The 69,334-nt window shown below is 50.5% G+C and overlaps 3 protein-coding genes across 7 annotated transcripts; 2 read left to right on the top strand and 1 right to left on the bottom strand.

Annotated features, from left to right (window-relative positions):
- The first annotated feature begins 13,436 nt into the window (after positions 1-13,436).
- On the top strand, positions 13,437-23,558 carry ZYX (zyxin). 5 transcript variants are annotated; one of them, XM_032401414.1, is made up of 11 exons: positions 13,437-14,125; positions 14,762-14,851; positions 14,985-15,204; positions 15,694-15,893; positions 16,045-16,137; positions 16,235-16,771; positions 20,804-20,924; positions 21,055-21,224; positions 21,343-21,521; positions 22,427-22,547; positions 23,005-23,558. In XM_032401414.1, exons 3-11 carry the CDS (start codon positions 14,997-14,999, stop codon positions 23,107-23,109), a joined length of 1,734 nt encoding a protein of 577 aa, XP_032257305.1. In that variant the 5' UTR covers positions 13,437-14,125; positions 14,762-14,851; positions 14,985-14,996; the 3' UTR covers positions 23,110-23,558. The 5 variants fall into 5 exon arrangements, with proteins under 5 accessions (XP_032257305.1, XP_032257303.1, XP_032257308.1 ...); XM_032401412.1 differs by having other exon boundaries at positions 13,437-14,440; XM_032401417.1 differs by having other exon boundaries at positions 13,437-14,440; positions 14,982-15,204.
- A 77-nt stretch (positions 23,559-23,635) lies between these two features.
- EPHA1 (EPH receptor A1) lies at positions 23,636-39,273 on the bottom strand. The gene is made up of 18 exons (XM_032401144.1): positions 39,170-39,273; positions 38,053-38,120; positions 33,461-33,742; positions 31,646-32,048; positions 31,250-31,405; positions 30,622-30,966; positions 30,352-30,479; positions 29,949-30,099; positions 29,346-29,442; positions 29,075-29,133; positions 28,125-28,250; positions 27,096-27,281; positions 26,872-26,933; positions 26,545-26,751; positions 26,187-26,336; positions 25,694-25,887; positions 24,099-24,254; positions 23,636-23,994 (listed from the first exon to the last, which is right to left on the bottom strand). Exons 1-18 carry the CDS (start codon positions 39,249-39,251, stop codon positions 23,916-23,918), a joined length of 2,931 nt encoding a protein of 976 aa, XP_032257035.1. The 5' UTR covers positions 39,252-39,273; the 3' UTR covers positions 23,636-23,915.
- Positions 39,274-63,939: 24,666 nt separating this feature from the next.
- Positions 63,940-64,864, top strand: LOC116630571 (taste receptor type 2 member 143-like). The gene is given in 2 exon segments (XM_032401267.1): positions 63,940-64,302; positions 64,304-64,864. Coding segments are annotated over 2 exon segments (924 nt in total).
- Positions 64,865-69,334: the final 4,470 nt, after the last annotated feature.

The raw sequence follows: 69,334 nt of genomic DNA, 5'->3' as shown, positions 1-69,334 counted from the left end.
ATCAGAAGAACAGCAGTGATGGAGGCCAGGATTCTTTTAAATGAGAGTCGTTTACTTAATCCTCTGGGAACAGGAAGACAAAGTAGGGAGCTTGCGGTTGAAGTTGCTGACACATTGGAGCAGGCTCAGAGCTAAGTCATGGATGGGCAGGGAGTGTCAGTAGTGTGCAAATGGTATTCCCACAGGGAGAAAGTGGCCACCCAGTCTTCTGTGGTCTGTGTAGTTCTCTTCCCCACCCCACCCCCACCTTCAGCTGGATTCCCCAAGTAATCAGTCGATGAGGTTCCTGGCCGCTGTGCTGGGACGGGGCGTTTCCGGGGCAGAGCATGTTTGCTGAGGAAGACAGGACGACTCAGGGCGGCTGGTTATACGGGGACACATTCCATAACAGAAGTTCTCTGGTTTCAGTGTTGCTGGTGGGGACAGAAAGCCCTCACTTGACCAATCTCTGATCTGTTGGATGTTGAGGCAGATAAAACCTTTTAGACCAGCACAGGTCATTGCTGGTTTGACTTTTAGATAAAGTTTGAAACTTTACAGAACATTAGGGATCGAAGTAAGGTGAGCTCGTGGCAATGGTGCGGAGATAAGGGAGCTCGGCGGCGCGGGCGTGGTGGTGAGCTCTGTCTCTGGAGACACACCTCCACGTGCAAGGCAAAGTCTCCTGCCGGGGCAGCTCACCATCACCGAATCCACATTTTACAGGATCCTGTGGTTTCATTCAGCAGAAGAGAATACCCAAACCAACGTTTCCCTGGTGACTCTTATAGAGTCTATTCTTTAGCTTTTCAAGGGGACGCGTTTGCCCTTTCTTCTCTTTGAGAAGCAGCCCTGTGGGAAAGGCTGAAAGAGAATCACTTAAGATTTGGGGTTTCCCTCCAAATATTATGATGAGAAAGGCCAGCCGTTCTAAGCAAACGGGATCCTACCTCCCTCAAGGAAAGGGAGGCTTTGGTCCAGAGGACCCAGAACAATGTCAATGCTTTACAACTGCTTCCACGGCAGGCCCCAAGTCTATTCAGGGTTTCGGGAGTGTCATCTTCATCATGTCCAGGTCACAGCCAGCAGCAGACCAGGCAGGGTGCCAAGACCAAGGAAGCAGGCCTGAAGTTTGGGCAACCATGAGCCAGAGGCCAGGTAAGCAATAAAAAAATGGAGTTCATCCATAGCAAGAGAGCCGGACCAGATGGGATCTTCAGAGGTTGAGCAAATTCTCAGCACTCACACATCCCAGAGCCACTGACAGAGAAACGGAAGAATCAAGTAGGTAACGCCTGGCAGGTGCTTCTTGCAGCCTTCCTGCCAATGTCTTAATCCTCCCTCTGGGAGAATCAGGGAGAACCGGAAATTGGAAGGCTGGGTCCTGAGCATCACTGACAGCTTCCTGGCTAGTATTTATTACCTCAGGGGAGGGGAGCAGCCACGCCACATCACGCCTCGGAAGCCCTCTCACCACCCTGCTGGCGTGCGCCAGCCCCCACCTTTATGCCCAGCTACCCCAGGAGAGATGCTGCCTGTGTTTACAACACGCCCTCCCCTGGTCTTGCCCCTGAATCACAGCCTGCTGGCTGAGGCTCCATGAGGACCTACCTGCCAGACTTCTCTGTCACCAGCTGACAATTGACAGCCCCCCTTTCGGACTCCTGAATATACCCCCATTCTGGGTTCCCAACCCCTTGCCTTCCTTAATTTTTGGGATGTCCTGCAATCTTAGCATGGATCCCTCTTGCAAATACTTTCTTGGACGAGGATCTGTTTTTGCCGCAATGTCTAACTGCCTTGAACTTTTGCTTCTTTCCTGCGACTGGTCCTGATCCTCAGGGTTGGCTTTACTACACAATGGGTGGGTGTAACTCCAGGACGCTGCCCTTCTCCGTCTGCTGTCTTCTCTCATAAGTAAGCCGGCCAGGTCCAGAGAGGACAGCAGAGGCGTCTTCCTGAAAGTGGAAGAGCAGCAGATGTCCAGGGCATTCAGTACCGGTCCATGAGCGTTGGAACTGGCAAGACCTTAGACATCCAATCTGCTGCTAGCATTTCAAAGACACGGAAAATTTGTCTAAATGGCTCAGCTGTAACCAAAATTCACGTTCTCCTACTCTCTTCTAGCATTCTTCTCCCTATCCTATGATGCTACCTTAAATGTATGGTGGATTATTTTTCTGATTTTTATTATGTAAAATGTGTGTAACACTAAACCCCATTGAAATATGCTCAGAACCCCTACTCCTTTGGCTCATGCAGATTGATCAGCTCCTTCTGGGTAAAATGAGGTAAAAAGAACATTGTTCTAAGAGGGTAGATTTCATGTTAAGTGTTCTTACCACAATAAAATTAAAAAAAAAAAAAAAGAAAAGAACATTGTTCTAACTTAGAAGTTCCGGAGGTTTGTTCTTTGTGCTTAAGAATGGGTGTGTAAGAGGGGCACCTGGGTGGCTCAGTCGTTAAGCGTCTGCCTTCGGCTCAGGTCATGATCCCAGGGTCCTGGGATCGAGCCCTGCATCGGGCTCCCCGATCCGCAGGAGGCCTGCTTCTCCCTCTCCCACTCCCCCTGCTTGTGTTCCCTCTCTCGCTGTGTCTCTCTCTGTCAAATAAATAAATAAAATCTTTAAAAAAAAAAAAAAAGAATGGGTGTGTAAGAAAAAAAAAGAATGGGTGTGTAATCTTTGTGTATATGTTCAGGTCATTGTTTGGTTTAGGTGTTTTCACGGTGATAAGCTGAAGGGGACAAGGCTTTACTTTCCTGGGTGGTGGGGAGGGTGGGTGTTCACTTGAGGGCTGTTCACTCACCAAATCAATCATGATTGTCCTGCCAATGGGCAGTGGACACACCCAGATGGGAAAGTCCTAAAGAGACTGGAAATTTTGAATTCTGGGTGGCGCGTACATGTTTTTCTCAAGTAATATGTACTCGTTTTAGGAAAAAAAATTATTTACTTATTTATTTTTAAGTAGTCTCCCCACCCAACATGGGGCTTGAACTCGGGGCCTGAGATGAAGAGTCGCATGCCCTACTGACTGAGCCAGCCAGATGCCCCTAGGAAAAAATTTAAATACACACAAGCAGAAAGAAGGAAACCAAAGCCATCACCTATTTCTCACACTCTTCGCATTTTACAGCATTTCCTTTCAAACAGACTCATGCATCTATATGCAACGGGGTGGCTGGTGGTAGTGCGTGCTGGATTTCATTAGGGATGGTGGAAAAGTGTGTTGAGGGAGGAAACGAGCAATTTCTGCATTCTAAAGTGGGAGCTGCAATTTGCCACTTGATCTTTCTCTCGCTGTATCTCGAGTTCCCTTCACAGCCCAGGTTCTTGGAAGAGCCGCCAACATTCGTCCTCATTTCCTCACCTCCATTCACTCCTCATCCCACTCCAATCTGGCGTCTTCACTTCACTGAAACAGCTCGCACGGTGGTCTCCCGTATCCTCCATGTCAGCGGATGGGGTTCGTTTCTAAAATTAACCTGACACATCAGGAACATTCCACAGTTGACCCCTCCCTTGTCCCTGAACATTCTTTCCCGGTTTTCCTCCTGCCTTTGTGGCTACTCCTTCTTTGTCTTCTTTCTTTGCTAATTCATTTCATTCATTCATTCACTCATTCATTCTTCATTCATTCCATATTACAAGTATTTCTTGAGCACCTCTATGGCAATACTATTCCTGGTGCTAGGGTCCAAAACTCATGCCTTCACAGGGCTCACAGTCTAGTGAGAAGTAGTTGGGAGGAGATACCAATATAGAAATTAAATAAGTATTATAATTTTTTTTTTTTGGTAATGAAGCTCCAGACCTCACTATAGAATACATTTAAGGTGATAAATGCTATGAAGAAAAATGAAGGAAAGGAGGATAATAAAAGGCACTAGTATATGTAGTTTTACTTTTTCTTTTTTCTTTCTTTTCTTTTCTTTTTTTTTTTAGAGAGGGAGAGAGAGTACACATGCATGTGCGTTCTTGTGAGCACAGGGGGAGGGGCAGAGGGAGAGAGAGAATCTTCAGCAGACTCCAAGCAGGGCTTGATTTCACCACTCTGAGATCATGACCTGAGCCAAAATCAAGAGTTGGATGCTTAACTGACTGAGCCACCCAGGAGCCCCATGTAGTTTTGTAGTACGTAGTTTTAAATGTATGTAGTTTTTTTTTTTTTTAAGATTTTATTTATTGATTTGAGAAAGAGAGAGAGAGAGAGAGGGCACAAGCAGAGGGGCAGGGCAGAGGCAGAAGGAGAGGGTGAAGCAGACTCCCCACTGAGCAGGGAGCCCGATGTTGGACTCAATCCCAGGACCCTGGGATCATGACCTGAGCTGAAGGCAGATGCTCAAATGACTGAGCCACCCAGGTGTCCCAAATGTATGTAGTTTTAACCAGGGTGGTCAGGGATGGTCTCACTGAGAAGGTGGCATTTGAGGAAGAGTATGAAGGGGATAATAGAATGACCCACGCAGATGTCTGGGGAAAAGCCTTCCAAGCAGAGAGACAGCAGGTGCAAGGCTCTTGGGTGGGAATGTGACTTGCATGTTGGAGGGGAAACAAGGAGGCCAGCATGTTTAGAGCAGAATGAGTCATAGGAGATGAGCTCAGAGAGTATGTGGGACTTGTTTAGGTAGAGCCTTTTACTCTGGCTTTCATTCCGAGTGAAATGAGAAAGGAGAGTTTTGATCAGAGTAACATGATGTGAAATGAGATGAAAGGATAACATTGGCATCTATATTTTGAGTAGACTGTAGGGAGGCAAGATAGTGCAGTAAATCGGAGGAGATAATGGAGACTCTGACCAAGAGAGTAGTGGTAGAGATGGGGAGAAGTCGCCAGATTCTGGAAATGTTTTGAAGACAGAGTCAGCAGGATTCCATGGATTTGTAGCGCCAAAGAAAGAGAGATGTCAGAGATGTATCCAAAACTTCTGGTCTGAACCAAAGAATGGAGTTTCTATCCGCTGAATGAGGAAGATTATGGGTAGAACAAGTTTTGGGGAGAAAGAGTCGGAGTTAAGTTTTGGACATATTTACTTTGAAATGTCTATTAGATAATCAAGTGGGAAGGATGAGTAAGAGGTTGGATGTATGTGTTTTTGGGTCATAGGAAAGATCCAAGATAGAGGTACACAGTTGGGGATCATTAGTATAGAGATGGCACTTATAGGCTCGGGACTGGGTATGGTCAGCAAGAAGAGTGCACAGATGGAGGAGAAGAGATGCAAGGACTCAATCTCAGCACTTAGAGGCTGAGCAGATAAGCTGGAGCCAGACAAGGAGAACGAGAAATATGAACCAGCGGGGTTGGAAGAAAATAAGAGAACATGATACACAGAGAGTGAAGCAACAGATGTTTACAGATGCTTCATAAAGAAGAGAGTAAACAACTGAATAAAATATAGCTGATATGTCAAGAAAAGTAGGAACCAAGAGTTGTTCATTAACTGGCAATGTGGAGATCTTGAGAAAAGTAATGTTGGTATAGTGCTGGGGGTAAAAGATGACTAGAGCAAGTTAAGAGAAAATGGGAGAAGAAGAATTAGATATAACAAGTATACAGAACTCAGGAAATGAACAGAGAAATGGAGCGGTAGCTGGGGGGGCATTAATTTCTAAGTTGGGGCAAACACTAGCATATATCTCTATACTGATGAGAATGATCTAGTGGAGAAGGAAACACTGAAATTCAAGAGAGTGCATTAATTCCTGGAGCAATATCCTGGAGCAGATGAGGAGGTGTTGAATCTAGTGCAAGAGTGGTAGCGGCTTTATGGGTCATTTATTAGACTAAGAGGAAGGAGAGCAGAGGGCAGGAACGCAGACTCAGGGTGGGGGTGGACATCAGGGGAGCCTGGGCAAGGTCTTTTCCATTTCATCAATTTTCTCAGTGCAACAGGAAGCAAGGTCATCGGTGGTGGGGGTGGATGGGGTAGAAGTTGAAGAGAGGAAAGAACTAGAAGTCTTTTGAAAGAGTAGGAAGTGAATGGACAAGAGAAATTGGCATGGTTACGGGGAAGTGGAGTTGCTGAGTGGTACCAGAAGGCTTGTTGTCATGAATTTTAAAATGAGACTGGTCAGAAGGGCTGTGTGTTTGCCTCCTGCCCCATGCCTGGCTACAGGTGTGGGTTTGGTAGAGTTGGGTTGAACCCAGGTTTGGGTTTTGCCCAGTGAGTACCACAAAGTGGGATGCAGGAGGGATTTGAGGGCAGGTGCAAGGCTGTAGCTCTCATGATTGCCCGAGGCATTTCAACTGGGTAGGGAGGGCATGATGCAGGGGGAGATAAAGAGAAAAGCTGACATAAATTGTAGGTCCCAGTGGGTCCAAGGATTGTTAGGGTTAAGCTAAAAGAAGGGAGTGAACTGGAAAGATATGAGGAGCTGGTTGGAGAGAGGGTTGCTTGAAACTGTGATTGGGAAAGGGTGGTACAAGGCTTTTAGAGCTGGGGTTGTCCATCACAGTAGTCACCAGTGACGGATGACCGCTGAGCACTGAAATGGGCCTTGTCTGAATCGAGATGTGATGTAAGGGTAAAATGCATTCCAAATCCCCAAGACTTAGTACCAAAAAAATATAAAATGTTTTATTAATAATTTTAAAATATTGATTACATGTTGAAATGATAATATTTTGGATACACTACATTAAACCTATTATTGAGGTTACTGTGACCTGTTTCTTTTTTTTTTTTTTAAGATTTTATTTATTTATTCATGAGAGATAGAGAGAGAGAGAGAGAGGCAGAGGCAGAGGGAGAAGCAGGCTCCCCGCGGAGCAGGAAGCCCGATGCGGGGCTCGAACCCAGGACCCTGGGATCATGACCTGAGCCGAAGGCAGACGCTTAACCAACTGAGCCACCCAGGCGCCCCTCTTTTTTTTTTTTAAAGATGTTATCTTTTGACACACAGAGAGAGAGAGCACAAGCAGGGGGAGCAGCAGACAGAGGGAGAGGCAGAAGCAGGTTCCCCGCCGAGCAGAGAGCCTGACGGCTCCGCTCGATCCCAGGACCCTCATGACCTGAGCCAAAGGCAGACGCTTAACCCACTGAGCCACCCCTTTAGTTTCTTTTTAAATTAAATATATGGCTCACATTTCTTTTGGTCAATATTGGTATAGGGTATTACCACAAGGAACAGTGCTTGAGGCAGAGCAAAGACGTGGGACCAGAGAAGTGCAAGGAACAGAGATGCAGAGGGAAGGAAGGTATCATCTTTGTGATGTTGAAATCACCAAGACTTATTAGCAACGTTATTTTGGAGAAAGTGCCCGTGAGCTAGGACATAACAATGGGAAACAAGGAGTAATGGCCCAGGGCAATAGATGGCTGTGCCACAGACAGACAGTAGGTGGGATAGTCCGATGACAAGATATTCAAAGCTGGGAATTTTAGGGAGGAGGGAAGGAGAATAGTGTGGAAGCAGTAACGAGGATCAAAAGGGAGATCTGTTCTACATCCAGGGCTACTGGTAAGAAGTCTAGGGGAAAACTTTTATTGCCACCTGAGAGGGCTGCAGAGGGGGGTGTGTCCTCAGAGGTGATCCAGGTTAGAGCGAGAGGGGAGAGAATGCTGGAAGAACAGGTTGGCAGTGGCTATGAGATCCCGAGGGCCCCAGCACTGGTTTCAGGAGCTGGGCAGAGGAGCAAGATGTGGGGTGAGCTGGGCATCTGGGGCTTCCTACCGTGACTGATATATGGGGTTAAGGGGCTTAATGCAATCACAGCACATGGAGGCCAGGTGGGGAGGGAAGGAGGTGCAAGGGAGGAGGCCTCCATTCTTCACCCCTACTGGAGGGGAGGAGGGGGCCTAGGGAGGGGATTCTTTATTCGGAGAGTCGCGCCTCCCTCTCCACCTGTCCCACAAATGCTCTAATCCATCAAAGCCCATCGTAGGTCCTCTCAACTACTCACTAGGCGATTTTTTTCCAGCCAATAGCAGCTTCGCATTACTACGTGGAGGCAGATGACTCGTAAATGTGGATACTCCGCAGAGTTCTCTCTGCTCTGCTCTGGACCGGGATAGCCCACTGCCTACCGTACACCCTCTCATTCCTAGCAAGTCCAAAGCAAAACACAGTCTTCCTCCCAGACCTGCACCTCTCAGCCCTGAGCACCGCACTCTGGGCAGGTACCAGCCAGAAGCTGGGCTGGGTCCACGATGCCTCGTTCTCCTCAACTCCCCATCCTCTCCCCTCCCTGCCCAGGCATCAGATTCAAGACGTCACTAGGTTCTGCCGATGATTTCTTCCCTAAACAGCCCTCAATCTATCCACTTCTGTCCATCTCCACAAACATCCTCCTCCCCCATGAGTCTGTCCACATCTGTCCTGGACCCTCCTGCTATTCTCCACATTGCCCCCACAGTGAGATTTTCAAAACTCCCGTCTTTTCATGCCATTCTTTTCAACCTGGAACTCTGCAGTGGCTCCCCGCCGCTCGCGGGACCAAGTGCGCTCCGCATCTCTGCACCGCCCCCTCTCCAGCTCCCCGGAGCGCGCTTCCGCCACACCCGCGGAGGGTCCCGCCCAGCCCGCCTTCCCCCGCTCCCCCGGGCAGCGCGTGCCCACAGCCTGCAAGGGCTCTGCTCTTGCCCCTGCCTCTGCGTGGAATGCCCTTCCCCTCCCACTTTGCCTCCTTAACTCCTTATCTTTCAGATCTCAGCTTGGCCATCCCTTCCTGAAGCTCCCGCACCAGATCGCATCTCTCGTGAGACATCATATATCTTTCCCTCGAAGTCCTAGTAACAGCTGCAGTTTTGCATTTATGATTATTGGATTAATATTTATCTCCCCTAGTAGCCTCTCCAAGGGCGTGGCCCTTCATGAGGCCTTGAGCTCATGTCTGTTATTGCTCAATATTGTATCCCCAGCACCTAACGAAGTCCTGCACACGGTAGGTACTCAACAAATGTCAGTTAAATGGATAAATGAACGACTCAAGATGATTTAAAAGCCCTTAAACACAGGCCTTTCTGATCTAGTATGAGATTTCCATGGTTCAGGAGCTCACTTTCAGTCTGCAAATGCACACATGGCCCCCCGCTCTGTGGCAGGCGCCGCGCTAGGTCTCCTAGGCCCTGCTACTACAGAGATTACGACAGCTTGGCTGGAATTGGGTGGGTTGCTGGTAGCCGAAGCGTGTCCTCTGCTCGCATCTCACACTGGAGTACAAAGGCTTGTCTCTTGGCTTTGCTCGAGAAGCGAGAGGGGACAGTCTATGTAGGAAGACGTCTGTGTTCTGGGTGGATCCTCTCTCCTCTCTCTGAGACTGGGTGTCCGTTTGCCGCGTGGGTGGCATCTCTGGATGGCAGGTAAATAAACCCAGTGGCAGGAAGGCACCCCAGGAAGCTTGAACAAGCTCTGTGGCTTTGCTCGGGAGCGCCCACTTCCTTTGTCAGAATTAGCCTGGTGGGTTTCTTCATATTAGGCCCATCTTCTTAAAGGCAGTAACCACGAAAGAAACAGAAGTACTCCTCGTCTCAAGCACCTAGGTTATCTCTCTATAGTTAACCCCCCTACTTCCCGAGATGTGTACTCTCTAGAGCCACTTAATCTGCTATTTTTGGTGACAAACACTCGAGCTTCTAGGCCAGACCTCTCTGATTTTGGCTTGCTTGGGCTCAGGGAGAAGGAAGGCAGCAGATGCTTTCGCTAGTGGCTGGACCCTGTGCCAGCAAGCCCCCCGTGCTGCTGTGGGAGCCCTGGGTCTCTTTTCCTGTCTGCCCTTCCCAGCTCCCTGGCTGCTGACTCTTCGCCATCTGACCATCTGTCTTCCTGCCCCCCACGGCCACCATGCATTTCTGCCTTGCTGACACAGCGCCTTTGGGTGCCCATCTGGCTCCGACCTGGGGATGGATGGAGCCCTGCCTTCCACTGCTCCTCTGACCTCTGCTCTCTGGATGCCCTACGCAGGCTCTGCTCACTGCGGCTTGGGACCTGGTGGGACCATCATAATGAGGTTTAAGGGGCCAGAAGGCCACCCGGTTATTGTAAGGAGTGTGGCCGCACCAAGCAGCACTATTGGGTGGGCGAAAGCTTTTTTCCTAACCTGAACACTTACCCTATTATACTAAAATATCCGCTTAAGTGTTTTCTCCTCTAGATGGAGAGTTCCTTGAAGGCAAGAACTGGTTTTATCTTTATATCCAGAGTGCCTAGAATATAGAAGTTATTAGTAAATGTTGGTTGAACCGAAGTGAGGGAGGGAAGAGAAAAGTGCACCGAGGATGTTGTTTTGATATCAGCCTGTTGGGCCGGCCCTGGAAGAAAGGAGGACAGAGGGGGCATTTGTGGTTGTCAGTGCATCCTTTCCATGGCAGGGGGGTGGGGAGGAGGGGGTGGCCCCTGGGCTGGGCAGGACGCTGCTCTTACTTGGCTTTGCCACCAAGCTCCCTGGGTCTTGCTGGGTGCTGCACCAGCCCCGACCCAGCCCCTGCCTGGCGTCTGTCCTTCCAGCTGCGAGAGCTTATTTTGCACTGACAAGAAATGCAAGGGGGACTAGGAGAGGAGTAAATATTGGAGGAAGCGGGAGAGCTGCAGACCCTGTGCTCCCGGTACTCAGTGCAAGAGAGCCCTCCAACCGAAGGGAAGAGACAGTGGCCTTGTCATTGCTCTTCTTTCTTTCTTTTCCTTTTTAAAAATTATAAAAGTAATGCATGTTAATGGAGAAAAAGACAACAGTTATAAAAGTCTTCTGCTTGCTCCCAGTTCCATACCATAACACCAACCACTGTTAACAACTCTTTGAGAAGCCTCCTGGAAATGTTCTATTATACAAAACTATATATTATACAAAAGCATAATATACAAAAGGTTGCTTGTAGCCTAAGCATGTCTTCTGCTGGCATCTCACACTTGGGTACAAAGGCTTGTCTCTTGTATGTATACACAAAATCTCCAGCGTGCCTAGAATGTAGATATAAAATACATATATATACATATATATGTATATATAGATCTCATATATACAAAACGTGAGTGTGAATACATACATGCAGATGGACAGACAGACAGAAAGGCACCAGTACTTCAGTGAGGGATGGAGTCGGAGGCTTACCTGAAGAGGTTGTCGATGCACCAGGCTGGGGCTCTTGAAGGGAAGAAATGAGGGACTGCAAGGGTGTACGTGGGGGGCAGAAGTGTCTTCAAATAGTAAAATATTTGTATTGCAATTTTTCTCTTTTTTTGCATTGCAATTTTTTTTTTTGCAGTTTTGGAGTTGAAAAAAGAAATCCAACATCTGGTTGGCTTCAGTTTCCTTACCTGAAAAATGGGATAATAATGTACCTTCCTCACAGGTTTATTGTGAGGATAAAATAGGGGGGATATGTTTAAAGTGCTTAGTCTTGTGCCTGGCTGCACACATAAGCTGCAGCTCAGTGTGCTATTATTATTGGTGGTGGTGGCGTTACGTGGTGGTGACGTTATGGTGGTTGCGGTTCCTGCCCTTGTCTCAGCATCCCGCACCACGTCCGGAGCGTTGTTGACCCTCTGTCTGCAGCCAGCATACAGAAAGAACTCGGTGATGACATCCCTCTTTTCATTTCGGAATTCCTTGCCCTGGTTCCCTCCTTTTTTTTTTTTTTTTTTCCTCGACTGCCTCTAACTTCTTGTTTATGTTGTGTGCCCTTGAAGCAAACCTTCTGAGACCTGGTGAATATCGGTCCTCGGAGGTGTGCAGAGATGTTTTCGGTAGCAAAAGGTCACGTCCTCTCTCTCGCCTGGCCCCAGAGAACATCTACTCACTTTCTACACTTTACACCTACTGCCCGAAAAAGCCAATTAGAATTGCTTACTTAAGAAAATACCTAAGAATCCGTAGGGCTGCCCCTGTTCATTGTGTGCATTGTGTGACCCTGAAGCTACGCTTGAGATGTCTCAGCCTAGTGAATGTGTCCTTCTGGGATGCTCTGCAGCGTTTCTACTTGTATTTAGAAAAGCTGGCTTAAAACTCTTAGGTTTAATATTCTGTATCCCAAATGCTCTTAGTTGTCAGTAAAACGAAGCCTGCCTACGCACTCTTCTATTCTTGATTTATAAATAGGTTCAGCTGCCTAACAATTAAACGTACTATATTTCGCACACGCACATTCCTTAAGGAGACATTTGGAGGGTAGTCGGCTTTTACTCTTGCAATGCTATCTGGAAACCATCTTCCTAGCTTTTATCCCCAAGTGGGTGTATAATTCACTGTTGAACAACGTGGGGGTCAGGGGCCCTGACCCCTGTGCAGTCAAAAATCTGCCTATAACTTTTGACTCCCCCAGACTTTACTAATAGACTGTTGTCTGGAAGTAACATAAGCAGACCATGAACACATATTTTGTATGCTATATGTATTATATGATGTATTCTCACAATAAAGGAAGCTAGAGAAAAGAAAATGTTAATTAGATCTTAAGGAAGAGAAACTACATTTACAGTACTGTATTCCTCAAAAGACAAAACAAAACAAAACCCTGCGTATAGATAGACCCGCACAGTTCAAACCAATGTCGTTCAAGGGCCAACTGTCTTTTGAAGGGTTGGCAGTGAGACTTTGGGTCCGTAAAGCCCAAGACACCATCTCCGACATGCACGGAAAATCTAGTATCAAATTTCTAGCAGATCTTCATAGGGACAGGCCCAGAACCAGCTCCTACGTGTCAGAGGAGGTCTGCACTGCAGGCTCAGTATCATACTTGGCCACACGTGCTTGTGGCTGAGAGAAATCCCGGGGCAGACAGTAGGACGCTAGAGAAAAGAAAAGATGAGTGGGGTCATAGAAGGAGATGAACGTAGAATTAGTTACTCCATAAGGTGGAAGAAAGGAGCAGGGCTTTGCGTGTACCAAGGCCCATGAGAGGTCTGCCTGCCAACCCCAAGGGGAAACTGGCTCTAGGTTAACCCACCAGAATTTCCTTTCTGGGCAGAACTGGGACTTGAATAATAATACTGAGCATTACATGGCACTTTCAGATATGGAGTTTTATTTGTTTTTCCATACAATGCAATAAGGTCGGTGGATTGAAGATCACCCTTTTTTTACAGAGAAAATGAAGCAGAGAGAATGAAGACACTTGTCACTTATTTTGGGCACTCAGGCTGGGTCTCTGAAGCCTGACCTCACTCTGCTCTCTTGTATCCAGGGTTGCTTTACCTGACACCAGAGCATAGGGGAATGAGCTCTCACATTACAGCCCTCAAGATACCCAGTTCTAGTCTAGACCCTGAAGCTTACTGGGTAGGACCTGGCCGCATCACCTAAGCTTCCAGCCTGTTTTCTTTCTTTCTTTCTTTTTTTCTTTTTTTCAGATTTTATTTATTTATTTGACAGAGAGAGACACAGCAAGAGAGGGAACACAAGCAGGGGGAGGGGGAGAGGGAGAAGCAGGCTTCCAAGGAGCAGGGAGCCCAAAGAGGGGCTCCCAGGACCCTGAGATCATGACCTGAGCCCAAGGCAGACGCTTAACGACTGAGCCCCCCAGGAGCCCCCCAGCCTGTTTTCTTGTGGCAAATGTGAGGGCTGAGTCTGGAAGGTCTCTAGAGCATGGCCCAGAGGCCCGCTGACAGTAGGGTATGGCCCATTTGGAGGGCCAAGGACTGGAAGTGCCTATTGAGTATGGTGCCGACTGCCTTGGATAGCAGTGAAGGTTGGCAGCACAGAATGAGAGAAAAGGAAGCACCCGCGGGTGATACATTGGCCCCACAGGCCGAAATGCCATATGTCTGCCTACTCTGCAGGTAGTGATGTGCTGGAATTCAGGCAGCAATTTGGTAAATTTCCATGTTCAATTAAAAACAAAGAAAAAAAAAAAGCGCCTAGGTCTGTCCCTTTTGCGTAGCCAGGGGCTGAGTCCCAGGCTGAGGAATCCGGTCGGACCAGTGGGGGGGGCTCCACCGAACGCAGGCTCCGCTTGCCCCGGGGCAAAGGCTCTCGGAAGGGTGGGTCACGGTGGGCGCTGAAGTCCTGGCGAAGCCCTGTCGCCCGGGTCCACATCCGTCCTCCCGTCGGCCGCCCTCGCCTCCGCCCCGCCCCCCACCTCCATTCCCGGTCTCTCCCTCCCGCGAAGCTTAACTGATCTGCAGGCGGGGGCGCGGGTGATGCGAATTCCTAGAAGCCTTAGGCGGCTGCCCAAGATTTGAAGTTAGGATCCTCCAAGGACCCTCGAGGTTCGTGCTCACACCCCGCCTCGGGGTCACAGAAGGGCCCGGGGGGGCGTGGGCAGGGAGAACCCCCACTCACCATCCCCGTCCACCCTGGAGCCCGTTTCCGTCCCAGTCCTGCCGGTCTGGGCTGAGCCGGAGGGGACGGGGCCCGGGGCCCGCGGCTGGGTGGGAGGCGGAGGAGCGGCTGGAGGTGGCGGGGGCAGGTAGCGGCAGGCCGGGAGAGGAGGGGGCTGCGCCGCGGCGGACGCGCAGTCGGGCCGCTTCGCCACCTCTGGGGCAGCCGCTCGACCTCCGCGGGCTCCGCCGGGAGTGGAGACGGTGAGTCAGATCTCGGGCACCCGCGGGTCGGGCGGGGGGTGGGGGGGCAGGTGGTGGCGGTGGCGAGTCAGGAAATGACATCAGAGGCCTGTGCCTGGGGAGGGGAGGTCTGGGCCCGGCCCGGGCGGCGGGGCGGGAGGACCTTGGCTGAGCCTCGGGCCCCGGGTCCGGAGGAGGGCCCCTTCCTGGGGGAGTTTCCTGCCGGGTCCGCCCTCCCCGCCTCTTCCCGCCCCCTCTCCGGGCAGCTCCTTGTATGGTCTGAGCGCCGCTCTCTCCCCGCCCCCTCCTTCCCTCCCTCTTCCCTGCGTCCCTCCCCGCCAGGCTGGAGGCTGCTCGGGACCCGGACGCAGAGTCCTCGGACCCGGCTGCGAGGCGGCCACGAGAGACGCGGCGCGCACGCTCCGGCCCGCGGTGAGGTGCGGGGAGCCGCCCGGCGGCCGCGCACGGGGAGGGGCGGGGGCGCGGGCGCCGCGGGGAGCCGGGCCGGCTGGGGGTCGTCCGCCCGGGCCCGGCGCCGCGTAACCTGGCCGCCCACCCCCAGCAGCCCGGCCTGGCCATGGCGGCCCCCCGCCCGCCTCCCGCGATCTCCGTCTCGGTCTCGGCTCCGGCTTTTTACGCCCCGCAGAAGAAGTTCGGCCCGGTGGTGGCCCCAAAGCCCAAAGTGAATCCTTTCCGGCCCGGGGACAGCGAGGCTCCCCCGGCCGCCGGGGCCCAGCGCGCGCAGATGGGCCGGGTGGGCGAGATCCCCCCGCCGCCCCCGGAAGGTATGCGGCTGGGCTTGGGGGCTGGACCCCGGCGGCTCTGCGCCGGGCGGGGACAGTGGTTTCGGGAGTTTGGGGGTGCCTGGAAAGGTTGCACGAAGGGGGCTGGGCGCAGCTAGCCTGTCCCGAGCAGATGTTCTTACCTCATCGTGGAGCTCATGGCTGGGAGCCAGGGCTCCTGGGACCGTTCCAAGTCCCCCGCCTGGGGGTGGGGAGGCGGGAATGTGGGGCACGAATCTTCCCCTCCGGGTCCGTTTTCCCAAGTGTAACGGGAGCTGCATCACTCCACGGTCGAGTCCCCCGCCTTTACTGACCCAGTGCTCCCAGGGCGTCCTGCCTCTCCCTTTCCTTCCCACACGCTCCGCGGCCCCCGGGAGAATTCTTGGGTTAGGGGTGAGAGCTGGAGAGGGAGAGTAACTTGGGGAAGGGGTGGAGGGGTCTCCTGCTGACTGTCCTCTCTCCTGACTGTCCCCTCTCGCCTTCCTACCTCAGACTTTCCCCTACCACCCCCTCCTGTCCTTGGGGATGGCGACGACTCGGAGGGTGCTCTAGGAGGTGCCTTCCCACCTCCCCCTCCCCCTGTGGAGGAACCGTTTCCCTCTGAGTCTCTGGAGGAGGAGATCTTCCCTTCCCCTCCGCCTCCACTGGAGGAAGAGGGAGGGCCCGAGGCTGCCATACCTCCCCCACCACAGGTATGGGGGCTTGGGAGGGGTGGCTACGGTGGGATGCCCCCCAGGGAGGAGAGGAGAGTCCTTACCTCTGGCCTCCCCTGCACCTCTGGCCTGATGGGGGTGAGGTGGGAATGGAGACCTGGGATCGGGGCTCTGACCCCTGACCCTCTAGCCCAGGGAGAAGGTGAGCAGTATTGATTTGGAGATCGACTCTCTGTCCTCGCTGCTGGATGACATGACCAGGAATGATCCCTTCAAAGCCCGGGTAAGGGACAGGAGACTAGGAAAGGCAGGGCAGGGAGGAAAGGTGGGCCCACCCCTCTAACTGAGCTTCTCTTCCCTCCTGCTCCCCTTCCTTGCAGGTGTCATCTGGATATGTACCCCCACCAGTCGCCACTCCATTCATCCCCAAGTCCAATACTAAGCCTGCAGCTGGGGGCACGGCACCCCTGCCTCCTTGGAAGTCCCCTTCTAGCTCCCAGCCTCTGCCCCAGGCCCAGGCTCAGGCTCAGGCTAAGCCTCCCAGCCAGACCCAGTTCCATGTGCAGCCCCAGGCCAAGCCTCAGGTCCAGCTCCACGTGCAGCCCCAGCCCCAGGCTCATCCCCAGCCTGTGCCTTTGGTTAACACCCAGCCTCGAGGACCCCCAGCCCCATCTCCTGCCCCTAAGTTTTCTCCAGTCACTCCCAAGTTCACTCCCGTGGCCTCCAAGTTCAGCCCTGGAGCCCCGGGTGGACCTGGGTCACAGCCCAATCAGAAGCTGGGGTCCCCTGAAGCTCCCTCTTCCAGTAGCACAGGCTCCCCTCAGCCCCCCAGCTTCACCTATGCTCAGCAGAAGGAGAAGCCCCGAGTGCAGGAGAAACAGCATCCAGTGCCCCCACCGGCTCAGAACCAAAATCAGGTGAGGAAGGGTGGGAGGACCAGCCTGAGACCAGGGGCCTGGGGCTGGGGCTAAGTCAGGAGCCAGAGAATGAGGGTGAAGGTGGCCCCAGAGAGGGAGGTGGACGTGGGGGCTGTGGGGTAGGGGTTTTGAGCCTCTGAAGTTGGCCTGGTGGGTCAGTGGTCAGAGGAGGAGGAGGGCCTGGCTGGGTCTGGGTCTGGGTGGGGCCTTACCGGGAGTCGGGGAGCAGCACAAGCTCTGAATCAAGAGGGGGATTTGGTGGACCTTCCCTTGCACCCTGCCCCCTAGAATGTTAAAGGGAGGGATGAGATCATCAGCAGCCCAACCTTGCTTCTTTCCCCTTCTTGGATTCTTGAGTTAATGTCTCTGCTCCTCTGAGCCACTCTCACTGCCCCGGGGCCCATCTGATGATAAGAGTCACAGCGTCAGTAAACACTGGCTGAGCTCGCATCTGCTGGGTGCCAGGCACTGTGCTCTGTGCTCTGGAGGGAAGAGGTCTCTCAAAGAGGTGAAGTCTGAGCGAGTCAGATGGGCTGGGGATAGAATTCCCGGCTCGCAAGACCCTAGGCAAGTTAGGTGAACTTTGGCCCTCAGTTTCCCCACCGTTCCCCTACCCAGTGGTCGTGAAGAGTAAGTGAGCTAACTCATAGGAAGGGCTGGGGTCTGTATCTAGCTCTTGAATGCTCAGAGTAGGAAAGTTACCGTTCCTGTGTGACCATTTTTGCCTTCAGGTTCAGGGGACCCTGCCGGTCACGTAGTCCTACGAGCCGTCAGGTTAGCGGACAGCATGAACGAGTGTGTTAGTGTGTAGGCACAGTTGAAGGGGTGCCAAATGCCAGTCAGTTTTGCGGAATCTGGTGGGACAGGAACTCCAGACAGCCGTCAGCACGGGGCCTGCGGGTTAGGAAAGGCGTCGCGGCCCCAGTCCCGAGAGGAAAAGGAAGGGCATTTGAGTGGGAACAGCATGAGCAAGACTCAAGGGCACTAGGTTCGCAGGGGTGTTTGGAGAAGAGGAAGTAGACGGTTCCTCTGGGAGTATTGCAGAGCTGTACTTAGGGAGGTTAGGTAGGTGGGGGCTTGAGGGCGGAGGAAAATAAGACAACACACCGAGGGAGCCTGTGAGTCCTGGGTTTTGAGGAGTCGTGTGGTCAGGTTGGAGGGCTGGTGACAGTTGTGCTTTTGGAAGCTTTGGGGGAAGTTTTTCCAGCAGAGGCCTGGGCTGGAGGTAGGAGGTCAGTGATGTGTGGGAGTTCACTCCCGGGCAGCCGTGGTAGTGCTAGTTGCAATGAAAAATAAGGCCCAGATATGAGAGCTGTTAAAAAGGAAGAGCCTCCAGGCTTGGTAACTGATAAGCGGGTGGAAGAGGAGGGGCGTGTTGGGGAATGACGGTGTTGCCGACAAAATAGAGAAGTCCAGAAGGGGAAATGGTTTGGACGGGAAGAGGAGGGGGTCCCGTTGTGAGCATGTTGAGCAACAGGTTCCAGGAGGACTTGGGCTCAGCTGGAACTGTCATCTAGTTAAGCGTGGAGGACTGGGTGTCAGGAGAGGGCCTCGAACTCGAGGCGCGGGCGTGCGCAATGGAGCATGCGCGGTGACACCGGAGCAGCTGCTGGAGCTTCGGGGGCTGCCCAGGGGCCCAGGGGCTGCCAAGAGGAGGAGCCGAGGGTCTGGGAGTTAGAACCTTGGGTGATGCTCGGGCTGACCAGGTGGGAGGGGGGAAGACGGGCATCAGGAGGAAGAGGGTCACAAGTCAGGGTGGGGTCTCTAGAATGTGATGGCTGAGCAGTTGCTCAGCCGGGGTTTGAGGTGGACGAGGACTAAGGCCAGAGATCTGGCCGTTCGGAAGTTGTAGATGGCTCCGGGGTGGCCCGCTGGTGCCCTATGGTGGGGACAGAGTGAAAGGAGGTGAGTCTACTGCCTCAGGGGGGAGCGGCCTGCCCCCAGGTTGGCAGGGAGATGCAGCGGGAGGGGAGGGAGGGCGAGCGTGTGAGAAGCAGGAGGCCGACGCTGTTGGGAGAGGGGTTCACGATGCCTGAGAGCAGGGGTTGTGGCTGGCATGGCGTCCTGGAGGGGCGCATCCCCAGAGAGCAAGGGCGCTGTGGCCACAGTGTTTTCTGGGAGCGGAGGAACGAGCAGGGAGCTGGAGCTGGCTGGCTTCCATCTTCTCAGTCATGTAGGAGGTGAGGTCATCGGTGAGCGAGGGGGCCACGCAGTCGGGGGCTCGAGGAGATGGAAAGGTTTGGAACAGCTGCTGTGGGGAAGGCGACTGGGAATCTGCAGGAGCCAAATCCCAGCCAGCGGGGCTGAGGCCGAGCGCAGAGGGCGCTGCAGTGTTTTGTGAACTCACTGCGGTGTTCAGTGATCTCTCCACCTACTTTCTGCAGCTTGGAGGCAGAAGCAGGAAGCGGGCGGTGGCATGGGCCAGGCTGGGGATGTGGCCAGATAAGCCAGCGATGGTGCCTGGGGGTGGCATGAGCAGTTGCGAGGGCCTTGTGGAAATAGATGGTTCAGGGACCAGACTTAGGGGGAGGCGAGCCAGAAGGTTTCGATGCGCGAGACACCTGGGGAGGGTCGGGAGGCAGAGCAGCCTTTCTGAGTCGGTTCATTCAGTAGGTACGAATGGGGAGGGGGAGAGGAAGGTAATTGTTGGGAGCTCAAGACCAGGGTCTTGGAGGAAGATTTACTTACTTGAGACCAGTAAATCTCGGGTCCAGAGTGTTCCGCGGCGGAAGGTCATTTGGAGCAGTTGGAGTGGAAGAGCTGGAGGTCTGAGTGCCGTGGGTGTTGAGGCCGTGATGTTGGTGCCGGCAGGCGGAGAGGGAAAACAGTGGCTGGATGGAGCGTGTCTTGAAGGCATGTGGATACCCACGGGGAGCCCATGTGTACAAATAGTTCATACTTTCAAAGAATGGGACAGACACCTAAAGTGGCCCCAGAGAGCAAGGGCTGGCTGAATGCCCTTCCTCTGTCCCCAAGATGCCAGGAAGGGAAGATTGGGAGAAGAGAGGGTAAGGTTTGCATTGTGGAAGGGGCTTCCAGGGGCCACGGTCACAGAAGGGCAGGAGGTGGTAGGAGGCTTCGGGGGAGAGGGCTGGGAGCTGGAGCCTCCGTGGAGCTGTGCTTCCCCGGGCTGACGGCAGCTCTGGATGCGCACGGGTGTGAGTAGCGGGGAAGATGGGAGGCTTGGAGGTTCCAGGTGTTATAGGAGCGAAGGCATTGGCAGGTCGAACATTCAGTGACAGGCGCACAGGCCTGGGTGGGCTTGTCCAGTACGGAGAGAACCAACCCAGTGTTTCTGTTGGAGTGTCGTGGAGACGTCGGTGCAGGTCACAAGCCCTGCGGCCCTCCCCCCGGCACGGCTCAGGGTGCCCCCTAACCTCACCTGCACCCCCCCATCTCCAGCTCTCTCAGGATGCCCTTAATAGAAGGGGTAGGCAGGCCTAGCGAATGGTCCTTCTCGGAGGCCTACTGGGGAGGGAGTGGGGTCAGGTAGTCCTGGACCCCTGCCTGGGGAGCTGGGGGCTGGGCTCCAGAAGAGAGCGCTGGGGGTTTAACCTGTGATTCCCGCCTGTGTTGTGTCCTCACGCTGACAGGGGCTGCTCAGCAGCAGGCGGGACGGGTAGGTGTGTGTGCACATGGGTGCACATGCCGTCACGTGCCAACCACTCCTGGGGGGGCCATGTCTGAGCATGCTCTGTGCCATTGACGCGTGGCCTGCTGTGTTGGGGGCTTCGGTGACCTCAGCTGCTGTGTGTGTGGCCTCTGTCCGCTCAGTTGTTCTGGCCTGTCCGTGACTGCCCGGGGCGGGGGGTGGTTTGGGCAGAGTGGGCGGAAGGGTCATCCCCTTCCCCTTTATCTGTGTGGTGCTGGGGGTCAGGGAGGGAGGACGAGGAGCTTTCCGAGTCAAACCCGAGTGTCTGGGAAGTGGGAGGGGAGTTAGTCCTTACTGGAAGAAAGTGGATGAGCTGGCTGGGGAGAGTTCTCAGACAGCGTGACTCTCCGGAGAGCCTGAAGAAAGTACTGGCGTTTCAGGTCCGCTCCCCGGGGGCCCCAGGACCCCTGACTTTGAAGGAGGTAGAGGAGCTGGAGCAGCTGACCCAGCAGCTGATGCACGACATGGAGCATCCTCAGAGGCAAACCGTGGCTGTCAACGGTGAGCTCCCCGCCGAGCCGCTGGGACCTGGGCCCTTGCATTGCGGCGCCGGCCGGTGCCGGGCCCGGCTCGGCATCCCTCGCGCGCGCTCCTTCCTCCTCGTCACTTCTGTCTTCTCTGGCCTTCCCAGAGTCCTGTGGCCGGTGTCACCAGCCCCTGGCGCGCACGCAGCCCGCCGTCCGGGCTCTGGGGCAGCTGTTCCATATCACCTGCTTCACCTGCCGCCAGTGTGAGCAGCAGCTGCAAGGACAGCAGTTCTACAGCCTGGAGGGGGCGCCCTACTGCGAGGGCTGCTACACTGTGAGTCCGGCACCCCGGGGCGCGGCTGGCGGGGTGGGGGGGTTCCGGGGCAGATGTGCCCCAGTGGCTGGCTTTTCGGTGTGAGTTCCCTGCCAACGCCCTCCTGCTTCCTCCTCAGGACACTCTGGAGAAGTGCAACACGTGTGGGCAGCCCATCACTGACCGCATGCTGAGGGCCACGGGCAAGGCCTACCACCCGCAGTGCTTCACCTGTGTGGTCTGCGCCTGCCCCCTGGAGGGCACCTCCTTCATCGTGGACCAGGCCAACCGGCCGCACTGTGTCCCCGACTACCACAAGTGAGGACCCACCTCCTGTCTTCCGGGCTCTTCTCTGAGGTTGTCTGGGAGCTAGGCTGCCCGCCTGAGTCCACGACAGCTCCAGACCCCTGGCCTCGCTTTCTGGTCCCGCATCCTGTCCGACAGCGAGAGCCCCGTTCGTCTGGATGTAGCCGTCCAGGGGCCTCAGACCTCGGTAGCAAGTCCCACTACTGGCGAGGCCCCCCTGGCCTTGGGCTCCCTGAGGCTGCTTTGGGGTGGTCTTGTGTTCAGCCTTGTGTGTTAGAAGGACTTCATTTCACACAGAGGCTGGGTTCTGAAAGTTCTTTTGGAGATCAGCTTCTTGGAGCTCTGGTTTTCCCCTAGAAACAGTGTTTACAAGGTGGCTCCTTTCCTAGGCCCGCAGCAGAATCCCACAGCATAGCTCAGGGGTGGTGCGGGAAGACTGCACGTCTCACTCCCACCCCTGCCAGTGTGTGTGAAGTGTACGTTTTCAGAATTCCACCCGAGGTGTCCGGAACGTCACATGCCTCCCTGCACCCACCCGAGCAGTGGGGCGGAGACACCCGCGTGGCCGGGGTAGGCTAGGGTCAGGGGTCCAGGCACGGGGGCTGGAGAAGGGCGTCTCTGGCTGTGGTCTTTACCACCAGGTAAAGACCTGGTGGCAGAGGTTCCTGGGGCGGATGGGGCTTCGGGAGGGTGAGGGGGGAAAGGCAAGGAAATTCCCCTTGATAAGGGCCCGAGAAGGTGGCTGGTCTTAGGACTTCGCCGTTGAGCTTCCTCTGCCTGGGGGTGTGAGGCAAGTGGGCCAAGACATCTGCCCTGTTGCCATGCAACCACCATGGCATTTCCCTGCACTTCAGTTGACAGCCCTGGGCACCCCGTGCCCCCCAGTCTGACTCCCGCCTTGCTTTTGGCCCCTCCAGGCAATACGCCCCCAGGTGCTCCGTCTGCGAAGGGCCCATCATGCCTGAGCCCGGCCGCGAGGAGACTGTGCGAGTGGTCGCTCTGGATAAGAACTTCCACATGAAGTGCTACAAGTGTGAGGTTGGTCGCGCCTCCGGCCCCCGGGGCTGGGCGGTTGGGGGGGCCATGTTCCTGTCACTGTGCCGGTGCGGGGAGGGCTTGCTGTGGCGTCACTGAGTTTTGGATAAACCAAGAAAGAGAGTGCCCGGTGGGAGGGGAAAGGGGTTGTGCTTGGTGAAGTTAAAGGAGGCAGCTGGGGGAGCTGAGGCAGGTGGGAGGGGTCCCACGTCTTTTATTGGGTGGGAGCCTTGGAAATGGCTCTACCCACACCGCCCGCCTTGGGTGGGAGCGGCCTAGGGCACAAGAGTGAAAATGGGCGACAGGTGAGGCTAGGAGTGGGCGTGGGTGTGGTTGGGGACACAGGCAGTGACACTGGACATCAGCCAAGCCAGGAGGCATTTGGTCTTCCTACTTTGGAGGCGGAGGTGTGGGGGACACCGGGGCCTCCCGCCAGCGGGCTCTCCTTCCTTTCTCCCAGGACTGCGGGAAGCCGCTGTCCATCGAGGCGGATGACAACGGCTGCTTCCCCCTGGATGGCCACGTGCTGTGCCGGAAGTGCCACACCGCCAGAGCCCAGAGCTAAGCGGGGGCGGGCGAGCCCCTTCCCCATCAGCGGACCACCCACACGGAGACCACCCTCCCCCCCCTTCAGTTATTTTTTTGACGTCCGGCCTCTCCTTCGCCAGCCCCCAGCCCGGGATCCCAAGTGCCCTGTCCGGGGCCCCAGCACGGCCTAGCGCTGCAGAGTCCCAGCTCCCGGGTTCCAGCCCGCCCCCATCCCGCAGGGACCACCCACCACCCTCCGGTGGACCCCACCCGAGGGGGCACCAGGTTGAGCACTGCTGCTTTCACTGCTGACCGATGCCCTCGGCTGGCGCCCGGGCAGCCGCGTCCTCTGCTTGCTGAGGCCAGGAAACTCCCTGACTCCGGGAGGCTGGGCTGGGCCGGGCTGAGCGGCCTGGACATTCCCACCCACCCCCATGCTGCCAGGTTGTGGCTACAGCTGCAAATAAAAAAACCTGTTTTCCAGAATTCGTTAGGAGTCAACTGTTTTGTGCCTACAGCCCTCATGGGTGGATTGGAGGAAATACAGGGATAACAAAGCCAGTGGGTAAAGGAGAAAACTCAGCTCCTGTTTATTTACAAAAATAGATATGTATATGTATATATATTAAACCCTTCCCCAGGTCCCTCCCCCAATTACCTTTTTACTTCTACCCCCACCTCCCTTTTTAAAACAAAGGCTCCCGGCCCAGAGGTGAGTTGCTCAAGGAAGGGTGGGCAGGAGCAGCACCGAAGGCCTACATCTTGTAGGTTGAGGGCAGGGCCGTGGGGAGTGACCATGGCCCCATCTTTGCTCTCTGAGGACAGGGCGGGCGAGGGAGGGGCTCAGTCCTTGAATCCCTGAATACTGCAAAGAATGCGCTTCTGGTGTCCTGGCAGCGTGATCCCCATCTGCGCCAGATCCCTGTGGGCGATGGAAGGGGACTGTGGGTATGGGTTTCCCCCCCAGGAGCCCGCCCTACCCAGGCCCGCAGCGGGGTGGAGGGGGGAGGCGGAGGGGGTCCTCACTCGGCTGTCAGCTCCAGCACACACTCCATGGTGTCCAGCCCCGCTGAGCGGAAGTGCAGGATGTAGCGTTTCATGCGGATGGACTCCAGCCACTCGGGCACGCTTCGATAGGGGATCCCATCTGAGCCACTCAAGCTGGGCAGCCGAAGCGTCACCCTGTGGGACACAGGGTGCCTCAGTCCCGAGGGAGGTGGAGGTGTCCTCTGTCTCCCCGCTCCAGCTTCCCTGAAATCGGGGCTCGGCCTATGAGCATCTGCAGCCAGCATTCAAGTTGGGTGTCTGAGCACAGAGATTATCTGGACTTTGTGCATTAGCCCGGCCATTGTCTGTGAACTCGTTTCCTGGCCCGATTCCTGGTGTGTTCACGGCAGTGGGCAGGCTGACGGTCCTGCCGCACTGACGGGCCCAGGGGAAGTGGCAGCCCTGGGAGGCCCGAACACAAGCGGGCTGCCAGCCCACCTCCCACCGAGGCGGCCAGTGCTGCCTGATTGGGGGCTGACGCACAAGTGTCAACCGTCCCAGCTGAGAGGACGCAGAAGGCAGGAGAGCAGAGGCCGGGGAAGCCGGGCAGGGTCCTGCCATCGTCAGGGTGGCCCCTGAGAATGCCGGGAGCAGCCTCTGCTTGCCACCTCCAAGCCCGGCTGTTACTCTTGCCCTCCGACACCCACAAGACAATGAGTGTTCCTGTGCTAAAGGCAGCCAGAGCCCCAACCATTAGCAGAATAGATCTGCTGGGGGAAAAATGTTCAACATTCCAGAAAGATTAGCACATGCAGTCTCCAGTATACGAGGGAGTTGTGCTCCAAAAGATAGTTTCAGAAGTTGGAACTTGGAGCACATTTTCTCCCAGAAACAAGGTTATATATGGTGGTCTGATACAGAGCCAGCATGCCAGGGCCAGCTTACTTGATTGAGCATTCGAAGTCCGGCCTTGCCCATCTCCCCCACCTCACCCCTGCCACCAGTTCATTCTCTACATTCTGGCAACGTTTCTGGTAAAACACAATTCTGATCATGTCCCTCCAGTTTAAAAACTGGTCAAATAGTTCTCCATGCTCAGGATACAGCGCAAACTTCTCCGCAGAGCTGGTCCTCTTTGCATTGACCCTGCCCCTGTCTCCAGCTTCACCTCTGGCCACAGTCCCGAAATAACGCTGCTGGGATCCTGCGCTATTTGGAATCAGCCTGCCCTTCGCTCCCCAACCCATGCTGGCCATGTGTTCTGGGAGACCCCACAAGGCCGCCCCTCCCAGTACCAACATGCATCCCACTGGTACTTGCTGGTTGCTCTCTCTTCCCCACCCAAGTGACCAAGCTCCCTGGAGTCGATATCAGGGTGTCAGCACGGCTTATATGTACTTTCCATCTCACTTGCGTCCTCTCTTCTGCCAAACTAGAGCTATCGGGGACGGGAGGGCAGCTCCTCCATCAGGGTGGACTGTCCCCAAGGGCGCTGACTATGGTCCTGCCTCAGTAGTATGCTGCGCTCTGTCCAGAGCTCCACAGGCCCAGCACTCAGTGAATGTAGCTGAATGCCCATTTCCATTCTCCCAGATCCATCCTCCGAAACCCCTTGCCCACTCCAATGTGGCTACCTGGGATCAAAGTTGGCAATGGTCCGCAGGGAGTGGGGGTTGGCAAGCAATTGCTCCAGATGTGCCTTCAGCTGGTGGAAGGAGGGCCGACGGGCACGGTCATAGGCCCAGCAGTTCTTCATGAGTTCATAGAGAGGGGCAGGGCAGTCCACGGGAGGCGGCAGCCGGTACCCATCCTCAATGCTCTTCATTACCTGCAGTGCGGACAGGGTGTGGGGCAGGGGAGGGGGGCAGGCTTGAGGTAGGAAGCTCAGCTTCCCTGGTGGCCCCTGAGAAATCTCTGTTCACACAAGATCACTGCGATAGAGCCTCTACCCGCCCACGACCGCAGTAAAGAGAACAGGGAGTAAGGCAAAGGGGACCAAGGAAGTGCAGAAAAACTGCGGGTCAGGAAGAAGGAATAGGATATTTGTAGGCAAGAGCCATGGGAGGATTTCGGGAGGAGATGAGCAGTGAGTTAGGGGTGACATGGGGAGGAGTACCCCAGGCTTACCTCCTGATTGCTCATCTCCCCATAGGGCTTGTCTCCAAAGCTCAACACCTCCCACATCACAATCCCGAAGCTCCACACATCGCTGGCCGTGGTGAAGGTGCGATGGGCAATGGCTTCAGGGGCTGTCCAACGGATGGGGATCTTTCCTCCCTAACAGGGCAAGTAGGACAGAAAGGTGATGTTTCAGGGCATGGTGGGGGGAGGGGAGGAGAAAACAGCTGTGCAAAGGGATGAGTAATTATTGTGTCCACAGGAGCATGTGTCCTTACTGGTGCACGTGTGACTACAGGTACGGCACATTATTGCGTGAGTGTGTGTGTGTGTGTGCGCGCACGCTCAGTGAGTACACGGCTCTAACCTGGGTTTCATATGTGCCATCAAAGTTGTCCAGGAGGCGGGTCAGGCCAAAGTCAGACACCTTGCAGCACAGGTTCTGACTCACTAGGATGTTCCTAGCGGCGAGGTCCCGGTGGACATAACTGTGGTCACTGAGGTAGTTCATGCCGGATGCAATGCCCTGCAGCATGGCCACCAGCTGCCCAGGGACCAGCTGGTCCTCCCGCTCCTGCAGCACGGTGAGTGGGCAGGTTAGGGAATGGGCAGGGTCTCCTCTTCCCAAACCAGGAGCCAACCCCAGGGATCCACGGTGCATTCCCCTGCCCAGCTGGCTCTCCGCCCTCCTCACCCTCAGGAAGGCATCCAGGGCTCCGTTCTCCATAAACTCTGTGATGATCATGATGGGCTTTCCTGAGACGCAAAGCACACGTCAGCACGGCAGCCTCCTCCCCATCTCCACCCAGAACCAGACTTCCTGCCCTTGGCAGCATATCTTCCCTTCACTCCCGATGGTCTCACGCCCTCCTTTCCTCCTCTTTCCCTCCCCGTGCTCCTGAAGACAGCTGCTCATACTCTTTGTGACAACGCCTTCCAGGTGCAAAATGTGTGGGTGGTTGAACTGGCCCATGATAGTTGCCTCTCGAAGGAAGTTCCACCACTGGCCGTCTGGAGAGGTGTCTTTCAAGGTCTTAATGGCCACAGGCTTGCAGTCCTGGCTAGGGATTCTCAGGGTCCCTCGATATACTTCCCCAAACTCTCCTGGGTGGAAAGAAAACAGGTCGTGGCCCGATGCCCTGTCAGGCTCCCCTAGGGGGACGGGCAGCCATATCCTCCAGTCCCCAGGTTCCTGCCTTCTCTGGATCAGAAAAGTGGCTTGCCCTTGTTGGTCCAGGGGCTCGGGCTGCACTTCCCAGGAAGGGAACAGGAGTCTGGAAGAGGACTGTTGCTCGGCGACCTGTCCAGTACCGTCTCCCACACGAGCACAGTTCTTGGCTAGCAGGAGCTGCTCGGCAAGTGCCAGGTGAAGGCGGTTGTGTGGTGGCACTGGGCTGTGTCCATAAAGGGCAGGCGGGGCCTGAGCCAGTGCACCAGTGACCAGGGAGGCTGACCATTGCCTCCTCTCTTCTGCGAGATCCTCCGGTCACAGCTCAGCTGGCTTGGCTGCACAACTGGTAAGGACACTGCAAAGCTTTGTTCTCCTGCTCAGCTCCATTTCCTCTGCTGACCCAAGGGATCAGGGCAGCCCAAGGACACCGGGCCCCTGGTGGGGTACAATGCGGGCTGAGGGAGGCCCTGAATCTCTCCCACATTTGGGAACCATCTGAGAATAGCCTGGGCCTGGGCACAGTGACCCCTCTGTTGACAAGGATGACGTGTGGAGGCTGTTCATCAGAAACTCCATTAACCACAGAAGCAGATTGTGTGGGGAGCAGGGGCGGCTCTCGGACACCTGATAAGGGGGTTACAACATGAGCACAGTGATTCAAGGAGGACACAGGGTAGAACAGAGAGGGAACGCATCGAGGAGCTCTTGGGCCAGCACAGAGGCCGACTGGCGAGCAGCTCTGTGCTGCCACACAAGAGGGGGCCTGCCCGGCTCACCTTCCCCTATGACAGTGTCCACAATCAGCCAGCCCGGATCAAGCTCCTGGGTGAAGTCCAGGGCTCCCTGTGCAGGGTCCTCATATGCTTGGAGGTCCACATAAGGCTTCAGCCACAGCTTGTCCTCTGTGGGGAGAACGGGGAGGGCTCGGCCACAGGAACTCCAACTGCAGGGTTCAGGAGAGTTTTTTGGGGGGTGGTGAGGGGAGGTGGGGCCAGCAGCACTCCCCAGCCTTCTCATTCTTCTGCTCCCTTAGGAGTCCCGTTTTGGCTAAAGTGGGAGAAAGTCTCTGTCCTTAGCAATGAGGTTCTTCCTCCGTCCATGCGCAAAGCCCTGTGTCCCTGCCCCCAGAGGCCCAGAGCAGTGGGCCAGAACCTGGGCCTGAAAGCTGTTCACGGCCTCCAGTGACCCAATCTTCCCATGGCTCACTGACCACACTTCAAATTCTTTGCCCTTCCTCCTCACCCCTGCTAGCCATACTCCTCTGATCACTCACACCTCATTCACATTCCCAGACAAGGCTCACTCTCACCCCTTCGCTTGGATGGACCACTGACTCCCCCTTTGGTGGGGCACCTAATGAGGTGACCAGCAGGAAGCCCACATGCCTTGGAGGACTTTAGGGAGCCTGCCAGCAATCCTTTTCCCGCCGAGCCTCGGCCCACAGACCTGGCCAGCCAGGATGGGGAGGCCGCCCAGGACCCGGGTGTTGGAACAGTGGCACCAAGAGCTACCAGGTAATTGCACAGAGCCTCTGGGGGGCTATCAGTACAAAGTTAATTAACCAAAGGTAATTAGGTAGCAAAACAGAAAAGCCCTAGAGACAACAGCCCCAACCTGTGCTCCCAGAGTTGGCCTGGCCAATGTGGGTTCTCTCGTTCCATCCCAGTGGCACCTCCCAACACCCCCCGCCGCCCAACATATACACGCACAGGTGCCCTGGGCTCACCTCGGTTCACGTCGGCAACACGATCACGCTGCCTTGGCTGGTGTCGCCGCCGAGTTTTCCTGTGGGGGTGAGGGGACAGCTTCTTCAGAGTCCCGGGACTGCCGCAGGGGCCCAAAGGCCTCTGGCTGGGTTTTTCCCACAAACAACAGGGGGTGGGGGTACGCTGGAGCTCTCGTACGAGGGGATGGGCGGCTGGCTGGGGCTGCCTTCCGGGGCTCCTGGCCAGGCAAAGGGAGCCCAGATGGTGGCCGGGGAGGGGCAGGAACAGTACCTTGAGCGGAAGGAGAGCATCCCGAGCAGAAGAGCTACAGCCAGCAGCAGCCCGAAGATGATGGCTACAGTCTCTCCTCCCGTCAGGCCCCTGGGAACTGTGGCACATGGGGTGAGGAAGTCTGGGCTCAGAGGGCTCAGAGCCCACCGGGATGATGGAGGCTGAAAGGGCATGCCCAGGGGCAGGGCCCTCAGTGGACCGCAGGTGTGTGTGTCCCCTGCCCGAGGAGATGGGGTACGTGTGTGAGAGAGCACGGGGAGCCCTCGCACTGGGACCACCAGCTTGGGGCTGCCTATTGCCGAGCACGAGGGGTTAGGAGATTGGATAGGAAACTGGCTGGCAGCATCCAGCATCGGGAGGTGTATCTGAGGAGATTACGGTGGGGCGGGGGCTTCCTGTGAGTCCGTGTGGGGCTCTCCCCACCCCGGGCAGCTCCTGAGTGTCTGTGTACGTGTGTGTGCACGTGTCCATACACTGGGTGTGCACGTGTCTGCACATGCATACAGGAAGGGGAAAGGTCACTGATCGGAGCAGGGTCTGAGAAGCCTAGGGGGATGACAGGTGCATGTGTGTTTGGGGTAGAGCACAGGAGAACCCACCCACCTGGTGGGCTTGTCCGAAACTCATGGTCAGGGGAGAAGGGGCCAGGCCCTAGAGGGGTCAGCATTCGAACTCTGACAATGTACGTGGTGTCCGGCTGCAGTTCCGTCAGCAAGACCCTGGGTTCCAGAACCATCTGGTGCCGTTCTTCGTCCTGTGGATGAGAACTGATGTTAACTTGGCTGTGCCGAGCCAGACCGGGTGGAGGAGATGGGCAGTCTTGGGATCACATAGAGTGGGGTGGGTGGGGGAATGGTCAGGGCAGGGCTCTCTGTAGGCTTTTGTCCTGAGAAAGCCGCACAGTTCACTGTGGTCAGATTTTCCTCCATCCCGTCACCTGGGCCAGGGATGCTGGGGTGTGCCCAGGCGTGGACACTGGACATGGTCTCTCAGCCCCCCCCCCCACCTGATTCAGCACATGCAGCTCGTAGCTCAAGTTCCCCCCGGGGCTGCGGGGCCGGGACCCTGCCCAGGTCAGCTCCAGCTGCCGTGGCTCCTTCTTCACCAGCCTCAGGGACAGGCCTGACAGGGACTCTGTGAGTCGGGAGGGTTCCAGTGGGTTTGGAAAGAAAAGAGGAAATAACTTCAGTAGCTTTTCGATTGCTTCCTGCCCATCCGTTTGTCCCTGTGGTCCTAAGCCCTTCTGGTTTCTCCCGGTCCTGTCCTGATTGCTCACCTGCGTGCCCCATGCTGATGCTCAGGGAGGCGCCGGCCGGTGTGGAGGTGCCCAGCCCTGACACTCCATTCTGGGCCTCAACGTTAAAGGTGTAGTTGGCGTAGGGTTCAAGGCCGCTGACACGCACAGCTGGTGCTGTGAGCCCGCTGGCTCCTGGGGAAAAGCGCACACCTCCCCCACAGGGCTGGCAGGGTCCTCCGTCCACCGCTGCTCCCCGACACTGAGAACACCCCACACTGTACCTCACATCCTGGCGCCCCCCCGTATCTGCTGGGGGTTCCCAACGCAGGGAGAGCTGAGTCCCCGAAACAGAGAAGCTCAGGTTTCGGGGAACGGAGGGGGGCCCTGTAAGGAGAAGAGGGGCCGTTAGGAGGAGCCAGCTTTGCTTTCATACAAGCTGCTGGCCCCTGCCTCCTCCCACCTCTGAAGGCCTTGCTGGGAGATTTGATTCCAAAAGTGAGGAATCACCTCATTTTTTCATTCTTCCAGGGAAAGTAAGGGGCAGGGGAGGAGCTTTAAGCGTCTGGCCCTTTAAAGGATTCCCAATGTCTGAAAAGCTCTGGAAACTTCCAACCTTAAAGGGCCTGCAGCTCCTCGAAGATGGCCAAGCCCTGCCCCCTAGACTCACGTGTGCATGACACCTGGGGGCCCTCCCCAGGGGCTCGGAAATGGCCGCTCTCACAGGTACAGAGGGTGGCCCCCTCAGACTCCGCTGTGCTATGTCCGGGGCACTTGAGACAATGGGGTGCATCTGTGTCCGCCCGGTAGGAGCCGCTAGGGCAGACTGCAGAGAGAATGCAGCAGAGCCATGGATGTCCGGTTTTTACGGTAGACTCATCCCCATTCACCCCTCTCCCCAATCCTTTGTACCAGAAACACCCTGCACCCTGGGGTGCTCAGCCACTCGGTCTAAAAATGGCTGAGATGGAGCATAGGCATCCTTCCCTCCCTTGGCACTTGGGGACCCTCCCCCGAGCGGCCCCTGTGTGTCCTCGCTGCCCCCCCCCTTCCCCGAGGCTCTTACCCAGGCATCCTTCACCGCTCGCGTCTTCCTCATAGCCAGGCTCACAGCGGCACCGCCCCACGGGCACCAACCACTCACCGTCGGGGCTGCAGTGCATGCGGGGCACCCCTGCGGGGCCGGGGCTGGCCTGGGCATGGGGCAAGCAGGTCCCTGCCACTTCCACCAACCCGCCGGGGCCGGGCAGAGTGTCGGGGAACCGGGCCAAGCCGTGCACAGCCTCGGGACAGCGCTGGTAGAACACCCTCACCGACACCAGGGCCACACAAGCCCCTGGGTTGTGGAAAGCGAGGTAGAGGCCCCGGCGGGTCAGGCGGCCCAAGGAGCAGTGCTCCACGTTCAGTTTCACCGCGCCAGACGCCAGGTCTCGGACGGTGAAGCTCTGGTCTGCAGCCACGGTGGTCACCTGGGAAGGAGAGGTGCGGGGAGGGGGGCGTGGCAAAGTCATGCTTCATTCCCACGGAATAGAGAACGATGACGCTGTTTGGGTCCATACAGTAAACCTGCGAGGTAGGATGGGTTACCAGCCCCACTAAACAGATAGAGAAACTAAGGTTAAGAGAGGTTCGAGACCTTGTACAAGATCACACAGCTACGACATGATGGGACTGGAATCCGGGCCGCGAGACACCACAGCCCATATAATTTCCACTATTCGAAGGTGTTCCCAACCTCCGTGCCAATGAGGTGATCAGTTATAAAGTGCGTCATCATTAATTTATTACTAATAACAAACTTTACAACATCTTCCCTTTGGGAAAAAAAAAAAAAAATGAGAGCACATCCTGTAATAATACGCTCCTTATACCTCTGCATTCCAGTGCGTTTTCCTGAGTAGGAAAGAAAGGGATGGTATCAGAGGGAGAGCCTGCAGGGAACTGTCTCTCTACACAACTCCAGGCGGACTCACAGGGTATCGCACACAAGCACCCTGTGCGCTGACAGCAGAAGTCCAAATGCCTCTTCCCAGCCTCCACCAGGGAAGCCTGTTATCTCAACGGAGGCAAAGCCTCTGCAACAGGTTAAGGCCGGCCCTATTATCAACACTCTTTTCAGACCGGGAAACCTCGGCGGGGGTTAAGCTGAGCCTGAAGGCGGGACACGGCAGAAGAGGCACAGCGGTTCCTCCTTATCCACAGCTTGGCTTTTGGGGTTGCAGGTGTCACCCACTGCCGGGAACAGGTGATCCTCCTTCTGACCTTTCCTCATTAGGCCAATAGCAGCCTGACGCTGGGTCACGTCGCAAGCCCAACGTCAGGACGCAACACCTGGCCGTGGGCCTCACCTCATCTCCTCACAAGGCACTTTATCTGCTCGCGGCATCACCAGAAGGAAAAGGGTGAGTACAGAACAATGAGATATTTCGAGAAAGAGACAGAGATGGAGAGAGACTGATAGGGAGAGAGACTACAGCCTGATGACCTTCATTACAGTATACTGTTATAATTGTTCTGGTTTATTACTAGTTACTGTTACTACTTTCCTACGGTGCCTGATTTACACAGGAAAGCTCACCACAGGGAGGGACACACAGGAAAGAACACAGCACATCTGGGGGTCAGTACTGCCCGGGGCTCAGGCATCCAGCGGGGGTCCTGGGAGGTATGCCCCGCAGCTAAGGGGGGCGCTGCTCTACTCAAACCCACCTCTTCTGATCTCTAGGCCCACATTCTCATCCTTATTTGACACCTAGACCCTCTTTCTGTTTCTGCCACTTTGTCTTTTCCTTAGCTGAGCGGGGTCACGGGAAAGAGTGAGGCGGGAACCAGTGTTAGGACCAAACGGTGCTGGGGGGTGGGGGTGGGGGTTGAGAAGCACCTTCTGGAACAAGGGCCGTCGGAGCTGGATGCCCACGTCCTGGTCACTCTCCATGTAGAGGAGGTTGAAGGTCTCCTTGCAGCCCAGAGGCCCGGCTCCCCCGGGGAAACTCTTGCAGTCCCTCACGGTGAACTGCAACTCCACATGGACCCGAGAAGCTTCCTCCCCCCGGTAAATCCAGTTGGAGCGCAGCCAGTGGTCAGTGTCTCCGCCCGCTTGCACTGGGCAGTCCTGGTACATGTAGAGGAGCGTCCCATTCAGTATCTGCTGCACCTCACTCCACTGCGGGAGAGAAATCCGAGTCAGGCTCCAATTCATCACCTGCTCCCCAAACATGGGTTTTCTTTTTTTTTTTTTTTTTTTTAAAGATTTTATTTATTTATTTGAGAGAGCGAGAGCATATGAGAGGGAGGAGGGTCAGAGGGAGAAGCAGACTCCCTGCTGAGCAGGAAGCCCGATGCGGGACTCGATCCTGGGACTCCAGGATCATGACCTGAGCTGAAGGCAGTCGCTTAACCAACTGAGCCACCCAGGCGCCCCAAACATGGGTTTTCTAGAGCTGATGACGGGGAAGCTGGTGTCAGGGCTCCCGGGGTTCAGCTACTTGTCCTGCTGTCCTCCCACCCCTGGGCCTGAGAAGAGTCAGTTAAATGTTTAGGGTCGGGAGTTATTGGGATATAGGACGGGCAAGACAATACCCCCTTATGATCTGCGGCAAGCCCCGGTGCCTTCGATGAGTCCACTCCCAACCGAAGTATGAGCACTAATTTTTACCTGTTCGCATCAGCAGGTTCTCAAGTACCCCAAAAAGCAGACTTTTATGGCAAAAGCTCATTCACAAAACCTCTCTGCCTATTTGTTCAGAGAAGAGGATACTACATTTAACATCAAGGCCTTTAAACTTCTGGAGGGCAAGAACAAGCATAGAACTCTTCTGTATTGGGGGAACTCACCCTCTCCGATATTCCTTCTAGTTATGGTCACTATCAAAATCAACAACGGACAGGGCTGGGTGGTCTCCTGGACACCATGCAGTCCACCCCCCCTTACCTGCTTTTACCTTAAAATAATTTTTAAATTTACTAATAATAATGGCTAGCACTAATGGGCCAGTCACTGTTGTAAACACTTTCCATGAGGAAACTGAGTCATAGCAAGGTTAAATGACTTGCCCTATGCCCTCAGTTGTTAAGAGGCAGAGCTGGGGCATGCACCCAGGCACTCTAGGCTCGAGTTTATGTTCCTGATCATTATGTCTCTATGCACTTGTTAAAAGTCAGAGAACATATATAATGTGAAGGTCCTCTCACCCGACTACCCTTCACAGGGAGCCACTCTGAACAATTTGGAATAAAGCTCACCACACCATTTTCAGTGCCTTTAGAGAAATGTTTGAATATTTTTGTGTGGATGTGTTTTTAACATAATTTTTTTAAAACATAAGTGCTATTTCGTAACCTGCTTTTTGCTTTTAACAAATAAATAATCTTTGAAAGATGTTCACAAGGGGTGCCTGGGTGGCTCAGTTAAGCATCTGCCTTCGGCTCAGGTCATGATCTCAGGGTTCTGGGATCGAGCCCTGCGTGGGGCCCCCTGCTCAGTGAGGAGTCTGCCTCTCCCCCTACTCGTACTCTCTCTTGATCTCTCTCTCAAATAAATAATTAAAATCTTAAAAAAAAAAAGATGTTCACGAGAATATAAATAGATCTACCTAATTCTCTTTAGCAATCCATAAAATAGCATTCCACTGTATGGATGTACCATGATTTATTTAATCATTCACGTATTGTTGGACATTTAGGTGGTTTCTAGTTTTTAAGGTAAACATGTACATATTTCTATAAGATTTCTGTAGAACTGCTATAACAAAGGATAAGTATTATAAATTTTTAAAGAAGATACTGTCAAATGGCCTCCAAAAAGGATTTATCAACTTACACTTTCACCAACAATGCATGAGGCCCCATTTTTTGAAAACCTGGATATTAACGATCTCTTTACTTTTGGCCTATCTTACGGACAAAACACAGCTTCTTGCCATTTTAATTTACATTTTTTGAGAAGGAGGTTGTGCATTTCTGTTTTGTTCACTGGCTATTTCTATTTTTATGTAATTATCTGTTTGTAAACTTTGCCTGATATTCTGTTCTTATCTTTTGAGTATTCATTTGGATGAGCCCTTTTTTTTTTTTTTTTTTTACATTATAGATATTAAGCATTTGCTTGAAATGTTTCAAATGTTTTCTTCCCATCATGCCACTTAATTTGCTAATGATGTCTTTGATGTTGGTACCTTTTAAAAATTTCATATAATAACATCTCTCTTCTCTCCCTCTATGAATTCTGGGTTGTGTATTTTGCTTGGGAAGCTCTCCTATCCCAAACTTATAAAGATCTTCTATATTTTCTCCTAATATTTTCGTAGGTTTGGCTTTTAGGTTTAGATTTGAATCTCCCTAGAATTTAGATTTTTGCGTATAGTGTGAAATGGAGATGTAACTTTACGTCCTTCCTCTTCCTTGTTGTCTTCTTCTTTTTTAAATTATGGACATCCGGCTGTCAATTTACTGTCCGGTCTATACTTTGCACATTGATTTGCAATTCCAATGTTATCACATACTAAAATCTCACGTATGTGGGTTTTCTATTCTGTTCCATTGACCTGGGTATGCTTGTGCAATGCCACGTGTTTTAATTATAGTCGAGGTATCATTATGTTCTGATATCTGGTAGGGCAAGTATTCTATTTCATTATTCTTTTTCAAAAAAAAATTCTCAGCCGTTCTTACATATTTTTTTTCTGCCAGATGGATTTAAGAAAGGAGCTCTCAAATTCTGTAAAATAGCCCATTGATATTTTGGTTGCAACCCCCTTATAGAGGAGTCTGAGGCCCTCAGAATGTCTCCTTTTCCAAGGGCGTTCATTGCTACGCGCAGCTCTGGGATTTAACTAAGAACTGGGTGGGGTGGGGCAGGGGCAGAAATCCATGAGATACCTAGTTTTGCTTTATGTTAGGGAGTTCCAAGATTGGGCAAGGGTGTCCCGGCAATGACGGCACTCACGGCCTGCTCTTAAGAAGGAGCTATGATGGGGAAGCCCAAGTGGAAGGCCTGGGGTGGAGATCAGGTGGAAGGGCAGTAGGTGGTTAATGTGCAGCTCATTAGCTAGAGTGCCATGGCTGCAGCTGGAGCCAGGAGCAGATGTTTCCCGCTGTATCCTGCCTCTCCCAGTCCCAGCAGTGACAGATGGGGGAGAAGCAGCTGCCCAGGATCAGCGACAAGAATCCTTTCACTTACCACTCAGGCTGCTGGCTGCTCCATGGGTACATTCAGGGGAGCCTGAATTTGAGTGTGTGAGTGTGTGTGCTTAAAAGATAAGGAGGGGAGGGGAGAAGGCAGACATGGGGAGTATGTGACTGCTGCTGTCTTCTTGCCCTCCTGGTGCAAAGCTGTTTGGCCTGAGCTGCAAAAAGGGCCTTGCTTCCACTCCAGCCCAATTAGGGAAGAGTTATTTGGGTGGGGGGCGGCTGGGCCACACCGGGGGTGAAGGCCCGTGGAGCCAGCAAATGGACGCCCGTGGCTGTGGAGTGATCATCTGGTTTAGGAGATGAGGCACCTATTACGGCTGGCCTAATCCAGGATTTTCCAAGCAGCCCCTCCTGTAGGATACATTATGGTTTAGTCTATTAATTCTAATTATAGGCCACTCCGTGGGAGAACTAAGAGTAGAGCCAGGACCCTAGGACCCAGAGGGAAAGAGAGCAAGTGACCCCAATCCCAGAAATAGAGGCTGCATTCCTACCAGTACAGGAAGGGGAAAGGGGTCCAGGACCAGAGGGGACGAGGGCCTGAGTCCAGAAGCTGAGGCCAACGAGGTCGGCCTCCCGTGGTTCTGTGGCCGGCTCTGCTGAGTGGCAGAAAGGTGCTCTCTGGGACTCACAAGAACCTATCTCTGTTCACTAGGTCTTAGGAAGACCCAAGGAGGGAAGGGACTTGGAGCAGGTTCAGACAGCTGGAGCGCATGGTGTGCCTGGGCTGGGGAACCCATGGAGAAGGTGCCAAGGGCTCTGGGACCTCTAGTGGGGGAGCTTTTACCTTTGGGGAGGCAAACACCCTTTGAAGAGTTGGATGAAAACTCTGGCTCTCCTCTCCATATACACAATTTAGAATACACTTTTATGGGGTTCCCTGACCCTCTGAAGCCTATCTGTGCAACTCTATTGGGATAGATGGACCTCAGATTGAGGACACATCTGGTGTTTTGGTTCTTAGCCCTCAACCATCCCTACTATGGTGCATCCTCTCCCTGGGGATGTGGGCTCATCACCCGCCAAGTCCTCCTAAGTATTCAGTCCTCCCTCACTGGGATAGGGACGGAAGGAGCCAGGCACTGAGGCGTTCTTCATGGGGTGTAGCCTGACCACCCGCCCCCCCCCCAAATGTCCCATTCAGGAGGCTCTGACTCACCTCCCCTCCCCCTCCCTGAGGAGACACTTCCAGTTTTTCCTGCTCTTTTCTCCGTTCCTCCACCCACCTCTCCGCCCATTTCCCACTGGCCTGCAGCTTTGAGCCTTCCCTCCCCTGACACTTACCCCATCCTCTGGGGGATCCAGCAGCCAGCCCAGCTCTCCCTGTGCTGTGCTCGTGTCCATCAGAGTGACTGAAGTAGGGAGAAGAGGGGCCTGTCACCTCTGGGAGAGGAGGCCCCACACATGCAACCCACATTCCTCCTCCTGGGCCCCCAGCCCCAAGGCTTCCATCCACATCCTGTTCCTAACAGCTGTGACTTCCTGAGGTTTAGCCCAGGAAGGAGGAGTGAAGAGCTCTAGGGATTAGTCTGTCTTCCTCCAGAGCGTGAAGGGAGGAAGGCAGAGTCGGGCAAGGGTTGGACGGCTGGATCTTTGACCAAAGTCAAGGCAGGAAGTGTTGGGGAGAGCAGCCCCACATAAGACTTGCACCCTCTCTCTCAGCGGGGGCTGGTGCTGCCTGGAGGGGGGGTCCCTCAGCTGCAGAACTGGAAGGGTGGATGGGCAAAAGACGATCCCAGCCCCTGGGGGTCATAAGTGGGTAGGGTGTGGACAGGGGACCTTAGAGGGGGTTCCTGGGTGGGGAGGTTCCCTTCCACTGGCAAAGGGCCTGCTCTGCCTGTGGTTGGGGGTGGGCAGTTGAGGGTACTGGCGCAGCTGAGTCTGGGAAGTAGGGGTGGTAGGGCCAGAGAGGGTGTGCAAGCCTTCACCTGTAAGGCTTGACCTGTACATCTGGGAGCCCCTGCACCCCGAGTTCTAGTCCATCGCCCAGCGGCAGGTCCCTCTGTCCTCCGGCCTAGGATGGCATAAGGCAACTTCCCATCCCTGACTTCATGGGGTCCGGATCTCTGGGATGGGCACCTGAGGCTGAGACCGCCTGGGAATGAGGGATGCCCACGATCGCTGGGGTAGGGGTCTGGGCGCTGCGTCCCCGCGGCGGTCAGGAGCTCCCTGCCCACCACCGGGCGCAAACTGTTGGCCAGAGTGACTGACCCGGGAAAGCAGCGGGTTGCGGGGTCAAAGACCAAAGGCTGGCCTGGCCAGTCGATCGCCTGGCGGCGGGGCAAAACAAGGGAGCTGGAGAGGGGCGCGCGGAGAAGGCCTCCTCGGGAATGCCGGCTCCTGGACGCGGGTGCCGGCCGAGCCCCGGGGGAGGGGGAGGGGCGGGAGCGGGGGTCGGTACCTTCCTTGGCGCGCGCCCCCGGGGGCAGCGGGGCGCAGAGAAGCAGCAGCAGCCCGAGCCCCAGGGGCCAGCGCCGCTCCATGGCGCCGGGCCGGGACCTGGGACCTCGGCCCAGACTGCTGGGTCAGGTCGCGAGGACAGGGCGAGAGGGGAGGGCCGGGCGGGGGCGGGGGGCGGGGCCAGCGCCGGGGGGCGGAGCCCGGCCTCACCTGGATCACCTTCTTAAAGGGACAGTAGGGCAGGAAGGAAACTTGTTAGGCAGGTAATAAACTTCAAAACCCGGAGGCGTCTTGACCGGAATGAGACTGCGGGCGCCGCCTAGTGAGTGGGATTAGGAATTGACTGACCCGGTTCTAATTCTAATCCTAAACCCAACCCAGGCTTGATCCAGCCCTTAACCTAATTTTACCTGACTGGAACTACACCTCTCCCCTTCTAAAGGTCTAGCAATGTAATAGACACTGGGGAAGGCAGGGTTTTATGCTGCAGTAGGGGAGGCTTAGATAACCATAATGCAAGGTGGGCTACAACCCTTAGAGGAGGGTTGGAAGAGGAAGGGGGTTGGAAGAGGAAGCAAGCCCAGCCTGCGGGGCTCATTAGGCGAGTCTTCAGGGAGTAGACCGTGTGAGCTGGGTTTTCAGTGGCAGAGATTGGGAAAGGCAAGGGCCTAAGGCAGGGAGCCTCAAGGTGCACTCTGGGAGTGGTAAATGGACCAGTTTGACTGCTGGGGCACAGGATTTGTCTCGGGAGCAGGGCAGAAAGGCAGGTGTGGCCAGAGCAGGGAAGGTCTTGGTAAACACGTTACCATGCCCTTCACTGAGCAAAAGAGAGGAATCCGTGAGAGGTTGTGAGCGCAAGTGTTAAGAGGGAGCAGGTCCAGCCTGCTTTAGCCCTGTCTAGTTGGAGACAACCCCCGTCCCTCCCATCCTCTTGGAGACTGTCTTAACATTATATTTAACAAAAGTTTATTCACTTTCTACTCTGCACACATCAAGCTCTGAGAGAATCGAAGACGAGTCAGACAGTCCCTGCCCTGAACAAGCTATTTGTCGGAGGAGTGTTGAGGGCTAGCGCATAAAGCAAATGCGTATGACTAAAATGACAGACGGGAGTAGACCCCAGCTGAGGTACGACATGGCAGTGACTGTGGCTCAAAGGGGAGTGATGCATCCACTGAGGATGGTGGAGGCGCCACTCCTGGGGCCTCTCCTTCCTGTACCCCTTCCTGGCTCCATCTCATTTGGGTGAATCATTCATTGTCTTTGTATCATTTAAACTGCTGCATGTTTCAGTCACTGTGGAGAAAGGGAGGTGGTGCATTACAGGTGCATACTTTATTTTCAAAAGTTAATATATCTCAGGCTTTCTTCTTTTTTATATAGATATGTATAAGAAGAAAATGGCTCATATGGGACACCTGGGTGGCTCAGTCCTTAGGCGTCTGCCTTTGGTTCCCGTCGTGGTCCCAGGGTCCTGGGATCAAACCCCACATCGGGCTCCCTGCTTGGTGAGCCTGCTTCTCCCCCCCCCTTCCCCCTCCCCCTTCTTTCCTCCCCCCCCTCCTTGTGCTCCCTCTCCCTCTCTGGCAAATAAATAATAAAATAAAATAGAAAAAAAAAAAGAGGGATTGGCTTATAATTTCCTGGCCTAGACTATCCTTATTGGCATAAATAAATAAATGTAATCCATGTACATTGGTTGGAAAATTCACACTGAGCAGAAAAGAAACCAAATGGAAAGTAGAATCCTCCCTCCTTCCACCCTCCAGTTCCTCTCCCCAGAGTTAACTGCCACCAATCGTGTCCTGAGATTCTCCCAGGATTTTTCCCCTAAACACACACACAGGCATGCTATTAGAATGTATACAGAGGGGCCCTGGGATACACTCTGTTATGCACCAGGGGCCTCTTTCTAATGGTAAGTACTTTGGGAAGGAGGCGGAGGCTCCTGCGGGCCCACTGGGGTCAGAGCTTTGTGATTTCAGCAGCGAGGAATGGGCAGACGAAGGGTGCACAGCCAACAGAAGGGGGGAAATGGAGCAAGCTTTGGACAATTGCTGCTAGGAAATAAGCCAGGACTGTGGTGAGGTAATGCATGTGTTCGTTGCTGTAGTTTGTTAAAGTTACAAGACCCTTGGGACTGAAGAGGGCGGGGTGGGGGCTGTTCCATGCCGTGAGAGGTGGTGTGGAGAGGGCTGGAAAGGAGCCTCGCTTTTGTTTTAAGGTTGCTTCTCTGTCTGGGGCCTGGAAGTGATGCAGAAGGAAAAGCCCACCTTCTACCTCCATTCTCGATGGTCCCCATTCGACAATTCCTCATTCCATTTGTGTGGGACGAGGCCCGCCTTCAATTTTGGCCTCTCCCCTTAACTAGCAGCGCCGCCTTATCCTCCCTGGACCTTAGCTTCCTTAGACTCGGGGGATCTCGGAGGCCCATTCCAGGAAAGACAGCAGGATTTGGAGTCAGAAGACCTAGGCTGGCTCTATTCTGTGTCTCTGTTTCCTTAGCTATAAAATGGGATTAATCAAGCCTACCTCAGTAGATGTGATGATCAAAAGAGAAGAAAGGGCTCGCTAACAGTGAGATTACTAGACAGACGCTGAGGTACTAGGAGATTGTTGGACGTGGTGGCTTACTGAGGTTCTCCTACAGGCCTCCCAGAGAACTTCTGGAGTGGGACAATCTCAGTGACTAAGGCATCAACTTTTTTTTTCTTTTAAAAGCAACTTTGTTGGGGCGCCTGGGTGGCTTGGTCGTTAAGCGTCTGCCTTTGGCTCAGGTCATGATCCCAGGGTCCTGGGATCGAGTCCCACATCGGGCTCCCTGCTCAGCGGGAAGCCTGCTTCTCCCTCTCCCACTCCCCCTGCTTGTGTTCCTGCTCTCGCTATCTCTCTCTCTGTCAAATAAATAAATAAAATCTTAAAAAAAAATAAATAAAAGCAACTTTGTTGAGGGATAATTTGCATAAAATGAATTGCACCCCTTCCAAGCGTACAGTTCGATGGGTTCTGACAAAGGCATACGCTCTCATAGCCGCCGCCTCGGTCAAGATCCAGCGCACTTCCGTCACCCAGAAACAGTGCCTTGTGCCCTTTGCAGTCAACCCCACCTCAGCCCCAGGCTTCCTGTCGGTATAGATAAGTGTCCCCCCGCCCCCCTTTATCCTTAGGCCCCTGCATGTTCTGGGCATCCGCAGTTTGCTCCTTCTGGTTGTTGACCAGTATATTCCCTGTGCAGATGCCCTAAGATGTCATTTAACACAAAAATCAAACCCAAAAGTCTTCCTCTGCTCTGCTTCCCGAGGAACTATGGGCCCCCTAGCTGACGAGGCCTCTCAGATGGACGCCTGTTTTCCCCTCTTAGGTGGAGAGAGCCCAAGTTGTCTGGGCCTGTTCTCTTTCTGTAGTCGAGAAGGAAGGGAAGCCGGTACGTCCCTACAGTCTCAGACTTCCTGGGTTCTGGCTTGCTCCCACAGCCTGGACCTTAACACTTGCACGTTTAGGCTGTCCCATCCCCTGCCTGCCTGGCTCTTGCTGATCTGGGATAAGGGGAAATTTCACCCAGCCTAGGTCAAGGCCTTGTCACATCCGTAAGGTTCTGGTTAAAACACAGCCTGACCAGCAGGGTAACCCAGTAAGCTGCCAGCCGGACTCTGAGAGCATCAGTGTAAATGGGTTTATCAGATGAGCACTGGGTCCTGAGCAAGGGCCTGTGTGCATGGAACCAAACAGCTTTGTTTTGGCTGCTTTGGGCTGGCCTGCACTTGTAGGCGGCACAACCCAGGAGACTGTGTGGGCAGTGGGAAGCGAAAGAACAGCCCTCTCTGAATGCATGCGGGTGAATTCCGCACATCTTTGATCGCAAGGCTAATTTGGTCCTTCCCCTTCCTTTGCCTCTGTGCTCTTACCTATCTGTTCTCTGATCCTGGTTTACCATCAGGCAACAGGGGTGGGGATAATCATAGTTACCATTTATTACTGCACCTACGCATGCTGCTAGGGCACTTCACATACATTATTTCATTTACTTCTCACACCAACCCTTTGAAGAAGGTATTATTAGTTCTATTTTATAGATGGAAAAACCTGAGGCACGGGGAATTTAAGTTACTTTAGTTCAAAGTCACTCAGTGGCAGAAGCAGGATTTGAACCCAGGTCTATTGGACTCCAGGGCCTATGGCCCCTACTTGAGGTTCCAGAAGCAAAAGAAGTAGGCAACACCTAAATTTTGTTTTCCTGCCTCCTTACCTCTGTCTCCTCCGGCTTAAAACAGCATGCATTACATTTGCCTGTTTTCCAGCTTTAGAAAACGGAATCCTGTGATATGCATTCTTTGGTGTCTGAGTTCTTTCATTTACTCTTAATGTTTGCGCGATTTATTTATGCATTGTGTGCTAATTCGTTCTCACTGCTGTATGATACTCCCTTGTATAAAGAACACCTTATTTTTAAAGACTTCTTGACTCGTGGCTAAACATTCTACCCTTGAACTGCCACACCGGCTGACTCCCAGAGTGTGTCTGGCTCGTCTGGGTATCTCTGAAAGAGGCTTGATCTTCCCAGAAGGTAATTCTGTTTTTAAAAGAGATTCCTTGCTAGCCCCATGGCTCCTAGATTGATTAAATCTAAAGAGAGGCAGCCTGTGAGCAATGCCGCTGCCCGGTTAACCCCCTCCGCCTCCCCTACTCCTTTGTCTGTCCCTCCCTCCTTCCATGTCACTTTGACAAGAGGAAAGCACCTGATTTGTTTAAGTAGTTGTAACTCTTCATACCAGGAGTAGGACGGTTTTGAGACAGAGGCTGTTGGAAGTTTTCTCTGACATGTCAGGAGCAAAAAGTATCTATTAGAAAGTCCTGCTGTTGTCACTGAATAGCCACGTGACCTTGGGCAAATCATCTGACTGTCTTGAATCTCAGCTTCCTCATCTACAAAATGGGGGAAATGGTGATATGTTGGTCCTAAGCACCTATAGCACAGTGTATGAGGCAGGTACAAATACGATAAAGGATGCAAGCAGATGCTCCTGCTTCCGATTTCCTTTTTGTGTCCTCTTGTACAGGGTTATTTGCAAGATAGATTTGGGGAATCAGGGAATAAGGCTGCTGAAGGAAGCAGGAGACTAAGTAGTGTCAGCCCCTGAATTAAAAGGGATGTTTGCTTGAAGCTCAGATCTCGAGAAGAGGCAAGAGAAGAATAAAGCAAGAGCTAAGAGAAATCACTCTTGATCCATTTAGATTATGAGGTGTTATGGGGCTAAATAATGACACTAACACTTTCAGGACATATTGCAATTCTGCCTGCTCTTGTTTTTCTTAAGCTTCTCTTTCCCTTTGCAATATTAAAATCCTCCCAAGTGTTTCATTTGTTTTAGAGGCAAGAAGGTAGTGAAAAAGCCGTGAGCTTGCGCTGCGTTCTAGCATGGGCCCCGGAGGAGAGGAAACTCGAGATGGAGGATGGGTGGTCGCAGCCACAAAGGAGATGGGGCTCTTTCCGGAGCTGATGGGAGACACATGGCGGGGTGAAGTGGGAATTCACTTGGGGTTCTGCATTTCACCCAAGTGCATATTTAGGTACAAGCTTTACCTCAACATCTTCCTCATCTCCCATTCTTTTTCTATTTTTTTTAAAAAGATTTTATTTATTTATCTGAGAGAAACAGAGAGTGAGTGAGTGAGAGAGACAGCACAAGCTCGGCAGGGGTGCGGGGGGCGGGGAGGCAGAGGGAGAAGCAGACTTCCCACTGAGCAGGGAGCCCGATGCATGCTCGATCCCAGGACCCTGGGATCATGACCTGAGCCGAAGGCAGATGCTTAACGACTGAGCCACCCAGGCGCCCCATCACCACCCTCGAGTCTTAACTGATCTCACTCCAGAGTAAAAATAAAACCAATTTGCAATTGCCCTGTTATTTCATTGATTTCTAAAGTGGTGGCATGAAATCATGGAGTGGTCAGTCGTGAAGGGGCTGTGACTCAGAATTCCTTATACTGATATTTGTGTGTGTCTCATGAGAAATCCTTGTGCTTCTACCTTAACTTGTTTGCTTGACTGCCTCAGAAGATAATATTGCTAACCGGAGAAGTTAATACGCTCCATTAATGCTTGGGCAGGTAGAAGGGAGGGAGAGAACAAATGTGTCTCAGTGAACTGGGACACGTCAGAAACTTAGTAAGAACAAGTTGAGACAAGTGTTAAATACCAGAATCCCCCGGGAGAAGAGTGAGCGCTTGGTCCTTGTCAAAATGTTTACTGGTTAGACCACAGGAAGAGAAGAGGGAGTGGTAGACTATGTTGTAAAGTCAATTTTTGTTTAGCCAGTATGAGAAAGGAAAGGGCTGAAATAAACCGTCAGCTTTGTCTTCCGGATTGGGTAACATAGTTTATTTGAAAAACTTACAATTTTATTGCTAATCTAGGCTGGGAGTTCTGGGAAATTAACCTCCTGAGAGAGCTGGAATGTAGATTGGCAAAACCCACACTTACAGTTTTAAGCTACTGGTCCTGTGGTCCAGAGGTAATACTACCTTGTTGTCTTATAAAAGAAGTATTTGATAAGTATGGACCTTAGTAATGGGGCATAAATTTGATTCCTTTAAAATTTTGCTTTGAAGACGTTTTTAATAAAAGGGATTCTAATAGGGCAATCCATACTTTTTTCGAAGTTCCAGTTAGAAAGTTACTGTTATAAATGTATACACACAGAAACATGCGTGTTTGAACATACAGATACAACCACCCCTGTTAAGAAATTAATGTACACTTCTCCAAATACATCCCCTCGTTTGGAAGGTATCCAGGCCATGGGTCATAAAATCTGAGCGCCACCTGGTGAGGAGAAGTAGGTATCTGCATCCGTATCTTCAGGTCTGCTATCAACAGCTAATCTACAGCTTATAAAATCTTCGAATATCATGGGAATAATTATCGACATGATATGAAAGGGACAGTAATTTTCATTATTATGAAAATGGGTAGGCTGTAGGCTAGAAAGTACCTTTCCTAGCTTGCCTGTGTCATCCCAGCAGTGACAGCCTCTGATGGAAGGAAGGGAAGGTCCAGGTGGGAAGGGAGGGAGGGAGGGGTTTGCCATGGTGTGATGAGGGCCTGTCCTACTCTCTTGCTTCAGTTCTGGTTATGCAAAGAAAGCAGGAACCAAGTCGCCTAGGAAGTGCTGGCTGGAGGAGAGGACAATCGTTATTTGCAATGCATCTGTCAGGTGCAAGGTGGAGAGAGATGCTTCTCCACGCCCTTTCGGCCCTCTTACCCTCAAGCTGCCCTGCGATCTGGGCAGAGCACCCATGAAGAAAGAATGGCGACATGGGGCGCCTGGGTGGCTCAGTTGGTTAAGCGACTGCCTTCGGCTCAGGTCATGATCCTGGAGTCCCGGGATTGAGTCCCACATCGGGCTCCCTGCTCAGCAGGGAGTCTGCTTCTCCCTCTGACCCTCTTCCCTCTCATGCTCTCTGTCTCTCATTCTCTCTCTCGCAAATAAATAAAATCTTAAAAAAAAAAAAAAGAATGGCGACAGTGTTTCTCTTTTTTCTTCTTTCTTTCCCTCTCCTGCCCTTCTTTCCCCTCCCTTCCTCTCTTCTTTCTTTCTATCTTTTAAAATAATTCTCTGGTAGCACTGTTTATTATACCAAAATCAAACCCTGTACTTATTGTACTGGGTGTTTCATTTACTTAGAAATTTTTTTTTTAACTCAGAATTTATTTTTACTTAAAAATGCTCAAGAGACTTAAAAAAAGGTCCAAAAGCCCAAAGATACCCAGATTTTATTGAAGATGATCCTGAGGTGGTGTTGGTTTCTCTGTTGCTAAAGCCCAATTTGATCCTGGTTAATTATATGCCCCAATAATTCTTCTGGTTGGGCAGTGAGAAAGTTCCTGTTTGTTTTTGAGAGGCACTAAGGGTTAGTTAGAAAGGAGGCTTAGGAGCCTTTGGATTCAAATTGACTTGGAGTAGAATTCTGGGTTTCTGCCCCTTAGGTGCAGGACTGTAGGCATTTTTCTTACCTCTCTGAGACTTAAGCTTCCTTGCTTGCAAGCGGTTCATTTACCTTCTGGGAGCACCTCCGTGTGTGTGTGTGTGTGTGTGTGTGTGTGTGTGTGTGTGTGTAGGGTGCACCCAAGTGGAAGGCAGCTGCCATAAGCCCTCAGGTGGAGGCAGAAGCAGACAGCCATGTGAATACAGGAAAAATATCCTGTCAAAGGAAAAGGTGCCTTTGTGTTGGGCCACAAGTAGAATGAAGTAGAATGACTTCAACAGGGCAGTTTATTCATTCATCCCACAAAAATGTATTCAGCTTCTACTATGAGTGAGGCATGTTCCAGGTGCTGGGATATACCTGTAAACAGGGAAAACAAACAAAAAAGACCTATCCTCACTGAGTTTACATTTTAGGGGGAGGAGCCAGGCAGTACACAAATAAATATGTTTTTCAGATGGTGAGAAATATTGGGAGAACAATTAAAACAGGGAAGGGGGTCAGGTTTATGCGAGGTGGTCTCTATTTTCTATAGATGAGGTGAGTTTGGGGCAGAGAATTTAAGGAGAGGAGGAAATGAGCCATACAGATTCAGGTCGGAGGGAAGAACAACCCAGGCAGAAAACAGCTCTGGAGCCCTGGGCAGGTGTGTGCAGAGGTTCAGCGAAAGACAAGGAGACCAGTGTTTCAGATCAGAGCAAGCAGCAGGGAGAGTGGGATTAGAGAGGTACTGGGAGGGGATCAGCACACATAGGGCACTCCAAGCCATTTGAAAGACTTTTTGGCTTTTCCTTTGAGTGAGCTGGGAACCCTTAGAGGGGTCAGTCAAAGAAGATGCACGCTCTGCCTGAGCTTTGCAAGGGGCTACTCTGGCTAGTGTGCAGAGAACAGATGGGGGTGGGGTGGGGGCAGAGCAGGGACCAGTTAGGAGGCTCAGTCTTGGCCCCGGGGAGAGATGGGAGGGCTGGAAGCAGAGTGCTCGTGGATGGTGCAGGGCCTGGGGTGCAGGGGCGGGTGAGAGTCGTAGTGCAGCAAAGGTTGTTTTACACCAAGCAGGAGGCAGGCATTTGACTATAGAGTGGGAAGATGGCTTGATCAGGAAATGGTGGGCTGCGTGTTGTGATGGGCTCGGTTGGGGTGGAGAGGGAGAGATGGAGATAAACTCAACAAGGCAGGGTGGAATTGGCCTTGGTGATCAGCTTAGAGTTTGAACTTTCTTCTCTGTGTCACCCGGAGGCAGCAAAAATGTTGAGCAATGGGAGCCACATGATCAGACGAGGGTGTGAGCTCCGGTGGACAACGGAGGAAAGACTACAGGTACAGGGGGAGGAGGGAAGCGGAGATAATGGTCCAGGTAATGCGCTGTGTCTCCCGATCATGTGGAGGCCCCGAAATGTGGGACGACGGATCGACGGATTGGGTGGAAGCCGGTGGCACGGGCAGTGAAAGATTCACCCAAGGCAGAACGAAAGAGATAGTACTGAATACAGCTCAGGGAAGTGGAGGGCAGGACCGCAATGGAGAGACTGTCTGCGAGGCAGTGGTGAGGGGCCATAGTTACAGGGAGGAGTGAGGGAGCATGGGAATGTATGGAATTTCCCCTTTTTTGGTAATCTTAGGAACTGTGCCTGGTTGTAATTGGTCAGTTAGGGTGGCTCTTTCGAGGTGGGTTGCTTCATGAGCCTGTTTGCATTCAGCTGGGGGTCGCTGTGGGCCCTTTTGCCTTGATCAAGTTTCCAGTGCGCATGCCTATTGCCTGAAAGTGGTCTCTACAGGTAAGAAGTAATAAGAGCTCAAACTTGGGCAGGGAGTGGAAAGGATATGGGAGTGACATTTTACTCATAGAATAACAGGGTGTGTTGGCCAGTTAGGGAGGTGACAGATGTTCACCAATTCATGTAGACTCGTATTGGTGAAAGTCATATTTTTTTATTTTAGAAAGCCGTATCTCTGTGGAAGTAGGTGTGCTGGGAGGAATTTCTGCCCTCTGGAAAATGCTTTAGAGATGATGATGAATCAGTATGATATTGCAGTACCTGGTAAGAAATATATATTTGGTCTTAGTCCCTTTTCTGGCACAGACTTCCTAAAAACATTGGAATTACCTGTGCTGAGAGCGAGAAAGGTGTCTTTTGTCATGTTAATGAGTGACTTTTGGACTGCTCCTAGTTCACCCTAGGAAGGGCTTGTTGCCAGGGCTTGTTGCTAGTTTGAATCCTGTGATCCAGGGTCTGAACTTTCAGTCCCACCCTGACCTCCAGGGAGGGGAGTGAGGCTGGAGGTTGAATCTGTCACCAATGGCCCATGATTTAATCAATTGTGACTGTATAATGAAGCCCCTATAAAAAACTAAAATAAAGGCCTTTGAGAGCTTCCAGGTTGGTGAATGCGTGGAGATGCGAGATAGTATGGAAGTTCTGCGCCCCTTCCCACATACCCTACCCTATGCCTCTCTTCCAGCTAGCTGTTCCTGAGTTACATCCTTTTATAATAAACTGATAATCTAGTAAGTAAACTCTTTTCCTGAGTTCTATAAGGCGCCCCTTGAGGAAGGGCATGAAAACCCCTAATTTACAGCCAGTCTGTCAGGAGCACAGGTGACAACTTGGACTTACTTTGGCATCTGAAATGGGACTGACACTATTTCTGGGTACATAGTGTCAAAATTGAATGGAAAGACACCCTGCTGGTGTTGCAGACTTGCTTGGTGGTGTGGGAAAAAAGCCCACCCATCAGAGTTGGGTACAGAATTGTAGTTTGAATCGGAATGGTTAATCAGGATTTTGTCTGGTGGAGTGGGGTGTGCAGCTGGGGAGACTGGGAAAAGGAGTTGTCGGTGGCAGGTGAGAGGCAGGGAACCAGGGAGGCCAGGCAGAGGCTAGTTTGAGAGAAGACAAGAGAAGAAGTCAAGACGTGGCAGGTGCCTACCAGAGTAGAATGTTGATGAAAAATGGCCCGGATACTTGAAGGGGACATTTGTGAAGATTAGCAGTGAAGTACCACATGGGATGTGGCCTTTTTCTCTGTCTCCCCATAGAAACTAAGTCATTATGTGAGGCTTTTGGATTCAGATCCTTGGTTTTCTTGGAAGTGCAGGATGCCAAGGACAGTTCCGCATGATCAGGTCAATCTTTTTGTTTGCTCTGCTGCTTTGGTAAGAGAATGAAACGGTTGAAAATTTCAACTACGCCGATATTTTTCTTTTTCTCTATTTAATGTGTTCTATTCCTGCCGTCTGCTCTTCTAAGCACCATGTTTTGCTCTGTGCTCCTGCTTTGTGACGTAGGTTTTGCTTTATATCTCCCCACAGTCTAGCTGGACTGAAAATAAAGGTCACTGTCTGCCGCATCTTTGCTCTCCAGCTCTCTCCCTGGGTGCCGAAATCTTGAAAGTCCTCCCTGTGGGTCTGGCCTCCTGCCCAAAGGTGGTGTTTGTCCGGAAGAGGTGCAAGTTTACTCAGTTCTTCACTTGTCTTTTATTTCCTGGTGAGGATCTTCCTTTATCACTTTTCCAGCTTGAAATACATCTATGCTGTCATTTTGCAATTCTCAGAACCAAAAGGAAAACCAATAGGTTAACAGAAAAATGGCATTAATTTTGTCATTACTTTTGACTACTGTCACGTTTATTACTAAATCTTGAGGAAGCATCGAATTGTACCAGCAGGGAACAGGCACAATTATTATCCAGAGACTCTTGGTCCTTAGGGAGTTGAGAGTTTGACACCAAGAACCATTGATATACTCACATGCAACGGAAATGAAAAATGTCCTAATTTAATTGGGTAATCCTAACTTCCTTCTGACTTTGATCCCCCATCCTTCACTAGTTAGAAGACCCTCAGCAAGTCTTTTGAGCTCTCCTGGCTTCGAGTAGGGGTAATAAGATCTTTCCTGAGTGGGCAGGACCACATGGTCTCCTAAAGCCCCTCTTGTAGTAAGATCTTCAGTTCTGTGAGTACTATATATTAGGGCCCAGAAACAAGGTCAGAATCAATCCAGCATAATTTCAGAATTCCCACTCTTCATGGAAGAGCTCGGAGATAAGGCAATCCTACAGAAATGAGGCTGTATACAAGTCCGAATGCAGGTCTTTAATATCGCCCCGTAGGAAAGTGGAGGTGGTAGCTTCTTCTGCACACGTCTCCAGAGCTTGTGTGAGCTGTCACGGCACGGTGGTCTTGTCATCAAGGAAGCTTCTCCGGCCACCCTGGCCCTGAGCTACCTGTCTAAAGCATGTCTCCCGAGGCGAAAGAAGTTCCATGCGATCGGTGACTTAAAGGCTTGACTTTCTAAGGTTGAGGGAAATACCATGTTCCTTGGAGGTGGGACTGCGCCTCTCAGTCCGGGGGCCGCAGGGCACAGGTGGTGATGTGAGGACACGGGCAGGCGGAGCAGTGGCTAGGATGGACAGCGACAGCGGGGAGCCCGACAGCTGAGGGAGCAGAACCCTGCACAGCTGGTGTGGGGGCGAGGAGGCCCATGGGGGGCCGGGGGTGGAGATGCACAGACCAGACTGGCAGGGCACGCGGAGCCTAGTGCCATTGAGATGCGTCATTTGCCCCCCAGGCTGTTGCAACCTGGGGAGATAGCTGTTACTACTACAGACAAATGTGTTTTTTCTGTGAAGAACATCTTCCAAATTGGGCTATGTGAATGTACTTCTCTACTGATGTAGGTGCCTCATCAGAGGGGGAGTTCCAGATTTTTCTGTTGTACTTATTATTGACAGCAGGCCCAGTGAACGTTGGAGGGGGGCAGTTTTTGCTGACCTTAACCCCCCCACCCCAAGAGCACTCTGATTTAGTCACGTGGGATCATGGGATGGGTGCCCGCTTCTTCGGAGTGCATCAAGCTCTCTACCCTGCCATGATGAAAGAAGGCCCAGGAGTTCCTCCCAATCCTCCTCTGATGCTCCCGCCTCTTCTGGTTCTGTGTCTGGGGTGTCCTAATGCTTAATCCGGTCTTGGTCTGGTGCAGACGGAGGGAGCCCAGTTTGACTCAGTCCCACCTCGTTGGCTGCATGAAATTGGCTTTCCTATGCTGGGTGAAGGTTTAGGACCTCCTTTATAGCTAATGGTGGTAATGCAGCGCCATCCGCTGTGGTGGCAAACCTTTGAAAGGTGGGACCCAAGTGATACCTTTCCTAGCTCTTGTGCAGAAGGATGCAGTAATGCAGGCATGGCCGACCGGTGCTGAGGGGCTCAGGGCGCTGCGGGCTGGGCTCAGAGAGCCCTGGGCCTGCTTGCCCCCCGGGAAGTCGCTCTAGCAGGAGAGGCCGCTGCTGCTGCCTAGGTCACCCCGAAGTTCAGGCCAGGGACACAGGAGTGACAACCGTGAGAACGTGGCCATAGCTTTCCTCCCCCTGGCACTGCTTTTCAAAATCTTTATTTTAGCGATTTTTAATCATGTTGCAGATGTCTGCATTCATTTTCTGTGTGTATATTCGAGCATTACAAATAAAATGGAAACCCACCTTGACTACCATTCCTGACTCTATCCCCTTGTTATCGGCTCATTTTGTAAACTTTCAGACGTTTCCTCCATGCATTTTTCTCTCTCTACGTGTATATCATCATACATAGTTTTGTGATTTTGTGTGTATATCTTTATATAAATTGGTATTACCTGTATTTGCTGTATATGTTTCCCTGAACTAGTTTTCTTCACTCAACTGTCTTCGAGATTTTTCCATATCAGTTTATATAGATTTAGCTAATCCCTTTTTTTTTTAAAGATTTTTTATTTATTTATTTGACAGAGACACAGCGAGAGAGGGAACACAAGCAGGGGGAGTGGGAGAGGGAGAAGCAGGCTCTCTGCCGAGCAGGGAGCCCGATGCAGGGCTCGATCCCAGGACCCCGGGATCATGACCTGAGCTGAAGGCAGATGCTTAACGACTGAGCCACCCAGGCGCCCCGATTTAGCTAATCCTTTTAATTCTTGCAGAGTATTCCAAAGTATATGTAATTAAAGATAATCTGTCTGGACCAATTGCCCCCTTTTTATAAAATATTGGGGAATACCTCCTATATTATCCTGAAGTGAAATTCATAAATAAGATGGCTTACTTAAAATATGACTTAAAATCTATACAGTATTCTAACTGTAGTATAATGATACAAAGAAGAGCAGTTTATAATAAACTAGTGTGTTATTTTGATGTATAAATGGCTCATGCACACTGGCACAGATGACATCATAAAGTAGACAGATGTTTGCACCAGGTGTGGACTTAGGGGAGGGCTAGAGCCCCACATGAAGACCGATTTAGGTGTGTTTGTTGCTGATTTAAATACTTGGGGTGATGTTGCTATCGATTTTAGGATTTCTCTGAGATGATGAACAACTTGTGGCAAAGATTCAAACTTAACCAAGTTCTGATGTGTCCGTTTATTTGGTGGTTCCATTCTTAGAAAACTCATCGCATATTACAGTTGTGTAAAAATTACTTTGTGTTTATATATAACTGAGTTAATTTCTTGGCTCAGATGTTCTTCACATATAGGATTGTCTGGCGGGACACCCAAAGTTCTTGCTGGCTGGGAAAATTCTTCACTGTGCGGGGTACATCGTGGCCTCCCACCAATAAAGGCCAGTAGTAATCCCAAAGATGGTGCAAATCTAAGCACTCACATAAATTTCCCAAGTATCATTTGGAGAGGGTTACACTGTCCTCATTAAGAACCACTGATCTGATGCTGACATTTACGCTTTTCTTCCCTCTGGATTTTTGCTGTTATAAACAGAGCAGCGAAGAATATCATTATATATGCCTCCTTATGCACACGTCAGAACAATTCTTCAGGGAAAGATAAATCCCCGTCATTTCAACCAAGGTGCTCTCACGCATCAGCAGGAGCATGAAGCAGACCTTCTCTAGAGGATGCCTACTTCTCTTCCACTTCTTTTCTCTTTTCCAGGTGTTTTCCAGACCTGGGTCAGAGCGGGTTCCAGTTCATGGAAAACCCAGAGCCATGGCTTCCTTTCCATCTCTGGGAATGCAGCCCTTCTCTGGGGGAGGTGGTTCTTACCCGTCCGTCTAAGGTAGGTGGCACATTCATGATTTCAGAGAGCCCACCTTCCTCTTCCACAGAGGCTGTCCTCAGTGAGTGCGGCTCATCTGCCATAATGTACCTCTCGATTTCTACTGTAGGAGGTGATCTCTGGTGGGACGCCCTGCTGGGGGGGATGCCACTACTTGCCAAAATGTCAAGCTTGGAATAGGAGTAAAATATCAGGAACTATTAGGTTGATTTTTTTTTTTATTAATGAGGTATCTTAATTGTGCATATTGAAAATTATGAGTAGCTTGAAGGTGTTTCTTGGAGAGCTGGTGAAGTTGGACTTGTTCCCAGAGAGACTGATGAAAAAAGGTAGAGGTTCCCAGAGAGTGACTGGGAACAAGAGAGAAGGGTCAGAGATGTGGCCTCTCAGCCTGGCAGGGAACTTGGAGGACATTTAGTCTGAGTTTTGATGCCCTTTCCACGAGCGGGTCCCCTTTCAAAAGCCTCAGATGTAGCAGGGTACTCTGTATGTTCTAAGAGAAAGAAGCAGGATTCCAAAACATTACAAAGAAGCTGTGAAAAGAGTTGAGATTTGTTCACAAGTAAGGAACAGAAAAGGCAGTTTTTTGTAAATGAGGAAAAACTCTGGAGCAGGAATGTCGTGGGAATGTTTCCCTTCAGAAAAGGAAACCAACAGGCTGATAGCAAGGAGTTTGCATTGTGTTTCTTTTGCTTTGTCTCCAGTATCTTTCCTGGGTTGTGGTTCTTTTACTCAATCACTATTATATAGGGCTTAGCCATGGACACAAATATTTTTATACATATTGCCTCATCTAATGTTCACAGAGTTCCAAGTTTTTATGACTACAATCGTACACACCCAGGTGGAAGAAGAGGAGGAGACAATCGTAGGTTACAGGCTGAGAAAGTGACAGAAATAAAACCCAAGCTCAGGGCTTCCAAATCTACATTTTATGCCCTTTACAACAAACCAGCTCTAAATGAATTGGAACTCGTAGAATGTTATGATGAACATCGTGTTTCTGTGTTTTTCTTGGGAGTGTCATGATATTTTCTCAAACTCTCTAATGTTTGCCTGCTTGGGTGTCTTTACTCGTTGTCCCCTGGTGGTAAATAAGAAATATTATGGGGAAGAAGAGAAACAGGAAGATGAGAAGACACTTGTTCATTACTCCAAACAGCAATCTTGGTTCAGAAATTTGAGACTCAGTCACTGAAAAACGGCAAGGAGATCAAGCTGGTTTCTTTTGGTCCCACCAGGCTCTGGGACACATCATGTGGCAATGTGGCATCCTGGTCTCCCATTCAGGGCAAAGGCAGAATGGCAACAGCTTCACTGTATTTTCCTGAGGAAAAACACAGAGGTATAGACAGTGTATCTAATAATAAAGAGCAAAATCTGGAGCACATATGGCATCCCTGAATAAGATTAAATGAGAAAATGATGTGTGCAAATGTGCTTAGCAGAATGCCAGCCACAATTAGGTTTTCAATGAATGTTGGTTCAATTTGAGATTGTATTTCTTTCCTAGAGCTCCCTACTTAATGCCTTGTGATTAAAAAAAAAAAAAAAATGCTCTCTTCTGACTTTTATTCCTATGGTCTGATGGGGGAAACTGAACCAGTCTACCAACCTACCTACCTGGGAGCCCAGTACCCAGTCCCTACTGGGTCCACACTCCCTCACCCAGTGTTCCTATAGCAATTCTGCAATCCTTCCCTAGGGTTACCCAGTTGGAAACCTGACCACTACAGCCCACTGAAGTCTGTCTATTTCCTTTGTTTCTGTATAGGCAGACAAAATGATGGGAGCTCTCTGAGGGGATTGTCAGGAGTCACTGGACAATTGGGAATGCGTTTTTAAACTCCTTTATTGAGTTTAAGAGGAAACACGTAAGCTCCCACATCATGGTGGGAACACAGTGGATGCTATGTTCTTCTTTTGCCTCTTTATTTTATCCCCCAATTCCCAGGACCGCCACACCACTAATCGTGGTATATAGGTCAGCACAGTTTGGCCTCATCCTAGGAAGTGTTTCATAATATGCTACCACCAACACTCGCTCCCGTCCCATGCCTCCTTCACCCCATGCCTCCAGGGAGGTATATGATGGATGGGGGCTGTTTGAGGATCCCAGGAGGGACAAGATAGAGGAGTGTGAAGACAAAAAAAGTTAGGAGAACAATCACATTTGAACAATAGAAAATCTTAGATTATGATTTTTTTTTTTTTTTAGTTGAATGATTAAGCCATTTTAGAAACATGACTCATATATTGACTTCTGCCCTTTCTTCCTCCAAATGATTATGAAAAACACATACTTGGAAGATTTTAATAAGATTATGAGTAATATTAGATCATTATAATTCCTGTTTATGGAGGACAGCAGTCCAATACTTAATTGCAAGAGGAAAATGAATCTGTGCTTCTAGGAAGCACTGCTATTTACAAAAACCAAGGAGGAATAATTTGGCTATATTTGCTTCTAGCTCTCTCCTTGTTGTCTTTTCTCATTTTTTTTTTCCTTAAGATTTTATCAAAGTTATATATACATCTAGTTTAAAGAGCTAGATATTTCTACCAGTTTGTTTTGAAAAACAGTGGTTCTTGCTCCCATTCTCTTCCAAACCCTCTCTTTCCCAAAGCAACTGCTTTCACTGCCTTCAGCTGTGTGTGTGTGTGCGTGTGTCTTGTCTCTAAATTATACGCTTGTACTGCTACTTTTGATTTCTCAGTCTCTGGCGTACTTTCCACTATGGAATATGAAAACTTAGTTCTTCATTACCCCATTTCCATGGCAGATCCTTTCTTTCTCACTTTTCAATGTCATTTTATTGTAATGTTGGCTAAATTAATATTCAGTATTTGCAAGGTTATGACTGTCACATAGTAAGAAATGTACATTTGGTCCCTGCCTCTGGTTCCTGATACAGACCTACTAAAACCCTTGTAATTGCTTGAGTGATAGGGGTGCTAGGAGCATTTTTTGCTCCAATATATAGTCTTTGACCCTAGTTCCTGAGCCAAAGCTTCTAAGACCCTTGGAATCTCTGGAGTGATAGGAATGTCTTTTTTTTTTTTTAAGATTTATTTATTTATTTGACAGAGAGAGAGAGAAAGAGAGAGAGCGTGCATAAGCTCGGAGCGGCAGGCAGAGGGAGAGGGAGAAGCAGTCTTCCCCCCCTGAGCAGGGAGCCTGATATGGGGCTCCATCCCAGGACCCTGGGATCATGACCTGAGCCTAAGGCAGATGGAAGGCAGATGCTTAATGGAATGAGCCACACAGGTGCCCCAGAAATGCCTTTTTGATGCTAATAACATGACTGGTGGCTGGGGGTCCCTAGCATCAGAATGGAGCTGATGATAGAAAGACCCAGACATGACTAGAAGGTTGGAACTCTGAGCCTCACTTCCAGCCTCTGGACATTGGGTCAATCACTGGTGGCCAATGATTTAATCAATTGTACCTACATGATAAAACCACCATACGATCCCTAAACGAGGAGGTTCAGAGAGTTTCCTGGTTGGTGAACACATTCAAATGCCAGGAGGGTGGGGAACCACAACTCCATGGAGACAGAAGCTCCTACACTTGGAATTCTTCTGGGTCTCACCCTATGTGCCTCTTCATCTGGCTGTTCATCTAAATAGTTTGTAATAAACCAGTAAATATAAGTGAAGTGTTTCCCTGAGTTTTGTGAGATGCTATGGCAAATTATTGAACGTGAGGAGGAAATGTGGGAACCTCCAGCTTATAGCTGGTTGGTCAGAAGTACGAGTGACAACCTGAGCCTTGAGACTGGCCTCTGAAGCGGGTGCAGTCTTGGGGAACTGAGCCCTTAACCTGTGGGTCTGTACTAACTTCGAGTAACTAGTGTCGGAATTGAATTGTAGGGCACCCCAGTTGATGTCTGGAGAGTTGGAGAATTGGTTGGTGTGAGAAACCCCACTCCCCCAATTTGGCGTCTGGTGTTGCAAGTAGAGAAACATGTTTTCTTTTAATGGCAATGTAAGTGTTATTAAAGAAAAAAGTGTTATTCATGATGGAACTATGCATTCCACAATTACTTTTTCTTTCCTGTACACATTTTTGTTTTCTGTTGAGTTAATAATTGCCTTGTTTTATTTGCTTTTTGTTTTCAAACTCTACATCAGTGGTCTAAATCCTTCTCAATAATTTTGGAAACATTTAGTAGTCTAAGATTTTATTTGCCTGAGGAAGTCTCTCCTGGGGCCTCTTGTTTTGTTCCAGTCTGGAATTGTCCCCATGCTCGGTGTACCTCCCTCTGCCCTGAGATCTGCCTTTACAATCGTCCTGGTGATCCCCTTTGCCTCTCTCTCATCCTGGACTTGTATTGTCTGTACCCCATGTCTTCCTTAATCATACTATACTCTAGCTTTGGAGGAGTGGTTCCCAGAGAAAGCTTACACAGAAAGTAAACTCTTTTTGAGACTTGGATTGTCTGAAAAGACTTTATTTTGCCCTTGCACTTGAGTATCCAAATAGGAAATTCTAGGTCAGAGATGATTGTTGCAGTGTCTTTTAGCTTCCAAAATTACCTTTGAAAAGTCTAAAAAACACTCAAATTGCTAATATTTTGAATGTGGTATCCTCTTCACTTCTTGCCCTCTTGAGAAGCTTGTAGGATCTTTACCTTGTGCTCAATATTCTGAAACTTTATGATGGCCCAAATACTTGGAGGGCCCTTTTAATAGGAAAAATTATGTTTTTTTTTTTTAAAGATTTTATTTATTTGACAGAGAGAAGAGACACAACAAGAGAGAGAACACAAGAAGGGGGAGTGGGAGAGGGAGAAGCAGGCTTCCCGCAGAGCCAGGAGTCTGATGTGGGGCTCGATCCCAGGACCCTGGGATCATGACCCAAACTGAAGGCAGATGCTTAACGACTGAGCCACCCAGGCTCCCCTGGAAAAATTATGTCTTTTAGTTCTGGGAATTTTTCTTCAGTTATTTTGTTGGTGGGATTTTCCCCAACATTTATTATTTCTCTCCTTTTAAAATCTCTGTTAGTTGGATGTTCAATATCCTGGATTAGCATTGTTGTTTTCTACCTGTAGTTTTGTGGGGGAATTTTTGGCTCTGCTCTCTGAGATATTTCATAAATTTTATCTTCTATCTCTTATATTGAGTTTTTAATTTCAGCTAATCATGTTTTTAATTTGAGTGAAATTTTAAAAAGTTTTGAATGTTACCTTTTAATAACATCTTGTTATTTTATTTGGTTGTTTTGGATACTCTGAACTCTTGAGAATATTGATTTTGGGGAGGAAAGTTTTTCTCCTTGCATTGATGAATTTCCTATAAGTAGCTCTTTTGTTGCTTTGTTTTCGTTTTGTCTTCCACCTTTTCTCAGATACTCCAAACTCCTTGTTTTCTGCTCATGTTGAGTAAGGGATGGAGGACTGACTGGAAACTGTGAACTTGTGAATGGGACTTGTTGACCCCAGGCTTCACTGTAGAATGTTGGCAGGGCTAATTATTTGAGGAATCTCTGATAGTGTCTTTAGATCTTTTTCTTAGAATGCTTGGATTCTTATAAAAGTCTACACTCATTTCATGCCTGGAAGCTGAAGGCCTGAGTGCCTGTGTTCTGGAACCCGAGTGAGGGAGAAGTGTTTGTTTACCTAATTTGTCTGTTTTCAGTGTACCATTACCTCTGATGTGTTTGGTTGTTTACCCAGCTCAGAGACCCTGTTTTATCCTCTCCAGGGAATAACTTCTAGTCTTTTCCTAGGGCTGGGGAAGAGTGGTTGCCCAGTTATGCAAAAGGGGGAAGTGATTTAGGAATCTGAATCTTAAACTGACTTATAACCAATGTTTAGCAATTTTTCTCCAGAGGCACCTGGTACTGAAAATCCTGAGTAAAAGTCAGGTTAATTCTTGACTTTTCCTTCTGCTTGCATAGGATTTAGTTTTCTCAGATCTGCTGTGTTTTTGGCTACTCGTCCATCTACTTTCCAGCTTCCCAAGTGTTTCTTTTTCTTTACTCATTCTGTTATTGTAGATTGGAGGCTTGAAAAATAACTCCTAAAAATCTCTGTATAGTCAATTTAGAAGAGTTTTGGGGAGAGGGTGAAAGAAGATGCAGGGATTCAATCTCTTTTCCTCTTTGACTTTCGATCTAGGACATCATCTCCAAATTTGCTTTTTGTGGTGGAGTCCTGTCTTTAACTGAGACGTCACACAAATATATATATATATGCATATAAACTAGATATGAGCAAAGCTACTCTGTTTTGTTTTTTAAGATTTATTTATTTGAGAGAGAGTGAGAGAAAGAGCAAGCATGCATACATGAGGTGGGGGAGGGACAAGCAGACTCCATCCATGACCCTGCGATCATGACCTGAGCCAAAATCAAGAGTTGGAGGTTTAACTGACTGAACCACCCAGGCGCCCCAGAGCTGCTCTGTTTGAAAAGGAAGTGGGTGCCCGTGGTTGCACGTCCTCAGTTCTCATCTTGTGCCTTCTCTACCATGAGACCCCCTGCAAGGCATGGTTTATAAACTGCTGATTTAGGAGCTGAACATGATTTATCCTTCTACCAGATGTTAGACATTTGAGTGAAGTTTATAGCATTATGGAAGGAGCATTGATTTATTCCTTTAGAGATTAATTTTATTGCTCTCCATTGCTCAAATGGTGCAAGTCAGAGAGAGAAAAAAACCAATCTAAAATTTTTTGAATTAGAATAAAATTAGACTCTGGACCTCCTTGCAGACAAACTTTATCATTGCAAAAATAGCTTTAGAATGCTATTCTTTTTTTCAGTTGAAAAGAAAGTGCATAAATTTACTTGAATATTAGGCAATATTTAACTATGCTTTTACATTTTGATAATCAGGGGTATTGTAAACTCAGGTTTACTTTTATTTATTTATTTAAAGATTTTTTATTTATTTGACAGACAGAGACACAGCGAGAGAGGGAACACAAGCAGGGGGAGCGGGAGAGGGAGAAGCAGGCCTCCTGCGGAGCAGGGAGCCCGATGCGGGGCTCGATCCCAGGACCCTGGGATCATGACCTGAGCCGAAGGCAGAAGCTTAACAACTGAGCCACCCAGGCGTCCCCAGGTTTATTTTTAGAAAGCTACAATTCTATTTTATACTAGATTGTCATTAGATTCAATGTTTTATTCAAAATTATTTACCTGAATATATGAGTGAGAGGAGGTCTGTAGGGGCAGAAGAATATTTCAAGCTTATTCTGCTGGGGAATCATTATTAAATTAGTGCATAATGGAGCTTCATGTTTATGCACAGTGTAGCCTTTAAAAATTGTTATGTCCTTCCTCCTCCACCTCTCCCTGGCACAGACCATCAATTACCTGATGAAATTGTGGAAGAGTGTGGAAGTATTTGCACACTGCAGGTCACTCAAAGGTCCAGTGGGGAATGGACATCAGAACTTACAAATGCTGTTAAATGAAATATGTATTTTCACATGTCACTAAGGTGACCCAGTGTGTTTTTTAATGTAATAAGAAAAAAATAAAACAAAAAAACTCCCTCATGAACAGAAGCCAAAAAAATCCTTTACTAGTGTAGAGAGTCAAAATGAAGGAAGTGCAGGTAGGTCTCTTCAGAATTGTCCACTTGAATCTGACCTTCTGCTGTTATGTGTTGACACCAGCAAAATTTCACAGGGGACTCAGGCATCATGCTAAAATTTTTTTGACAATTGTGCTATAAAAGGATTCGTCAGTTTTATTTTCAGCCATGAGACACCTTTAGAAAACAGAAACGTGCCCCAAACTGTGGTGAGAAACACATGGTATTTCGATTGGTGTTGCATATTGGAGGGAGTCTCAAAAACAATGACAAAGTTGTCCTGCTTGTGGTCTCTTTTGGAGGCAGACTCTGCATGGGACATGGGACATCTCTAAGACACATCTAGTGGAGCACTGAGAGATGGACGAACAGGTGCCTGTGGAAGGATACTCTTTCAACCTGCTTACAGATGAGTATGGAAACAAAAGAAAACATCACTTGTAGAGCTGTCAACTGTAGAAAAGGAAGAATCCTGGGAAAACCATTTCTGGCAAAGTATTTGCTTTGATGACCGTGCAAGAGTCAAGGTTGCCTGTGAGCACACAGGGGATACTTGGTTACACGTGATTGCAACAGGCCGTGTGTGCCATGGCCTCAGCTTGCTTCTTGATGACATCATGAAGCTGGCTTTTCACCAAAAGGATTCCAAGAAGAGCCAAACTATTGTGAAACTTGCAGGAGCCACTCATTGCTGCTGTCTTCAAGGAAAAGACAGGGGAAAACATGCAAAGAACTAAATCAAGACACTGAAGCTGAGTTGCAAAACCATTGATCGGAGTGGATTATATCCTCTTTGGTGATGTTTTGAGTAAAATTGAAGCAGCTCTTCAAGCAAATGCCATGTTTGAGAGGTAGCCATACCTCTTTTTCCTGAGGTTTCTATAAATGTTTATTCTTGTTTTTATTCTCTTTCATCTTTCACAGTAGACCTCTCACTGTGGAATTTTGAGTGAGACCATGTTCAGTGGGAGAGAAGGCCTTTATTTGTGAGTGGCCTTGGGGAGGATCGTGACTCCAGGATCTTTGATATTGGAAGAGGAGACTCCCTTCCCTGCTTCTCCTCCTCCACCTCTGCTTCCTTCTACTCTCCTCTCTCTTCCCTCTTTCCCCTTTGCTTTTTTATTTTTCATGTTTTGAAGCACTCTTGCCCCTTTAAAAACCCACCTTAGTTGGGTTCTTCTCCATTGCTCCCTGATCTGGACCAGTGTCCCTCTGTGTTTGGCAGTGGAGGCAAAATGTAATATGTGTAATCACCTTATAAACAGCAAGGTGTTCTAACAAGTTGGTTGTTATTCTCTTACTGTCCCCCCACCCCCACCCCATGGGCTTGTTCTGAGCTCCTGTTGTCATCCCAACTCTTGCTTCCCTGGCTCCAGTTGTATGTCCATTCTGGATCCGGTCTCCCAGTTTCCCTTCTCTGTCTTTCCCTTCTCATGACTTATATACTCTCTCATTTCCTCAGAGCCTTCTTAGGAAAGGAGTAATTTTGGTTTGCTAAGCACATTGAAGCTAAGGCATTAATGGCTAACAGATTTGATGTTAACACATCAGGGATATTCACATTTTAACTGCAGACTCCTCAAACTTCAATATGGAGCCTGCCAGTGAAATTTTAGGCAGCATGAGCAGTCAGTGGAAGAGAAAATGAGCCTTTTCCTGGTGCTTGTGCATATGGATGACTTCTTACTTCACCCATTCAAGAGATGGGCCTTATTGTAATGTGTACAGGCTAGTGAATAAAATATTAAACTGGGACATGAAGCGTCGGGGAAGGTTTGTGGTTAGGGGAGCCAAACAAGGATAAGGACATCTTTTAAAGAAAAGTTAGGAAAAAAAAATAATACGGTTAAGAAATAAAGTACAAAATATGAGTATTTTCAATCACCCATGGAGTCTCTCTTCTCTTAACATTTCCCTGCCTCTGGCTCTGGTAAGGAGCAGGCAAATACAGGTTAAGGAAATATAGACAGCAAGTCATTGAGCTGGGAGTGATTTGCATGCCAAGAGAGATCACAGGGATCGTCTTTTCAAATCCTGCAGTACTGGAGGTGTTTGCTAGCAGCTAGGCTTTTGTGTGAATCCAAGGAGAGAGCTTTTGGATCTCTCGTCTCAACAGAGTGGCTTGGCCAGAGAGGCCACTTTTCCTTGTGGATGTGTCCCAGTGTGAGCAGAGCTTCCTGGAGAGGATGCCCTCCTCACCTGCACTGATCTTCATGGTCATCTTCTTCCTGGAGTCGTTGGCTGCAGTGCTGCAGAATGGCTTCATAGTTACTGTGTTGGGCAGGGAGTGGGTGTGACGCCAGGTGCTGCCCGCAGGTGACATGATTATGGCCTTCCTGGCCGCCCGGTTCTGCCTGGATGGGGTGGCCATCCTGAACAACCTCTTGACCTTCTTTGAAATGGACTATTACCACATCCCCTGGAACTTCATCAACACTCTTGCTTCCTGGCTCACTGCCTGGCTTGCCGTCTTCTACTGTGTGAAGATCGCTGTCTTCTCCTACCCTGTCTTCTTCTGGCTGAAGTGGAGGATTTCTCGGTTAGTGCCCAGTGCCCAGGCTGCTGCTGGGCTCCCTGGTCTTCGCTGGTCTGACAGTCATCTCATCAGCCATTGGGACTAGAATTCTCATGCAGATGATTGCCTCCCCGAGTTCCCAAGGAAACAGCATCCTGGCTGATACAGTACAGCCCTTCTATTGGTGTTTTATTCTACCTCGTGCAATGCTTACGTGGTCAGTCCCATTCCTCCTGTTCTTGGTGTCCACGCTCTTGCTCATGTTCTCACTGTGCCAGCACTTGGGGCAGATAAGGGACCATAGACTGGGCCCACGTGATCCTAGTACACAGGCTCACACCATGGCCCTGAAGTCACTTGTCTTCTTCCTTGTCTTCTATACATCATATTTCCTGTCTCTGATTGTTGTTTCTATGAACATCACAGCCTTTCAGAGTCACTGGTACTGGGCCTGGGAAGTGGTGACCTATGCAGGCATCTGTCTGTACTCCAGCATCCTGGTGCTAAGCACCCCTAAGCTGAGAAAGGTCCAGAAGACCAGGCTTTGGAAAGCTCTGGACAAAGGCTGGTCTGTTTCAAGTTCTCAGTATCAATAATCATTATCTGTGGACAAGCCCATGAGTGGTGAGAACCTGTAAAGTTTGGGCACTGTCCTTCTCTCTTTTCATTTCCCTCTTTCTTTCCTACTCCTTCCATGCCCTATTAATTCTTTTTGCACCCCTCTCTGTTCCTGCCATTCCATCCACTGCTCCTAGCACCCAGTGTGTGTCCCAAGCCACCCTAGGCTGGGATGTTGGCCTCATTGCCCCATAGACCTCTCATACCCTCTATATGAGCAGCCATTATAAAGCTCTCCAAGTATCCTTTGGGTCAGACTGCTTTATGGAGACCTGTAATGGTTGTCGGTTGTCTCTGTGGTCAACCTGAAGTGTTTTTTTTAATGGTGGCATAGATTGTCCTACACCATTCCACACACAACTTCCCTCCTCACCACTGTTCTGCTGTCAGCTCAGTCTCTCCACTCCAGCCCAGTAAAGATTCTTTCCATCTCCCCACATCTCCACATCTTCTTCACTCTAGCCTGTGGTCATTTGTCCCATCTGGAACTTCCTTCTTTCCTTTGTCTGCCGTTGTCCATTCCCTTCTTTTGTGCCCAGCTTATGACTGATTCCACCCATGGAGTCTTTTCAGTTTGATCCCATGGAAGGCTGAGGGTGTATAGGAGTTTCCCACCACTCTAGGCCCTGCCCATGATATTGCATGTTTGCTATATGTTGAATTAAAAGGAATCGTCTGATGTGAAAATGCTTTTGGGTTTTGGCCAACAGAAGATAGAGAAGGAAAACAAAATAAGTTTGCTACTGTTCTTAATTTTGATAATCCTTCCCTTCCTGTCTGCTCACCCAGGAGGTGGATCCTGAATGCCAGTGCCTAGGATGTAAGTCTCCAAATTGGGGTGTTTGCATCCCAGAGTTGTGTGCACAATGATCCACTGAATATGGAAAGAAAAGTGTGGCAACTCCAATTTCCACTTATTTTTATCTCATCCTTTTAGTTCCTTTTTTTGTGTATATATTTTATGATGTACAGAATATATTAGTAAAGTACACATGCATGTAGTTAAATAAATATGCATATGGTTGGATTCATGTCTTAAATTTGTTTTGCTGATGGAATTAATTTTAAAAACGTATGTAGACCAAAAGACTAGAAAAGGGTTGGGTGGGAGCAGTGAAGGCAAGAGCAGCAGCGGTATCTGTATCCACAGACCACTCATCTGGAAGCACCTGGAAGACTGCCTTTCCATGTCTACTGTTTCCTGGAACAGTGGAGTTCCAGAACTGTACTGAATGTCTTGGGTGGGGAGAGGATGGTGATGTGACTCTAATGTCCTGCAACATGTTCACAGCCCTTTGAGTTATGCCAGGTCTAGTGGGCTTATCTCAGGACAACCTTCTTGATTGGTTGATGTTCTTAACCTCCTTTCCCTAGGTTTTAGCTCATAAGAGCCCCCAAACACTTGGCGGCTCCATCTTGACCAAAAACATAACCCAGTTTCTCATCCTGACTTTCAAGGCTTTCTGTGCACTCTTCCCAGCCTGATATGCCACCATTCCCTTTGCTGTAGCCAAACTTGTCTGATTATTCCCTAGACATAAGGAAATTCCATCTCCGTCAGTGGCCCACGTCTCCTTCCTTGCAACATACAAGACAGCGTCTTTCTCGTAACCCAATGAAGGCTCTGCTGCTGCTGTGCCCACTGAGCTCTTCTCAGAGTTCTTGGTGGGAACAGAATGCCATATAACATTTCCAACTGCAGCCTGGGAGTCCTCCCTCTTTATCCCTCTCAGAGAGAGTCCTTGAGGTATGTGTTTCCCACATAGAGAATCTACTCCAGATTCCTACCTGTACCATCCCCACCATTACACATATAAAGACCAGCTGTGAAAACTCAGAATTCTCAGACTTGGCTTCCACCTGAGAAGATAAATCTGAATATGAGGAAGTAAAATGCAGTGAACAAATAAAAAGCACAAACAACAGAAGAATCACTACAAAACACATTGCATATTTCAATACAAATGGTTATTTACCTTTTTGGATGAGCTTAATCTGCACAAAGTATGTGGCCAGTTAATGTTGTGGTTTATGATTGGTGCATGAAAACACTCTGAGGGCAGGTACCTAGTTCACTGTTGTGGCCCCAGTGCCTTTCACAGGGTCCTTATGACATGGGAGATGCCTCGTAAATTGTTGTTGAATGAATCTTTTCAGTTGTACAAGCCATCGAAGATGTAGGAAGTGAATGGGAAGGATGAGCTTCCATACTGAGAGGTCTATGACTGGCCAAACTCCAGAACTGGGAGTTCGTAGTTTGCCCCATTGCTCCAAGGTCCAGTAGGAAATGGCCAAATGTCAGCCAGAGGAACAAGGCTGAGGAAGAGAGCAGTTGGGAGCTCTATCTCCTGAAGATTTGCATCTTCACAGAAAGACAAGGTGAAAAAATACCTTGGTTCACTATCTCTCCTTTCTCTAGGAACACAGTATTCACCATAGCAAGGGCTCTGTGTTGGAAGAACAATTCTGCCTGGATCTTTGTTCCAGGTGGACTGGGACCTGGAAAGAGATGCTATGTTTTCTGCATTCTGTTCTCTATGGGGTTGTATGCATGGAACTGGTAGGATATAGTGCTGGCCAGAACAGGAATGTACTATAAAATACTCCTTCACTCTCATGTTACTTTATCTTGAACCTTCAATATTGCCATATGTGACCCAGAATAATTTCTCCTTGCCTATCTCCCTGTAGAAAAATTAATCTGCTTATCACTCACCTGGGTAAGTAAGTACTCACTTAATTGATGATTTTTTTTGACTCTTGGAACATCATTCCTATGAAAAATATAACTTTTGCTTACCCTGCCTTCCTCTGGTTAAAGTAGAGGGTACAAGAGTTGGTGCTCTTACTTCTACTGCATCTCTGATGCTCTCCTGAATTCTCCTTGGACTACTTGTCCCTCTGCAGGATGGATGGAATGGCAGGTAGTTATTATAGTAACAGTTGTCATCATCACCTTAATTCTTTCTTATGCTTATGCAGATAGTATAGATATATATTCACATATATTTGTGATCCATATATTTTATAGGTGAAGAAAGAGGCGTTCAGAAAGATTAAATGACTAGTCTGAAGATCCATAGATAGTGATTGTGACAAGACTCAAAACCTGGTCTCTGACTTCAGCTGAGGATGAAGATCAGAGTAAAGGATGTGTTGCTAACTATGGCAGAGATCTCTGGTCCTGGAATCAGTTTGGGTCTTGGTCTTTCCTCCATGTAACTATGACCTTAGTTGAGACTCTTAATCTATAATCATTTCTTTCTCTTATAATATTATTTTAATGTTTTCTTTCACTCTAAAAACTGAGATTGTAGTCTTAGATTCTAGTTCAATCTTGACTTAGAACAGATAATACTTGGGGTACCTGGCTGGCACAGTTAGAAGAGCATGTGATTCTCTATCTGGGGGTTGTAAGTTCAAGCCCCATGGTGGGTGTAGAGCTAACTTAAAAAAAAAACAAAACAGATAGGGACACCTGGGTGGCTCAGTCAGTTAAGCGTTTGCCTTTGGCTCAGGTCATGATCCCAGGACCCTGGGATGGAGTCCTGCGTTGGGCTCCTTGCTCAGTGGGGAGCCTGCTTCTCCCTCTGCCTGCTGTTCCCCCTGCTTGTGCTTTCTCTCTCTCTCTTTCTCTCTGACAAATAAATAAATACATCTTAAAAAAAAACCCAGATACTTTTTGCATCTTACAGATGGAGAAATTGAGGCACAGAGGGACTAACAACATACTCAGTAACTCATGGTGAGTCATTGTCCTGGGTTCTTTCTGCCACATCCCATTGGTTTTATTGCTATCCCAGTAGGGGTTCCTTCATGAAATGCCATTTTAAAGGTCACTAATTATAAAATGTTGTAACAAAAAAGTCACCTGCCTGAAAATACATAATTGTCTCCTGTGTTCTTTTTGATGCTGATGGTCATGACAAGTTATAGGACTTGAACTAAACTCTTTTAGTAGAGGTTTAGCTCATTTTTCTATTAGGGGAGTATTCCAAAAGCACCTATTTCGTAAGGTCATAGTGAGAACTAACACAGTGGAGAACACTTAGAACAATGCCTGGAATGAACAATCAACCAACGAATGTGAGCTCTGACTGTTGACAGAGGATTTCCTCACAGGGCTGCCAGCAGGTGTGCGGTCATGTAGGTGTCAGCTTAGAGGAGTAGAACCTAAATGCGAGTGCCTGCCTGGTATATTATTCACACCAATGTTGACATGGGCAGAGAGTAGGCAGAGGAAGGGCAGGGAAATTCAGGGGCAGGCAGGGGGACTTTTGAAACTGAGCCTTAGCAATATTTGCATCTATTCTGAGAAGAAGAAACTCTTTACCCTCAGGAGTTGGCCCATGTCCTCTACTCTGTCCTCTACACTTGGGGGCAGCTGGAGGGGCAAACGTCATGCAGGACCTTGCAGAGCCAACCAACAGGAATAGACCTTGAAGTCT

Source organism: Phoca vitulina, unplaced genomic scaffold (assembly GCF_004348235.1).
Source record: "Phoca vitulina isolate PV1807 unplaced genomic scaffold, GSC_HSeal_1.0 scaffold4, whole genome shotgun sequence".
In the NCBI taxonomy this organism is placed as follows: domain Eukaryota; kingdom Metazoa; phylum Chordata; class Mammalia; order Carnivora; family Phocidae; genus Phoca; species Phoca vitulina.
The sequence above is the reverse complement of the archived record's forward strand: the minus strand, read 5'-3'. Positions and strand labels throughout refer to the sequence as shown.

Excerpts from the sequence above, each read along its gene's own strand:
- ZYX (XM_032401414.1), top strand. The coding sequence starts at position 14,997 with ATGGCGGCCCCCCGCCCGCCTCCCGCGATCTCCGTCTCGGTCTCGGCT. Across the intron at positions 15,205-15,693 it reads CCCCCCGCCGCCCCCGGAAG|ACTTTCCCCTACCACCCCCT; the intron begins GTATGCGGCTGG and ends TTCCTACCTCAG. Across the intron at positions 15,894-16,044 it reads CCATACCTCCCCCACCACAG|CCCAGGGAGAAGGTGAGCAG; the intron begins GTATGGGGGCTT and ends CTGACCCTCTAG.
- EPHA1 (XM_032401144.1), bottom strand. The coding sequence starts at position 39,251 with ATGGAGCGGCGCTGGCCCCTGGGGCTCGGGCTGCTGCTGCTTCTCTGC. Across the intron at positions 38,121-39,169 it reads GGGGGCGCGCGCCAAGGAAG|TCACTCTGATGGACACGAGC; the intron begins GTACCGACCCCC and ends TCCCTACTTCAG. Across the intron at positions 32,049-33,460 it reads GACGGCCCTTGTTCCAGAAG|GTGACCACCGTGGCTGCAGA; the intron begins GTGCTTCTCAAC and ends TCTCCTTCCCAG.